Consider the following 72,089-nt stretch of genomic DNA (forward strand, 5'->3'; position numbering starts at 1 on the left):
GTGGAGAATTGGTTATTGTTCGCAGTTTATTTCTTTTCATAAGTTTGAATTTATTTAAACTCTGATTTTATTTATTTACTACTTTTGTGGGGTTTTGAATAAGGGCCTTAACGGTTCCAGCTTGTATCACTTAATTTGGTTTTATTTGTTGGTTTTGAAACTTATTTATAACTGATTTAGTTTTTCCGCTGCTAATATTTGATATAGCCTTAACGTTTTAACATGTGGCGGTAACATGCCAATGGTTCTCCTGTATTTTTATTTAAAGTAAGTGGTTTGGAAAAGGGAGAATTATTGGGGTGTTATAGTGATATCCTTGATGAGCAAGGTTTTTCTATTTTCTCTTTGTTAAATGCTGAGAGTATTTATTCAAAGGAGACCTTCATGGTTAATGGTGGTGTAATGGAGGAATATAACAATAGAGCTGCTACCCTTGATTCCTAAGCTATTTTACTCTAAAAAAATTATTACTGGTATAAGAAAACACAAACTATTGGGTCAGTCAAGCATGACCCGTAATTTCTTCAGTCCACCCATAGTTTCGTGCGACATGCATCTCCATTATACGCTATTTTCATTTTCTCCTCCTTGAAAATAAAAAAAATTGCAGAACTTTTCTCCCTCCTCTTTCTTCTTTCTTCTACCTTAAAAACTCCATATTCATTGTAATTTTGTAATTGAATCAAAGGTTGCTATAGGTTGAGTTCATATGATACAATTGCCAACATGGAAGCTTAGCTGGAAGGTAGTAGCATAAAAGAAGATGAAGTGGCAAGTCCAAAGCTGAAGAATGCAGAAGAAAAGGCAGCAGAGAATGAAAGAATGACAGCTGGAAGAGGAAGCTTCACAGAAAGAGAGGGGAAGAATAATGTAGAGAATATTAGCTAGGATGGAAAGCTATAATTTGTCATCTAGCTAGTTGTTATTTTGTAATCGTTATGCTATTTTGTCTCTAGTAAGCTGAGTTAGTCGGCAGCTATTTTCATGGCTATTTTAGCTAGCCATTGTAATGAATTATGTTAAGCTTTTATTAATGAAATTCCCCTATTCTCTGCATTCTATCTCAATTATTTTCTCTATTGTTACTCACACAGTTAATTCCAACGAGCTGCCCTGCTTTCTCTTTGGCTAGCTTCCTGGATTAATTGATTCAGACCTCCATTTTTCTTAGCAGAATCAGGTTTGACCTTTGGTTCTTATCATTGGTATCAGAGCAGAACGTTCCTTGGCCCCCCTTCACTATGCCTATTCTCAGATCTTCATCATATTCCTCTTATCTTAGGAACACTGAGATGAGAAAGTTGGAGCACACCATGAAAACCTTACTACAGGAACATGGCAAAAAGCTTGATAATGCCTGCAAGAACAACAGTTTAAACATTGATAAAAATTGTAAGTCAATTTCTGAGCTTAATGATCTTCTGTTAGGGTTATCTGTGCAAATAACTAAGCTAGTATCTGATTCTGCTAATAAACTTGGACTTGAGACAGTAGTTATCAGGGATCAAGAATGTGAACCCCCCTAAACACACTCACTACTCAACTAGATTAACTAAGGTGGAGTTTCCTAAGTTAAATGACATTGATTTAAAGTCTTGGATCTTTAAATGTAATCAATATTTTTATCTTGATGATGTGAAAGACCCTGATAGACTTAAGCTAGCTGCTATTCACCTGGAGGATAAGGCTTTGCTATGGCATCAGACTTATATGCAGAGAAGAAATCAGGTTATGCCCAAATGGGATGATTACATTAAAAAAATCACTGCTGATTTGGGGATTTATATGATGATCCTATGGCAGACCTTAAGGCCCTTAAACAGACTGGGAGTGTACAAGAGTACCATGACTCTTTAGATGCTTTATCTAGTAGATTAGAACTCTCTGAGGCACATTTATTGAGCTACTATTTAGCAGGTCTGGAAGATGACATCCAGTTGAATGTGAGGATGTTTAACCCTACAACCTTGCAGCAGGACCTATGTCTTGCTAAGTTGCAGGAGGCAGAAACTAAGGCAAGAAAACTTAAACCACCACCCAAATAGCCACCCTTACTACCCACCCCAACCAGCTTCAAACCTCTACCCAACATTCCACCTTACAAATCAAACAAACCACCCCAAAACACTCACCAAATTACCCACACACCAAGCAACAATAGAAGAACCCTTACCCCTGCTGAGTTTAATGAAAAATGATAAAAAAAACCAATGTTTTTGGTGTGATGAGAAATATGAGCCTGAACACAAATGCAAGGGCAAGAAACCTCAACTGTACCACATAGAGGTGGAAGAAATTGAGGATGAAGACGATGAAAAGGAGGTGGAGCGGGAAGACTCTGAGTGTGCCCATATTTTTATGCATGCTATAGATGGTATGGTTTCATTTCAAACATGAGAGTGGAAGGACATCATGGAAAGAAGAAATTACAGTTGCTTCTTGATAGTGGAAGCACTCATAACTTCATTGATGCTGGAAGGGCTCTGAAATTGGATTGCAAGGTGGAAACCATCACACCCTTGTGGGTCAAGATGGCTGATGGCAATCAGGTTAAGTGTGAGCATGTCATCAAGGGATTCAAATGGAAGATGCAGGGCACATTGTTCATTGTAGATGTATTCTTGCTACCCTTACATGGCAGTAATCTAGTCTTGGGAATCCAATGGTTCAGTCAACTGGGTCCTATTTTTTGGGATGTTAGTTCCTTGACTATGGAATTCAAGCAGGGAGGCAAAAGGGTCAAACTTAGAGTATCTCATCCCAGGAAATGGAAACAGATTCAAGCTGATAAATTGCAGAAGCTTATGACCCAGGAGGGAACATTCTCAATGATGCAGCTCTTACATGCAGACCATGATTACTCACCAGTAAGTAATGACAACTTTAATCATCATCCTTCCTTATTGTCCATGTTGGAGCAATTTCATATGGTCTTTGAACCCATTCAAGGCTTACCCCCAGCTAGGGAGGGCTTTGACCATGTCATACCTCTGAAGGAAGGCACAGGTGCTGTTAATCTGAGAGCTTACAGGTACCCTGTTCTCCAGAAAAAATATCATTAAAGAAATGGTGCAAGAGCTCTTAGATCAGGGTGTAATTAGACACAGTAACAACCCTTTTGTTGCCCCAATTGTACTGGTCAAGAAAAAGGATGGGGGATGGAGAATGTGTGTGGACTATAGGTGCTTAAATCAAGCAACTGTCAAGGACATGTTTCCAATTCCTCTCATTGAAGAGTTACTTGATGAATTACAAGGCACCAAATTATTCTCCAGAATTGATCTCAATTCTAGATACCATCAGATTAGGATGTATATAGATGATATACACAAAATAACCTTTAAAACTCACTCAGGCCATTTTGAATATCTAGTCATGCCCTTTCGCTTGACTAATGCACCTTCCACATTCCAAGATCTCATGAATTCTCTCTTTAAACCCTTCCTAAGAAAGTGTGTCCTAGTTTTCTTTAATGATATCCTAGTCTACAGTCCTACTTGGGAGGAACACCTCAAGGATTTGAGTGCTTTTTTAGAAGTGATGAAAGACAATCAATTACATGCCAACCTCAAAAAATGCTCCTTTGGATTGACGAAAATTCATTATCTAGGGCATATAATTTCCCAGAATGGGGTAGCTACAGATCCTGAGAATTAGGGGTGAGCAAACCGGGTACCCGGTCAAAATTATAGGACCCGGACTTGGAATTGGTTTGAACCGGGTCCTAAAATTTGGATCCGGAATCGGAATTGGTTCAACCGGGTCCTAAAATTTAGGAATTGGTATTGGAACCACCGGATACCGGTTCCGGTTTCGGGTACCCACTTATGTATGTAATTGTTAAAATATAATACAAATTATAATTCTTATTTTAGTTAGGTTCATTTTATCGTTTAATACTTATATTTATATATGCATTAAGCTATTTTTATTTATGTTAGGTATTAATAATACTTTTTTAATTTACAAATTAGATACATTCAATATATTTTTATTATTTAAAATATATTTAGTTTAGCATATATTAGGTAACCGGGTACCCAATCGGTTCCAGTTCCAAAAAGTTGAGAATTGGAATTGAAATTGGTTATAACCGGGTCCTTAATTTATTACCCGGAATTGGAACCACCACATCCAATTCTGGTTCCGGACCCGCCGGTTCCTAACCGGTTCCTGTTCCAATTTTGGGTACCCGAAATTTTGCTCACCCCTATTGAGAAGGTTCAAGCAATGCTCACTTGGCCAAGACCTAAGACTCTAAAGCAACTGAGAGGATTCCTTGGTCTTACTGGTTACTACAGAAGGTTCATTAAGGACTATGGAAAAATCTGCAAACCTCTCACTGAGCTCTTAAAAAAGGATAATTTTGAGTGGAATGAAGAAGCAGAAGAGTCATTTGTGCAGCTAAAAAGGGTTATCACCTCTCCACCAGTTTTAGCTATGTCTGGCTTCTCTAAACCTTTCATTATTGAGACTGATGCATCAAGGAAGGGCATAGGTGCAGTTCTATTACAAGAAGGGCACCCAATAAGCTTTCTAAGTAAGGTTTTGAGTGATAGGAATATGCAGCTCTCTGCATATGAGAGAGAGCTATTAGCTGTTGTAATGGCAGTAAGGAAATGGCAGCACTACTTAGTGTCACAATCATTCATTTTAAGGACTGACCAGCAAAGTCTCAAGTACCTGCTTGAGCATAAGCTAGCCACACCATTTCAGCAAAAATGGTTTCTAAGATAGCGGGTTTCACTTAGACTATGGAATACAAATCTAGGGTGGAGAATAAAGCGGCTTATGCTTTATCTAGGTTACCAGGATACCAGCTGAATACTATAATTTCTTTTAGCATCCATTCTGATCTGTTGGAGCAAATTAAGCAAGCTTGGGAAGGATATGATAATCTACAGAAGATAATAACAGATCTGCATCAGATTGCAAGTTCACATGCTCATTTCACTTGGGATAACCAGTATCTCAAAAGAAAAGGGAAGTTAGTGATTGTGAATTCATCAACCCTAAGGGAAAATTTGTTTAAGTGGTTACATGACTCTCCCCAGGGAGGGCACTCAGGAATAAAATCCTCATATTAGAGAATGAAAAGCTTATTTTACAGGAAGGGGATGAAAAAGATATCAAATCCTATGTGAAGCAATGTGAAGTGTGTCAGAAATGCAAATATGATCCCCAAGCATATCCAGGGTTGTTGCAACCTCTCCCTGTTCCATAGTCTAGTTGGGAAGAAGTCACTATGGACTTTATTGAAGGCTTACCCAAATCATTTGGGAAGGAAGTCATAATGGTGGTCATAGATAGGCTCAGCAAATATGCACATTTCATTGCTTTGTCACATCCCTTTTCTGCCATGACAGTAGCACAAGCCTATTTGGACAACATCTTCAAGCTCCATGGCTTTCCCAAGTCTATTGTCTCTGATAGAGACAAGGTCTTCATCAGCCAGTTCTGGACTGAGTTTATGAAGTTGCAAGGTGTTCAGCACAAGTTGTCAACTGCCTATCACCCCCAGACAGATGGGCAATATGAGGTCTTAAACAGGTGTTTAGAGACCTATTTAAGGCGTATGAGTTTTGAGAGGCCTTAAGAATGGTCAAAATGGCTATCTCTGGCAAAATTCTGGTACAATACTAACTATCACACAACAAGTAAACATATTCTTTTGAAATCTTATACAACACCCCACCTCCACTCCATAGGTCTTACTTAGATGGTTCTTGTGTAATTGATACTGTTGATCGAAGTTTACAGCAGAGAGATGCTACAATCAAGATGCTGAAAGATAACTTGCATAGAGCTCAGAACAGGATGAAACAATTGGCAGACAGGCACAGGACATAAAGATCATTTGATGTTGGAGATTGGGTGTATCTGAAACTGCAACCCTACAAACAAGTTTCAGTCTAGGCCAGGGGAAATGAGAAGCTCTCTCCAAGATATTATGGTCCTTACATGATACTCAAGAAAATAGGACAGGTTGCTTACAGTGGCGGAGCCAGGATTTATAATTCGGGGGGACAAATTTTGGAGGTTAAAGTTTCGGCAAAAATCTCAAGAAAAAAATTGATAACCTAAATTGTTTAATATTTATTTGAAATCACATATGCCAATTATTTCTATATGGAAAAAGAGGGGTAAAAAAGTTTTATTGTATATTAAGAAAATTATCCAACAAAAATGAATAAATTTATATTTGTAAATCCTGTTATGTAATCACATAATTGATAAATAAAAAGTCAAATAATTATCGTTAAAACAAATTGATGGTAGATATGAAGGGCCAGGGTTTGAGTTACATTCGAAAAAATAAACTCAACTTTTTCAAATCAATCATATTATTAATATGTATTTCGTCAAAACACAGTTACAAACAATTAATTAATAGTAATCTATTTATTAGAAATGTAAAAAAAAAATTGAGTTTAAGCACATTTAGTTAAAGCGATAATTAAAAACAAGAAGTAGGAAATAAGAAATAACATTAAAAATCCTAAAACAAGAAATAGGAAATAAAAAATCAAATTAAAAAGGTTGTTGAAAATTAGAGTATGTAATAAAAAAAACAAGAAGTAGGGGAAAAAAAAAACAAAAAAGCTGAAAAACAGTAGAGTAGGGAATCGAACCTAGGACCAAAACACAGCCTTACTAAGGACTCAACCACCAAACCATATTCAATATTGTGATATCTACTGTAAGTATATGTTATTTATAGCCTTTTACTGTATTTTCTTGATTTTTTTTTTTTTTTAAAAAAAACTTTTTTTCCGAAAATGGGGGGACAACTGTCCCCCCTTGTTCTAATGTGGCTCCGCCACTGGTTGCTTACACTCTGGAGTTACCAGCAGGTTCAAGAATACACCCTACTTTTCATGTGTCATTACTCAAGAAACACCATGGTCCTGTTCTAAATGTCTCTTATTCGAATCAAATCCCACCCTACCCACCAGAGCAACCTGAAACCAGAATTCCCATAGGTGTGCTTGACAAAAGGAGTGTGAAAAAGAGGAATCATGTTGTAGTGCAGTGGCTTGTTCAATGGAATCAACTGCCTGCAGAAGAAGCAACATGGGAAGATGCTGCAAAGATTGAAGAGCTTTATCCTAATTTTGATCCTTGGGGTCAAGGATCCTCTAATGGGGGAGGTATTGATACAATTGCCAGAATGGAAGCTGAGCTAGAAGGTAGCAGCACAAAAGAAGATGAAGTGGCAAGTCCAGAGCCGAAGAATGCAGAAGAAAAGGCAGCATAGAATGAAAGAATGGCAGCTGGAAGAGGAAGCTTCACAGAAAGAGAGGGGAAGAATAATGCAAAGAATATTAGCTAGGATGGAAAGCTGTAATTTGTCATCTAGCTAGTTGTTATTTTGTAACTGTTATGCTATTTTGTCTCTAGTAAGCCAGCCATTGTAATGAATTATGTTAAACTTTGATTAATGAAATTCCCCTATTCTCTGCATTCTATCTCTATCATCTTCTCTATTGTTACTCATACAATTAATTCCAACGAGCTTCCCTGCTTTCTCTTTGGCTAGCTTCCTGGATTAATTGATTCAGACCTCCATTTTGCTTAGCAGAATCAGGTTTGACCTTTGGTTCTTATCATCATACTTTTATTTTCGATTGGTGGTGTGATTTGGTGCGCTGGTGGTGCGATTTTGTGGGGGCAAATTGGTGGTGACGATTTGGGTGCGAGTTGGGTTTGATTTGGGTGCGAGTTGGTGGCTAATTGTCGCGATTTGGTGTGTCGATTTGGTGGTAGCGATTTAGGCTGGTGGTGCAATTATGTGGGGGTGAATTGGGGGCGAATCGGTGGCGAAGATTTGGGTGCAATTTGGGTTTGATTTGGTTGTGATTAGTGGTGGCGATGTTGTGACGAATTGTTGCAAATCTGATGTTTGGGGTATGACTTGGAGCAGGGGAGCAGTGAAGAAGATAGGGACATGTGCCTAGCTAGTTGATATCATATATGGGTAATGGATTAGATTATATCATTTATTGGGTTTATGATATTATATCCTCTTTCTCTTAAGATGAATGATATTATATACAAGTATTTTTTTTACGGCTTTTTCACCAAATGTCACTGAGTACTTAAAAAATTCACAAAATGCCATCAAGGTTTTTAAAATTCACCAAATGCCATCGAGCTTTTAAAAATTTCACCAAATGCCATTAATGACTAACGACCGTTAACTCCGTTAGTCATTAAGATTATAGGCCGTTAACTCCGTTAGTCATTAAGATTATAGGCCGTTAACTCCGTTAGTCATTAAGATTACATCTTAACACATGTCATAATATGATTGGTTCAGTTTAATTATTTATTTTAATTCATAAAAATAATTTTTTTTTTCTTCATTTCCGTGGAAAAAATTGCTCGGGTATAGTTTTGGGGGTCATTTTGACCCTTTATGGATACAAATTAAGCTCGGAATTGACAAACAAATAACGTAAATGCTCCGTTTTGTGTGTTGAAAAATATTTCGATTAGCTTGTCGTTATTTTTTAACCATCAAAATTGATCGGGTAAGGTTTTTGGGGTTATTTTGACCCTTTATGGGCACAAATTAAGCTGAGAATTGACAAAAAATAACGTAAATGCTCCGTTTTTTGTGTTGAAAAATATTTCGATTAGCATGTCGTTATTTTTTAACCATCAAAATTGACCGAGTAAGGTTTTGGGGGGTCATTTTGATCCTTTATGGTAATAAATTAAGCTCGAAATTGAGTAAAAAATAACATATATGCCCTGTTTTGTATGTCGATATTGTATTTTTTTTGGGAAAAAATGCAAAATGGGGTATTGACGTTTTTTTTTTTCCAATTTCAAGTTTAATTTGTAGGCATAAAGGGTCAAAATGACCCCAAAACCTTACCCAAATAATGTTCGTCACGAAAATCGAAAAAAATATTATTTTTATTCAATAAAATAAATAATTATTGTGTATTAATTTTAAAAAGTAATGGCATTTGGTGAAATAATTTTCCAAAGTAATGGCATTTGGTGAAATAAGAATTGCATTAACTTAAAACTAACGTTCATATGCTATTAGTGGCACGAGGTGTCATTGTATTATTTGTCAGTGGCTAAGATGAATTTTGAAAACTTTGATGGCATTTGGTGAATTTTGTAAGTACTCATTGGCATTTGGTGAAATAGCCATTTTTTATGATATCCTCTATTATTTTTGTAATATCCTTTATTGGCTGGTTGATATCCTATATTGGCTAAATGATATCATTTATGATTGTGTCTATGATATCCTTTATTGTCTAGATGATATCCTCTATTGGCTATATGATATCATCTAGCCAGTAGAAGATATCATCCAGCTAATGGATGATATCATCAAACCAATAGAGGATATCATCCAGCTAATATAGGATATCATTCAGTCAGTAGAGGATATCATCCAGCCAATAAAGGATATCATATAGCCAGTAGAGGATATCATTCAGCCTATAGAGGATATCATCCCTGAGGATATCAAAAATCCCCTTTTTATCAGTTCCGACTGACGAAATGTTTCGTCAATCACAATACCTTCTCATAAGAAAAAGTCGAATGAACATTAATTTGGATTTAAAGTCAATTTCATAAGGTAGACTATTGAAATGAAACTATTTATAATACTTTCTAAAGTGAGCAAGTTAGTCATAATTTTTTTTTTTTGTTTTTTTTAATAGCATGTTAGATTCATAAACTTATGCACTTCTCAAATTCGTACTAAAAACATTTATTAATGCTAAATTAAATAATGAATAAATAATTTATTATTAATCTCTATTTTTTTATATATTAATATTTTTTGCAAAAAGATGAACATGTGAACATATTATACTCATTAGAGAATTTTGTTATGATATTCATGTTCATTTTTAATATACAAATGTTTAATTTTTTCTTTGAAGTGTTCATTTTTTTATTACTGAATATATATTTTTTTACGTGTTCATTAGAGCATTCTATTATGGTAATCATATTCATATTTAATATATGGAAAAAGCTAACGAACGCCCCCGGGGCGTTGGATAAGCTACGTAAAAGTAGAAAGATTAAATTAAAATAAACATTAATTACATCGATCGACGTGTGATTTTGTCATGCTTTTCCAAATTAATACCATTTTAGGCAATATTTTAAATGCTTATCCAACGCTCCGGGGGTGTTCGTTAGCAAGATCCTTAATATAGTTAGTGTTCATTTTTATTTATTTGAAGTGTTCTATTTTTATTACGTTTTTTCACTTAATTCACCATATACTATAGGACTTTTTAAATACATCATATACCCCTTAGTTTACACAAAAATGCATTAAATACCCTTAATGAATACAAGATGCATGAAGTTTAGTTGATTAATCCCCAGAATCACCATAGATCCCTTCCCCCAATCTTGAAACACCCTCATTCCTTCCCCCACGTACTCCTAAAACCACCCTTAGATCTCCTTCTCCCACCCACTTGCTTAATAATATTCTTTGTTTCAAATGTGGTGGGAGGAAATTTGGGGTGGTTTTAGGGGTGGGTGTAGGGAGGTAGGATGATTTTAGGGGTGAAAGAAGGGATATGGGATGGTTTTGGGACATAATTAGCCCAAATGACTAACAAAGATAAAATTGGTAATTATTAAGAGTATTTAATGTATTTTTTAATGTTTTTTTTTTTGAAAATTCAGGGGGTATATGGTTTATTTACAAAATTCAATGGGTATATAATGGATTAAGTGAAACTCGGGGGTATTTTGTGAAATAACGTGAAATAGTTTAATGAAAAATTCTCCACCTTTTGATGAGCCGATCATTGAATTTTCCCTTTAAATTTCTAAATGATAAGCCTCGCCTTGAATTTCTCCAATTCTTGTTACTTCTCTTTCTAAGTTCTCCCTAAAACAAGTTCAATATACGTCAATAGAGTTTGTTGTGTTCAACCTTTAAATTTCATAAATGCAGGGGCAATTACAAGGGGAGCCCCGAGCCGTCACTAAAGTCGCTCTCCCTTATAGCTAACCTTGATCAAGCCTATTAATTTTTAGTTGAGTGCATTCAAAGTATAATAAAAGAATAAGGTAAACCTATAATAATTAAATATGATGCTAATAATTATTTTCTTTTAAAGACTTGATCAATCATGAAAAATAATTCCATTAACGTTGTTTTTTTTTTCGGGACAAGTTTTGCAAGCGTTGACTTTCTGTTGACTTTCTCTCTAGGCGATTTCCATGGTGATTTGAGTTTTCTAGGTCGGGATATTCATCTAGCTTCTTCTTCATCATGGCTCGAAAGAAGAAATCTTCAACTCCACTCCCGCAAAACACTAATCATGCTCATCTTGATAGGACTCTGGATATGAGAAAATCTAGAATCTCTTCAACTGAACCGATTGCTGAAGAAGGTGAACTGGTCACTCCTCCTCCACATCTGGTACATCCATCTGGTGGAATGATATCCAGAGGTGAGGTAAGAATGCTTGAAATGTCTTATAGAAGTCCGATTGCTCAATCTCAAGCTAGAACCAATGGAACAATAACTAGGGTTTCTGCGGTTACTGTTCCATTGATTTCTACGCAAAATCAGACCCCGATAGTTCCCTCTACTGCTATTCTTGAAGCTTCTGGGGTTCCTGGTGGCTCGAATCAAGTTCCTGAAGCTCCTGCTGAAGAATGGAAGGATCTATTCAAAGGGAAGCTTAATGCAAAAGGGACCTCTCTGTCTTTCATTGCCCCTGAGATCAGAGATGGAAAATCGATTGCTAAGCTTAGCTCTGCTGATATTTGTGAGGGCAACAAAAAATGGGGTAATGCTCTTATCTTTTATGTTGTTGGTTACTCTCCCACTATTTCTGCAGTTCATAAGTTAATTGCTGATAATTGGAGTAACATTGCTAAACTAGACATATTTTGGCATGATGAGGGTTATTTTATAATCAATCTGAAATCTAATGATGATAAGAATGCTATTCTATGTTCTGGTCCTCACATGTTCTTTGGTAAGCCAGCCATTGTTAATGCATGGTCTGACAAATTTGATTTCCATGCTGAAATATTGAGAACTGTCCCTCTATGGATTAAGCTTCCTAATTTGCCACTGAACTGCTGGGGAGCTGAAACCCTAAGCAGAATTGGTAGCCTACTTGGTGTTCCAGTCTGTGCTGATGAGTGTACCTCTAGGCAGCTAAGGGTTTCTTTTGCTAGGCTTCTTGTTGAAATTGATGTTACTAAGGCTCTACCTAGCTCTTTGTGGGTTGAGAGTCCTGCTGGGGAATTGATTGAGATCACAGTGCATTATGAGTGGACCCCTCCTTTTTGTAAGAAATGTGATAAGGTTGGGAATGACTGTTCCAAGTCTCAACCTATTAAAAAGAAGAAAACAGGTGATCCAAAGACCACTCAAACTCAGGCTAAGAAAGTCTAGGTTCCTAAGAAGATTACAAAGGTGACTGCTGAGGTTACTAAGGTTCATGCTCCTGTTAAGGAAGTTACACCCCCCCTCAGACTCAGAACAATGATGATTGGCAAATTCCTGGCAAGAAATCCAAGAAAAAAGCCAACAGACAGATCAATTTCCATGTCTCTAGTTCAAATGTTTATCAACCTTTAACTTTGGATACTTGACGAGGGGAAAACTAGGTCGTTATCTAATCTTCCCTCGGTCAAACTAAATTTATAAACACTTAACAAACCTAAATACAAGTAAGGCAAGTCAAGGTCGAACCCAAAGGAACGATAATGTTCAAGCACTTTCAATTATGCGCCTAAGCTAGGTTGAAATAAAAGGGTAAAGGGAGAATACTAACACCTAACAAAACAAGTAACCAAAGAAAAAAAACACTAGGAACGGGGATCAACAAGTAATCATGTCAATTGCAACAACTTGGAAAGATCAAGTCAATCAAAGGTTGTGAAGACTAATGATATGAGCAATCCATTGGAATCAAAGAGCTATCTCCTAATTGTTAAGCTAGGGTTCACTATGAATAACAAACTAAGAGAATCACAATCAAAACCAATCGATAATTGCAATTACTAAATCAATTGTTCGTGTCATTAGCAATTACAATGCAATCTAGCATAATTCTCGAGGCCTAATCGCATTACACACATGCAAACCTTCATTAATCACTTTAATCTCAACAATGAATCAACACAATTCCCAAATTAATCACAATTAATCAATCATACAAGTTTCACCCAATTCCTAGCCAAGAAACTATTCAAGAATCATCATCTATCAACTAACAACTATGGAAATCAATAATCAAATATATATCAAGAATAACTACACTAATCAAGCATCAAACATCAAAATCAATCCAAACAAACATGAAATTAAACAAAGCTTTAAGGTGAGATAGAGTTAAGAATGCTCATTGATAATAGAGAAGATCTTGAACACAATTGTCACCCTTGTATCTTCAATCTCTCAATCACCATTAAAATCCTTCACTTTCTCTCTCTAAAACTACTCCTAATCTAGCTTAATCTAGAGAGACAAGCTCTCAACCTAAGAGAAAAAACTATTCTAAGACTAAGAATTATGTGAATGAATGATAATAAAAACACCCCAAAACAATCTATAAACAAAAGGAGAAAAGAAGCTTAAAATCGTAAAAGACCCAGAAGTCCGCGCCCTCGGAGAAATCGGCCGCGCCCGCGGACTACCCGAAAGCCCGCGCCCGCGGCCAGCCCGCAGAGAGTTACTGCCCAAAATCGGCAGAAATAGGTTACGGAAGATTTGCAGGGCCAACTTTGGAAGGTTGTTACTCATGATCTAGGAAAGTATGAAGGCGTTCGACCTATCATTGGAAAGCTCTTCAATTCTAGTTTCCAACCCAACTTGAATCACTTCAATCCGATTAGTAGAACTAGAGATATGGCCGAAACAATGCACAAAGGTCCTTTTTGATACTTTGTAAGCCTTCATTTTCCTTTGTTTCTTGGATTGGCTTGACTTGCGTGCTTGGCTTCCCTAACTTGGCTCCGTTAAATTCCTTGAATGCACTTGAGCTCCCTCCTTGATGATTTAATCCCGGGAAGCTCGACACACCTACAAAACAAGTCAAACAAACGGAGAAGCGAGGGAAAAAGCCGAGAAATGAATAAAATAATAAGAAAACCACTAAAGGCACGCATTTCTCTAAACTAACACACAAACACGCAAATCAAGCATTATTCCCTAAAAACACGACATAAACAACTAAAAACGAGCATAGAAATATAAAGAAAACATAGCCTAAAGGTGCCATAAATGGCACGGATCAAATTCCCCCAAGCTAAACTTTTGCTCGTCCTCGAGCAAAATAAAATCCAACCCAAGGGAAAAATGATGAATTTATTCAAGAAAATAAAGAAACAAGAAAGAAATAGGATGAGAATATACACCAACTCACTTTTGTAGGAATCACGATCAATTTTAGCAACTAAAGACAAGCCATTTAAACCCCTAGATCGCCCTAGAGAACGAGTGATGCTCTCGTAAAGGTTTCCTAAGATATTAACCCATAACTCTCATAATAATACAAACAAGGCAAAGCATAAAGAAGGAAATCATAAGAAAAGAAGAGCAAACACATGTTCATGAAAGGACTTTTTAAAATGTACAAGCACAAATGAATGCAAATCTTTCTAAATAAGTAAGGGAGTGCACGCTCCAAGATACCTAAGGTTGATTGAAACATAAATATGATAAGCATAGGAACTAGTTATCACACTCCACTTTCATCCCAAACGGTCTTACCGCGTTCCCCCTACTAATCTCATATCTCCCCTTAGTGAGTGTCTCATAGATTCCACGAAGGAACCAGAAAAAGATCAAATTTTTGGCTTACTCGACATCTTGACTTCGCATCCCCTTTCCTTAGGCTATAACCCATGATTCCCTCCACCGATGAATGACTCAACCCCTAGGTCAAAAGGTCTTCCCAAAGGTTTTAACGTAAGGAAAAAAGGGTTAAGGTAGGCTAAATTTAAAATTTGGTGGTTAACCTAAATTGTGAAGCAAAGATTGCACATTTCTTTACACCATAACCAAGTAATCACCAAACAAAAATACCAACACCCCCAATCTTATTCAAAGCTAAGATCACAAACATATACACAAAAAGCGTGAGAACGCTTCAATGGAGCATTGTCCTCAATGCTCAAAAAGGAAGAATACTCACATAAAAATATTTTTGCATTTTTCACTTTTTTCATTTTTTTTTCATAATTCTTTATTAGTGCTTTGTCCTCGCCTCTTTTAACTTTGGTCGGCTTTTACAACTTTGCACTTGCTTTGTCCTTGCCTTTTTTTTTTTTTTTTTTACTTTGGACGAATTTTTTCATTTATTCACTTGCCACTATTCACAAAATATACACAAAAACACGATCTTGCTTTCATTTTTAACCAATAACCAAACTTATATACCACAATCTCCAAAATATGATCATTTGCTTCACAAAAATCCAAAGATGAAAAAGAAAATGAAACAAAAGGCTCAAGATCTAAAGATGTGGCTTGAAAAGAAGGGAAAAAGGCTCAAGGGCTGGCAAGAAGGAAAATGTATCCGAAAAACCAAAAGTAAAAAGAAGGACACTATCCTAGTAAAAGGAAAATACCTCCCCGAAAAGATGCCTTTGTCCTCCCTAGGTGGTTCGGTCTCGGTCTTAGGAATCATACGTCAAGATTCTAGATTAGGTCCGCAATAGTCAAGGATCCATGCCGCTCATGCAAGAATATGTTGAAAGCTTGAAAAAGTATGAATCTCACATGGTTGTAGAAAAAACTCACTAAGGTTGTCAAATCGAAGATAGGGAGCAACTACCAAACGTGCCACAAACAAGTAGAATCCGGCTTCATGATCCCCCTAGTTCTAGACAACTACCTTAGCATGCTTTATCCTAGAATCAACCAAACGTAATCTCAAACAGTGCACACCACTACCACTTAGGAAGAAAAGCATTCAAGTATACAAGTCCAATTGTTATTATGTCCAAAGCAAGAACAAAACAAAACACATTTAAAATTTGCCTTGATAAAAACAAAAATCTTTTTGTAGTTTTTCAAAATATGAGAACATGGAAAAGCATATACAAAGGTGCATGACATATATGAATCAACATTCCACCAAACATGATAGAATACCCTCCCCCAAGCTTTAATGAGACAACATGCTCAAACATAAATAAAATATTCCACGGGAGGGGAAAAACAAGGAGATTAATCCAATCAAACCAACATATGTCCAACAAGTCATCATCCACTAGAGAAAGAGGAAGGAAGGATATTACCGGATACTAGGTGGGTGTAAATACCCGCAAATGACCCAATTTTAACCTTTCAAAGCTAACAACCTCTAATATTGAATCTTGCCTTCTATATGCTAGCAAATGTGGTGCCAATCTTCCTTGATTCTTGATCCAAATAGAAGCACCAAAGTATATCAAGTCATGTACCTAGCAAAAGGAACACAAACATTTCCATGAGAGAAAATCTATTCTAAAAAGGAAAGAAAATGAAAGCAATAAAACACGGGTTACTTCCCGAGAAAGGCTTGCTTAAGGTCCAAGCTTGACCGCTCTAGAAAATAATAATTCAACGCGCGCAAGAGCTTGTCAAATGCACTACTACACATTTCATATGAAAGCAAGTGTGCACATGACAAAAATAAGGCATGAAACAAGCTTAGTGCACACCTATGAGGAGAGAGATGCCAAGAGAAGGAAGAACAATCAAAAGAAAACTCAACAAAATAAGAAAAGGAAAAAGAAAAAGAAGAAGAAGGTAAACTCTCCTCACAATATTTTTGGGTGGCAACATCACCCTTTTCCTCAATTTGGGACAAATGAGCCACATACAAATCATCATAGACAAGAGGGTCCCCAATAGGCTCATTAACAAAGGAAGGGAGGGATATAGGAGTGTAGGGGATATGGTTGAATCTTCTTGAAAAATGGGTATGAGAAAAGAGAAAAGGGGCTATGGTCTCACAAATGAACTTTTTCTCACCACCATGCCTCAAATCACCAATAAGAGCATGGAAATCAATCATAGAATCCTCAAATGAAGAACACTCATGATCACCATCTCCCTCAAACATCCAACTCTCAAGAGGAACCACATAATATCCTCCACTACATTCATGGACAACAACTCCCTTAACTTCCTTAAAGCCCAAAGTCTCGAAACCATGCATGAATGGATGTAAATTTGTTTCAAAATCATCTCTCTCCCATGAAGAATTCTCAAGGAACTCACTTAGAAGGCTATGGGTTTTCCTTTGACTCTCAATAAACATATTAGACATAACCTCAAACAAGTCCAAACACTCATGGATAGAAGAGTCACATTCATACACTTGAGACTCATCACAATCAACTAAGGAAGGGGAATTTAGATTCACAAAATCATCATAATCATCATCACTCTCAACTCCCTTTCCTTCACTCCTAAACTCAACAATGAGATCCTCACACACTCTTGGTTGTTCAAAATGATCATCATCTTCTTCCTCAACACACACATCAAATTGAGATTTTTCACAAACAAGCATCAAGGATGACAATTGGCTTTCTAACTCATCTTTTCTTCTCTTTCCCTCCTCAAGACGCTCCTCATTCTTTTTCATTATCTTTAATTTACCTCTCATAGAATTAAGAATCATCTCCTTACTAGGCCCAAACTCATTATCAAGCTCAATGCGCCTAATTTGAGACTCAAATGTATCAACAAGAGATTTATAAGATGTAGAAGGTTGAGGATCAACAAGAGAAGAAGAAGTACAACAAAGATTGGAAGAATCAACATTAAGATCAAGAGCATATACATCACATTGGGGAGTGGGGGCACAATTAATAACATAAGATTCATCATTAAGGGAATGAAGCACATCACAAGAAGGCATGGTAAATAATGAAGAATATTGAAAAACACCATTAGCATCAACTTGAGCTTGCACTTCATCATCATGAACAAAAGGAGAAATAAAGTTGAAATCATGTGTTCTAGGTTCACTTAAGGGCTCATGTGACAAATCTTGGGAATTCATGCTAATATTAGAATAATCAACACATTGCAAGTCAATATTAGAATCATGATTACCCCTATCATAAACATCCCTAGCAAACCAAACATAAAATCCCAAGCATCATCAATTGACAATGCTCTAAATTCACCATTATGTATGCATTCAACTTCATTTCTAGTTTGCTCATTCAAACCAAAATAACAAATCTCACAAGCCTCCAAAATACTACAACAATTATAATCCAAAAATCCCTCAAGTCTATTGAAATATTCACAAAAAGGCTCATTGTCAAATTGAGGAAATGATAGACATGACATTTTTATACAAAACAAACAAAAATCAAATAAAAGAAAAGTATATACAAAGACCTAGACTCAAGCAATCAAAAACACTCAAACATAGACACCGTTCCCCGGCAACGGCGCCATTTTGACGAGGGGAAAACTAGGTCGTTATCTAATCTTCCCTCGGTCAAACTAAATTTATAAACACTTAACAAACCTAAATGCGAGTATAGAGGCAAGTCAAGGGTCGAACCCAAAGGAATGATGATGTTCAAGCACTTTCAATTATGCGCCTAACCTAGGTCGAAATCAAAGGGTAAAGGGAGAATACTAACAACTAACAAAACAAGTAACCAAAGAAAAAAAAAACACTAGGAACGGGGATCAACAAGTAATCATGTCATTTACAACAACTTGGAAAGATCAAGTCAATCAAAGGTTGTGAAGACTAATGATATGAGCAATCAATTAGAATCAAAGAGCTATCTCCTAATTGTTAAGCTAGGGTTCACTATGAATTCCAAACTAAGAGAATCACAATCAAAACCAATCGATAATTGCAATTACTAAATCAATTGTTCGTGTCATTAGCAATTACAATGCAATCTAGCATAATTCTCGAGGCCTAATCGCATTACACACATGCAAACCTTCATTAATCACTTTAATCTTAACAATGAATCAACACAATTCCCAAATTAATCACAATTAATCAATCATACAAGTTTCACCCAATTCCTAGCCAAGAAACTATTCAAGAATCATCATCTATCAACTAACAACTATGGAAATCAAGAATCAAATATATATCAAGAATAACTACACTAATCAAGCATCAAACATCAAAATCAATCCAAACAAACATGAAATTAAACAAATCATTAAGGTGAGATAGAGTTAAGAATGCTCATTGATAATAGAGAAGATCTTGAACACAATTGTCACCCTTGTATCTTCAATCTCTCAATCACCATTGAAATCCTTCACTTTCTCTCTCTAAAACTACTCCTAATCTAGCCTAATCTAGAGAGAGAAAACTATTCTAAGACTAAGAATTATGTGAATGAATGATAATAAAACCCCCCAAAACAATCTATAAACAAAAGGAGAAAAGAAGCTTAAAATCGTAAAAGACCCAGAAGTCCGCGCCCTCATAGAAATCGGCCGCGCCCGCGGACACCCCGAAAGCCCGCGCCCGCGAGGAGCCCGCGGCCAGCCCGCGGAGAGTTGCTGCCCAAAATCGGCAGAAATAGGTTACGACAGATTTGCAGGGCCAACTTTGGAAGGTTGTAACTCACGATCTAGGAAATTATGAAGGCGTTCGACCTATCATTGGAAAGCTCTTCAAGTCTAGTTTCCAACCCAACTTGAATCACTTCAATCCGATTTTTAGAACTAGAGATATGGACGAAACAATGCACAAAGGTCCTTTTTGATACTTTGTAAGCCTTCATTTTCCTTTGTTTCTTGGATTGGCTTGACTTGCGTGCTTGGCTTCCCTAACTTGGCTCTGTTAAATTCCTTGAATGCGCTTGAGCTCCCTCCTTGATGATTAAATCCCGGAAGCTCGACACACCTACAAAACAAGTCAAACAAACGGAGAAGCGAGGGAAAAAGCCGAGAAATGAATAAAATAATAAGAAAACCACTAAAGGAACGCATTTCTCTAAACTAACACACAAACACGCAAATCAAGCATTATTCCCTGAAAACACGACATAAACGAATAATAACGAGCATAGAAATATGAAGAAAACATAGCCTAAAGGTGCCATAAATGGCACAGATCAATACTGATGGTATTGAAATTGCAGATAATGCTAATGAACCTAACGGGGGTGATGGGAGTCCCCCTATAGGGTCATGTTAGTTCTCTCATGGAACATTAGGGGTCTTAATGACCCTGGGAAGGTGGTTGCTGTTAGAAAGCTACTTTGTGATCAGAAGTGTGATGTTCTTTGCCTTATTAAAACTAAAGTAAAACAGCATAATTTTTTCAAGATTAAGAGGAAATTTGGGATTGCTTGGACTTGGTTTGCTAACTATGCTAATTATCCAAGGGGTAGGATTTGGATAGGTTGGAAAGCTGATCTTTTCAATCTAACTGTGCTTTCTTCTCAAGAGCAGTTAGTTCATTGTTTGATCACCACAAAAGATCTGCAAACTCAGATTTTCATTACTTTTGTGTATGGGTTACATACTGTTCAGGATAGGCTTCCTCTGTGGGCTGGTCTTAGGCAGTTGACTGGTATCTCTGGAGCCTGGTTGTGTGCTAGTGATTTTAACTCTATTCTATCTTGTGTTGATAGAATTAATGGGGCTCTGGTTACTTATTATGAAACCAGGGATTTTCAGAGCTTTGTTGATAATTTGGCTTTAACTGAAATTAAGAGCAAGGGTTCCTTCTTCTCTTGGTGTAACAAAGCTCATAATGGTCCTAGGACTTATTCTAGAATTGATAGAGGTATTGTTAACCAAGATTGGATGGATATTTATGGGCATGTTGAAGCTATTTACTTGCCCCCATCTCTTTTTGATCACAATCCTATTCTCTTTGATATCTTTCATTCTCAGCCTGGCAAAGGGAGACCTTTTAGGTTCCTTAATTGTCTTGCTGATCATGCAAATTTTCTAGATATTGTGGATTCTGCTTGGCAATTTTCTGTTCCTGGTAATGCAATGCATAAGGTTTGGTTTAAACTTAAGCAAGTAAGAATGCCCTTAAGTAATTGAACATTGAGAAATTTGGTAATGTTTCTGAGAAGGTTGAAGCTGCTCAAAATGCTTTAACTGATATTCAGCAGCAGATTATAAATGATGTTAACAATGTTGATTTGCACTCCAAGGAGTTAGAAGCTATTCAAACTGTTAAATACTGGATTAATGTTCAAGAAAGTATTTACAGACAAAAATCCAGAGTGGATTGACTTCAGCTTGGTGATAGTAACAACAAATATTTTTTTTGCTGTTATGAAACAAAGACAAGGCAAAAATAGGATTGATACTCTTTTTACTAGTGATGGCACTTTACTAAAAACCCCTGCTACTATTGAAGAATCACAGGTTTTTATAAAGCTCTTCTTGGCTCTAATGCTGATTCCCTTCCCGGGGTTGATTTTAGCACTGTGAGAAGAGGTGCTCAGCTTTCTAGAGATTCTCAGCAGTCTCTTATTGAATTGCTCCTATTTCCATTGAGGAAATTGACTTAGGCTTGAAAGATATTGATAGCTCCAAAGCTCCTGGAATTGATGGGTTTAACTCTCACTTCTTCAAGAAAACTTGGGATGTTGTGAAAATGAAGTTTATGCTGGTGTTATGGAGTTTTTCAATACTGGTGTTATGTTGAGACAATGGAACTGCACAACTGTAACCTTAGTTCCTAAGGTTCAGAATCCTTCCCTTGTTAAAGATTTTAGGCCAATTGCTTGCTGTTCTGTTCTTTATAAGCTTATTTCTAAAATCATTACTTCAAGGCATGCAAATGTGATTTCTGGGGTGATTGATGGCTCTCAAGTTGGGTTTATCCCAGGGAAGCATATTGGTGACAATATCTTATTAGCCACTGAGCTTATTAAAGGATATGGGTATAAGTTTCTTTCTCACAGGTGCATGTTGAAGATTGATCTGAAAAAAGCTTATGACTCTGTTGAATGGGGCTTTCTGAAGACTGTTATGTCTGAGATTGGTTTTCCTAACCAATTTATTTCCTGGATTATGGCTTGTTTGTCTTCTGTCTCCTTCTCTATTTTGATCAATGGTGTCCCTTCCAATCCATTCCCTGCAAAGAAGGGTCTTAGGCAAGGTGATCCCATGTCTCCCTTTCTCTTTGCCATTGGAATGGAGTATCTCTCCAGATGTCTTTCTGAGCTTCAGCTGAATCCTGATTTTAACTATCACCCTAGATGTGAGAAGATAGGGTTGACCAATCTTATGTTTGCTGATGATTTGTTGCTTTTCTCTAGAGCAGATGCTCAGTCTGTTTCTTTGCTTTTTCAAGCTTTCTCTAAGTTTTCTGAAGCTTGTGGTTTATCAGTTAACTTAGATAAAAGTGAGGTGTATTTTGGTGGGCTTCTTGATTCTGAGCAGGATGAGCTGAGAGATTTGATTGGGGTTGCTCCTGGTACTATCCCATTTAAGTACTTAGGGGTCCCTTTTTCTTCTAAAAAGTTGACCATTGCTCAATGCAAGCCCCTTGATGATAAAGTGACTGTTAGAATTAATGGTTGGTCTGCTAGGCACCTCTCCTATACTGGTAGGCTCCAATTAGTCAAGAGTGTTTTGTTTGGCATACAAACTTATTGGGCTCAAATCTTCATTCTCCCTAAAAAGATCCTAAGAGAAATTGAAGCTAGATTTAGAGCTTTCATTTGGACTGGGAAAGCTAATTCCTCAAAGAAATCCCTTGTCTCTTGGTCTCAACTTTGTCTCCCAAAAGTTAGTGGTGGCTGGAAACTTCTTTCTCTTCCTGAGTGGAATGTTGCTGCTATCTCCAGACTTCTCTGGGATCTTGCTCATAAAGCTGATAACTTATGGGTGAAATGGGTTCATACTTACTATTTCAAAGATAAACCTTGGTGGAATAAACCTGCTCCCAGGAGATGTTCTTGGGTGCTTAGTAGAATTTTGAAATGTAGAACTATTATTGATAATATTGGTGGTTGGGATGCTGTTAAATAAGGTGGTAAAATCAAGATTAAGGAGATCTATTTGAAGGTTATGACTTAAGCTCCCAAAGTCCCATGGAGAAGACTCTTTTGCAATAATTCTGCCACCCCTAAGAGCTTATTCATTCTCTGGCTTGATGTTAGGAACAGATTACTCACAAAAGATAGATTGAGTTCATGGAATATGCAATGTGATCCTATTTGTTTCCTGTGTAATTTGCATCCTGAGTCAATTGAGCATCTATTATTTGAATGCAGTTTTATTAAGGTCATTTGGGAAAGAATTTTGGCTATTTTTGGGTGCAACAGGTCTATTTTAAGCTTTGATGCTGAAGTTATGTGGGTGTCTAAAATCTGCAGGAAGGATAGAGCTAAAAACAGACTGTTGGGAATGTGTTTTGCTGAATCTGTGTATCATATTTGGTTACAGAGAAACTCCTTGATTTTCACAGGAAATTTCAAATCTGGTGAACCTATGATCAGAGATATATTATTTGCTGTTGCCAGTAGATGCTCTGGTTCTGACAGGAATTTGTTGATCCTGTAATTCTGTTTCTTGGGCAGTTTTGTCTTTTCTGGTGCTTAGCTTGGTGTTTCCAGTCTTGAGTCCAGTTTGCTGTTCTGGTTTGTATTCTCTGAGTTGCTGTATTACCTCTTTTTGTCTAGTCCTGTTGCTTTTTGCAGCTGAGTCTAGGTGGGGGTCTTTATCTATTATACAGTTTGTAGGGTTGGTGTGTTTTGTTTGCAGGTTTGTCCTGCTCTGTGTTTGTTTTTGTGTTCCTGGGCCTGGTTTCTAGAACCCTTCCTAGAAGGTGGCTGGAAGCTTGAGCTCAGGTTGTTCTTGTCTCTTTCTCTTGAACCCTTCCTAGAAGGTGGCAGGAGATTGAGCTTGAACTGTTTGGTGGTTGGTTGGCCTGTTTTTCAGGTCTAGTGGGGTTTGGTGCTTGTTATAACTTAGCTCTTGTAAGTTGTAACTTTTCCTTTTGGTAATAAATTTTTTCCTATTTACCGAAAAAAAATAAATAAATTCCATTAACGTTATTGCTAAAAATTTATTTGATGAAAAATAAAATTACATGATCGAATCACCTAAATCTTTTAGTCACTTACATGATTTCTTTTTATCTAACATTTGTGGTGGAAGGTGTTATATAACTCTAGCCCCTTAGTCAAGGATTTTTCACAAAAACTAATTCATTGGTCAATTTATGACACACGTCATGCGGTCATGTCTTTAAAATAAAAAAATACTTATTCACACATTACATACATACATTAAGTGTCCTGAGTAGTATCAATAATCAATAACTATATACTAAAGACAAATAAGAAATGACACGTAGCAAAATCTGATTATATAATTTTCTGCCAATTTTTTATTTACTTTTTTTGTCAAATTATCTTAGAAAATTTTTAATTCACTACTTGTACAATATTTTCCTACTTTACCAATATATATTTATACATATAAAAAAATCTTTCATATATTTTATATAAATTAATCTTTCCCTCCCAAATTCAACAAAACATTTTTGTAATAACTTATAGAAAATTTAAGCAAAATATTATTATTAAAAAAGAGATGGATGCATAATGTTTAATGCAGCATAAATTTGTACATCATACGGGTATGTACAACCTAAAGTTTACTATGTAATATGAAGCATTTTTGTAAAATTTGATAACTCCATGCATTACACGGGATCATAAGCTAGTTTTAAAGATAAATTTATTGTTTGCGTTTGAAACTTAAAAATGTGTAGTGATACATGAGTATGTTTAAAATTATTTTACTAAATTTTATTTCTATATATGGGCACACATATTGTATACACATAGGCGTATAATATTATTAAAATAAAGTAGTATTTTATTATAATAAAACATGTTTTTTTTCGACCAATCAAAATATTATATTCCACTTCAAAAGATATTAACAAACATATTCATAATCGTACTTAATTACATGCATGTTTGGTAAACTTGAAATTGAGATATGTAATGAGTTTTCTTCTTTGATTATATGATTGAATCAATTTGAATCTCATTTACAAAATAAAAATATGGCCTAGTACAACATAAAAACTAAAGAAAATTAAATTTAAAAGCCTTTTTTTCTTTTTAACAAACCATTATTCACATTTTAAGGAAGTTGAAACTATATAATCTTTTTGCTGGAATAGTATTTAAAAATTTTAACTATTGGAAATTTTAATGTATTAGATATTGCTTCATGCCTATTAAAAAAAGAGGTGCATATTTTTCCTATATAACTTCCTTTAATATAGGCAATCATTACTCCCTACCAGATACATAATGAATTCATTAGTTAGAAAGTTATCTTCAACCAAAAACTAAAAAAGTAATAAAATAAAATAAAATTGTATGCCATTTTCATCCCTTTTTACACACTAATTCATCTTGATTTTTATCACAAAATAAGAATCTTCAAAACCACATTCTTGCTTTTCCCATGATTGATTCTTACCAAAATAAATTAAGCTTTATCAAAAAAGTTATACGTGCCTCAAACTCCATTAATACATTGCATTTGTATATACTGAATATGTTTTCTTTATTCTTACCAATAACAAGACATCCATAGAATGTCATCTTTATTATTACTTTTTAGATCAATTTTCAATTTAATTTCAATCTAAATATTTGTATATTTGTTCAATCATATATAATATGACAAAAGTAAAATTTTGTCAATATTCCCTTTTGCAATTACTTATGTTGGTAATTTTTTTTGTAATCATTTTATCTACAAGTGTTGTTTATTCTCAAAATGATTTAGATGAAGATAATAGTCAAGCTAAAAATCCAGCAGCTCTTCAAGTTGTTGCGCAGATGTTATATAATCAACTAGCCAATATCACTCATGTCTTTGAACCAGATATCAAAAGACATTTGGGCTTCTGTATAAAGGACGTGTATGTGAATAAAAAATCTTTTATTTTTATTTTATTTTTTTTAATTAAGTTACTTGAAGGCTTTGAGATGAATTATTTTTTTCCATTTCAGGCAAGCTGATTGGAAATCAGCTTTTAATTTTTCAAATGATCTTGAATTTTTAACATCTTGCATGCAGAAAATTAAAGGTGAAACATCCAACATCATTATTTTTCTTTACATGCTTTTTATATTATTATAACGAGTAGGAGTTATATCTATACAAAAAATGATTTGACACATACATAAAATAAAAACCAAACTAAATAATGATGATGCAATATGATGGTCACATTCTTGAATCATTATTTCATTAGCAATATGGTATGACACATTAAACTAATCTATAAGGGGGTTCTTGATAATCAAATCGTTTTAGTCAAGTGAAATATATGTTCTATACTTCCCCAACATCTTATAATTAGTTCCTATTTTTACTTTCATGGTCAAACTTAAATAATATGTGCAAAAATTGTGTAAAAAAATCATAATCAGGTGAGTTATTGTTAGATTGGTCTCACTATAAGGTTTTATGATATAGTTTATTTATAACTTTTGTTAATATGTATTTTAAGACATTGATGGTTAAAGGCAAGTCTTACAAAAATGTGCTAAATGAATTAGATACTATATTTTAGGAATGTTGAAGCATTGGTTAATCTCTATTAATTCTTCTTATGATATGGGATTAAAAATAAACCAAGACAAATGCATTCCCACTATAATTCACTTTGTTTTGTGGCTCTTTTGCATGTAATTATCCTCTTTAATCTTGTTAAATGGTTTAACTTATTTATGAAATCCCTTATTATGTTTATTAAAAATTTCTCTTAATATATGTATATAGATGTTCCAAAACGAGTATGTACTGCGGCAGAAGTTAAGATTTACATGATCAGTTTAATTGGTGGAGCCCAAATGAGTTCAAGTTATGTAAAGCCAAATAATAATTGCAACTTAAGCTCATGGATTGATGGATGTGAGCCGGGGTGGGCATGTAGTGTTGGTAAAGATCGTAAAGTTGATATTAAAAACACACAAATCATTCCAGATAGGACCGAAGATTGTCAACCTTGTTGTGCTGGCTTTTTTTGCCCCAAGGGTGTCACTTGTATGATACGTAAGTAAATTCATATAGTAAAGACATATATATACATATCCATTTGTGTGTGTATATATATATAAATACACACACACATACATATATATAGTTGTGTTGATCCATTATTATCATTTTTTCTTCTACATAAATTATAATATGGTGTTGAACCATTAATTAACAATTTTACAAATTTATATCAAATGTATCGCCTAAAATTTGTTAAGCTTCTCATAATATATTAGAAGTGCTATCCAAGAAAAAGAGGAAAGTATAAAAGCAGTTCATTAGATTGTGAGATAGTATTGAATAAAGTGGATCAAGCAAATAGGGCAAGAGATGATAGAAATAATCATCTTTTTACTAAATATGAAATAAAGTGATATATGGAAAACCTTCTAGGAAAGAAGAGATTAGTAATATTAAAGCAATATAGAATTCCAATGATTACACCATTGAATACTATCTTTGAATATTCCAATTTCAGTTTTGGGTCATACTTTTTATCTATAAAATAGCCTTATTATAACAATATAATTTTATAATATTTGATGACTAACTTTCTTATTCAATATATTTGTCACCCTAATAATATTACTTTTGTGTTCACTTTTTATGTAGCTTGTCCACTAGGTGCTTATTGTCCATTTGCTACACTCAATAAAACTACAGGCAGATGTGATCCGTAAGTCATAGATTAATATCAAGTTTTGTGTTACATCTCTAAACTATTGATTTTGTATTAGATTTTATCTTAGACATTGTTTTACAGATATACATACCAAATACCACCAGGAAAACCTAATCATACATGTGGTGGAGCTGATGTATGGTCTGATGTCATTAGTAGTGATGAAATATTTTGCGCCCCAGGATCATATTGTCCATCTACAGTTGAAGAACTTCCATGTAGTGTCGGGTATGGTATATAATTCAAAAACTTTATCATAATTTCAATTTCAACTCGTTTCATTAATGCAATGTATATTAGGATATTAACTTATTTATAATTGTAATAAGCTCTTACTAGTGTAAAATAAGTTTTTCATTCCTATTATTGATATCTTTATGAATTAACTATATGAATTTCTGAATTTTCAGGCATTATTGTAGAAAGGGTTCAACTCAAGAAAAACGTAAGTTTTAAACTGTTTAAATATCAAACAATTTACAGGTGCATCTGTACTATGCTTTAGTTATGGAACATTTCATAAACACTCTGATTTCGCAGGTTCTTATGACTCTTATTGCTTTAATCACTTTTCTTTAAAATTTTAAATCTATCCATCTTCTATTTAGTTTTTCAATAACCAATGGACTTCAATTGATGCAAAAATTGTTTTGGCATTTTATATTCATAATTTTTCCATGTAGCTTAAGTTAAGGGTTTGAATTTTAATTATTACGATTAAGAGAACATGAACTTGTTGTAAAGTCTCATTATTCATAACTTTTCATCACAGCATGCTTCAAATTGGCTAGTTGTAACGATAAAGTTGCTAATCAAAATATACATGCTTACGGCATATTACTCATTGTAAGTGTTCGATATCCATGTTATCATTTTCTAATAGAAATATTACTATTATACTCCATGTGAAAATATTCTTATGTAAACATTGAATTGATATTATTTTAATATGAAGATTGACAGATAAATATTTAGTATGCTTTATAAATAACATTGCATGGAAAATATGATATAAAACAAAATTATGTTAATTTGTGCAAAAACCTTAGTTATTATATAGAAATTTAGTTACTCTACTTTGACTTATATCAAAACAAAAATTTAATTACTAATATATATAATTTAATTTCCTTAGTAATGTCGATAAACAATTGATAATATAAAGTTATATATTGAGATAAATCCAACACTTTAATTAAAAAAAGGTCAAGAGTATCACCTAATTAATAAAAGGTCAAGAGTATCACGTGCTCGCTCTATCTCTATATTACTTCACTTTTTATAACTACGCTTAAGAAGAAAATGAGAGAGAAATTTGAGCTCTTTTTGTAATATAAAAGAGATTGTGCTAAAGAAAGAGTGTGAAGAGTTGAGTCTAACAAATGGTGCAAGAAAGGGAAACCCACATTTATCTAATAAGTAAACTAAGCAAAATTGAAAGAATTTTGAAGAAATCTCTATATAAAAGTGGGAAGAATTTGAAAGAGCATAAGAAGTACATGATAGTACAAGGGTGAAAAAGTGAAGCTGGATGGAAGACTTAATTAATCATTACTGCATATATACATCATGATTGTATCTTTATTAATTATTATGTTTTTTTAACATAGTATATGCATATTCGCTAACATACCAACTTTTATTTTTTAGGCTATATTAAGTACCAGTCTACTTCTTGTATATAATTGTTCGGACCAAGTACTTACTACTCGAGAAAGAAGGTTAGCTAGATCTAGAGAGCGTGCAATAAGAAGTGCAAAAGAAACTGCACAAGCTCGTGAAAGGTGGAAAGTAGCAAAGGAAAATGCTAGAAATCGTGCTATTGGGTTACAGCAACAATTATCGCGCACTTTTTCTAAGAAAAAATCTACAAGACAAGACCCATCAAAAGGGTTTCAACCAAAATCTACAAGTAATGATGTTACAAGTTCTTCAGATTCAAAATCAAAAAATAAAGGAAATAGCAGCAAACTCACAAAAATGATGCAACAAATTGAGGATGATCCGGATAGTAGTGAGGGTTTTAATATGGAGATTGGGGATAAAAATATTAAAAAACAATTCAAAGCTAAGGAATTACACACACGAAGCCAAATTTTTAAATATGCATATGGGCAACTTGAAAAAGAGAAGGCCATGCAACAAGAAAACAAGAACCTTACATTTTCTGGAATTATTTCTATGGCTACTGATACCGAAATCCGAAAAAGGCCTTTATTAGAGGTTGCTTTTAAAGATTTAACCTTAACCTTAAAAGGAAAACACAAACATTTATTACGGTGCATTACTGGAAAACTAATGCATGGCCGAGTTTCCGCAGTCATGGGTCCTTCTGGTGCTGGGAAGACTACTTTTCTTTCAGCTGTCACAGGAAAAGCTACAGGATGTAATGTAAGGGGACAAATTCTCATCAATGGGAAAAATGAATCAGTTCACTCTTACAAAAGGATAATTGGGTTTGTCCCACAGGATGACATTGTGCACGGGAACCTAACTGTAGAAGAAAATCTAAGATTCAGTGCTCGTTGTAGGTAAGCTAAGTGATGGTAAAAAAAAACCTCTTTCTTTGGCAATTCAAGCTAAAAATAGTATGCTATGGTGAATTGCACATAAATAACATACTAAAAAAGTTAGAAGTGTAATAAGCACGCCATATTATTAAGGATCGATATATTACTAAAATATATTCTTTGTTAGCTAATTTGCTTTATTAAGTTTCGAATCATTATGTGGCTTTAAATAAAACTATTAAAAATCTATTAAAAAAAAGTTATATATGCACATTCATGGAAATTAATTTTTAAAATAAATATCACTTAAATTTGGTTTTTCTTTTAAAAAAGTGAAACATTTATTGCTTCAACCTTATTATCTATTAACAATATGTTTGAGAATTTATAGAAGAGTGAAACTTTGAGTTAATTACATTACTAAATTGCTACAAAATTGTTATTATTATTATTATTATTATTATTATTATTATTATTATTATTATTATTATTATTATTATTATTATTATTATTATTATAGGAAATTTTGTATCTAAAATAAAATATATATGTTTTTATTTACTTTTCAATACAAAGCTATCACTTATTTTCTACATGTTTTGAGATAGGATTGTCAGAAATGTTAATTTAGTAATAAAAATATTTAATCTAAAAACATGAACTTGTATAAAATAAAGCATATATAAAACTTACTATAATGCTTAATCGCTTTAGCTTAATTAGTTTATTAGTCTTTGTAATATACAATGACTATTTAACATATTAAGAGTACATGTATATCTTCATATGCAGGTTACCTGGTGATCTTCCAAAGGCCGATAAGGTTCTGGTTGTAGAAAGAGTAATAGAAGCATTAGGGTTACAAGCAATACGCGATTCTTTAGTGGGAACAGTTGAGAAAAGAGGGATATCTGGAGGACAAAGAAAACGAGTAAACGTAGGATTAGAAATGGTCATGGAACCTTCATTATTAATTTTAGATGAGCCTACTTCTGGTTTAGATAGTTCTTCATCTCTTTTGCTTCTAAGAGCTCTTAGACGTGAAGCTCTTGAAGGAGTAAACATATGCACGGTCATCCACCAACCAAGGTAATTTAAAATTATTACCATTTCATTTATAAGGATTTATCATCATTATCTTCATCATGGTGGTGTGTCTAAGAGCTTTTTTTTTTTTCATTTGATCTTAGTTATTAATATTAGTGAAAACTTACACAAAAGCAAATTAAAAGTTGTTAGACTACAAGTCAACATTAGCAAGGTCAGGAATATGTTCTTAATTTTTTTTAAAAATGAGTAATTTCATAATATCTACTTTTTGTTATTTTGTTTTTTTTTTTATAACTAATACAACTATTTAATTACATATATTAAGGTCAAATTTATGCATTGATATGTGTATTTAGTTTAACAGTGCCAATTAGATTTTTTTTTTTTGTCAATTACCACCTACAATTGTTGTTGTTTTAGCAATTACCACCTAATTTTTTTTTTGAACTTTACCACCAATTATTTTTTAAAACATCAAAATTTCCCACTTATTTGGCTCTGAATTGAAGTGTGATGTCATACAGGGCTCACATCTCACCTTATTTCCCTCCTTTTCTTTCTTTCTCTCTTAATTTCTCATTCCCCCATATTGTAATCCTCTCAAAATTGGGGATATATTTCAAATTAAATTACATATTCATGCTAATTATTTCACAAATTGAAGTTTTTTCCCAATTTTGGAAGGAGTACAATACATGGGAATGAGAAATCGAGTGACAATGAAAGAAAGGGAGGGAAAAGGTAGTTAGTGGGCAACACATGATGTCACATTTGAGTTGAGAGACAAGTAGGTAGGAAGTTTTACTGTTTTAAAAAAATAGTTGGTGGTAGAATTAAAAAAAAAAAACTATAGGTGGTAATTGCTAAAACAACAATAATTGTAGGTGGTAATTGTCAAATTTTCCTGCCAATTATTCAAAGATAGAGGGAGTAGTGTTTTTTTTTTTTTTAATTATTTTTTTTATAACAGGGAGTAGGTTTTAATGATTTCTCAAATGAGATAAACTAAAGTTTATTATTATTTTTTTTGTTTTAATATCATAAATTTCTACTTATTAAAAGACATAAATTTTCTCATACTAGGGCGGCTAATGCAAGCATCATTGTTAGCTATGTCCAGGAAGCTCTTTTGGTTGGCCTTCCAACTTTAGTTGTTGGTAGTATTAATGATGAAATGCGTACACAAATATTTTAAGGGTTTTAAATGTCCACACACTATTCTTAAGAGTTAAAAAAAGGCAATAAACATTAATAAGAGCAAATAAATAAATAAAAAATTTAGAGGCTATAATTATCCAAACGCTATTATAAGAGTTATCTCAAACACTATAAAAGGCGGGGATTCACATGAAAAAGAATATAATTATAAAAACAATGATGGAAAGTAGGATTAGATTGAATTGATAAGGTATTTTTCCTAGTGAAGTATTATAGACTTGTAAATTTCTTTATCACCAAGTAATTATTATAATCAAAATTTAATTTAAAGTTTTTTCTATATGGTAATATATATTTCATGTGTTATCCAGCTATGCATTGTTTAAAATGTTCGACGACTTCATCTTACTTGCAAAAGGAGGTCTAACAGTGTACCATGGCCCAACAAAGAAAGTTGAAGAATATTTTGCAGGTTTAGGGATCATTGTACCGGAACGTGTTACTCCTCCAGATCATTATATTGATATTTTAGAGGGAATAATTAAGTCAGGATCTAATGTTACACGTGAACAACTTCCTGTGAGATGGATGCTTCATAATGGTTATCCAGTACCTCAAGATATGTTGCATCTTTGTGATGAAATTTCTAGCACTTCTTCCCCTGATAACTCTCTAAAACCTCATGTTGATAAACGACATGATAAATCTTTTATTGGAGATCTTATACAAGAAATTAAGTGTGCACTTGTATTAAGACGAGAGCACCTTAAGCACAACTTCTTAAAAAAACAAGATTTGTCAAATCGCATAACCCCTGGGATAATGCGACAATATAGATATTTTCTAGGAAGGTATGTTATGTTTCTAATCCTTATTAAAAATATAAATCAAAATTATGAAGCTATAATTCCAATCATCATAAAATAAAGGTACCAAATAATAATACCATTTTGTTAAAAGTGATAATAAGTATGAATTATTTAATTTTATTATACTATTAATTTATTAGAACTTAAATTGAGGAACAATACTAATGGATTGATCATTTTTGTAAAAAAAATAAATACATAAATAAAAGTATTTTAGCTAAAAAATTCTTAAGGTTGATTAAGGAAACTGCATTATTCCATCTTATATCATTGTAGTCTACCTAATCAAATTGATTCACTAGATGATTAATTTTATGATTTATTTTTAGGGTTGGAAAGCAAAGACTACGTGAAGCTAAATTACAGGCCGTGGATTATTTAATTCTTTTACTTGCTGGAGCTTGTTTAGGAACTCTTGCTAAAGTGAGCGATGAAACATTTGGTGCAATTGGTTATAACTACACTGTGATTGCCGTATGTAAGTATTTTTTATGCCCTAAAACCCATATAAATTTACACCATTAACCTAGATAATATGGCTTTATGTATTTTAAATATATTATATTCTATAAGGATTTCTCATATATTAAATCTTTTACATGACTAAGCAATAACATACATGATTAGACTACTAATCAAATACATATCTTTGGATCAAGGAATTATTAATTCATTTCACTAAATTTGCTATCCTACATATAGTCATCTCTTAAGGTTTAAATATTACAACATGATGAACTAGAAAATGTGTAACTATTAATTTCTAAGGTGACATTTGTCACATTTTGAAGCTAATGTTGGGGTTTTTGACGAAGTTTTATTTTAGAAGTTAAAAAAAGAAACATTATTAATTGAGTATTGTTGAAAATTGAGGAATGAAATAAAAGGAAAGAATATGAATTGAGTATTATTGGTAATTGAGAAACGAGAAGAAAAAAAAAGATGGGTTATTGAACATTAAATGAATGGTGGCATAATTTTTTTCACAAAATGAGGGCAATATATATAGCAAAATGAGGGCAATATATATAGTTTTGTTAAATTGTTGAGGTTCTTTAGGTACAAATAGTAAGATGACGAAAGAAATATTCTAATCATAGATATCATTTTGATTCACTTAAAAAGGAACATAAGAACAACTAAATGACACGGGGAATGTAGTTGTTACCAATTGACTCCACGTATACACTTTTTAATTAATCACAAAAATGTTTCTCATATTTGTGTATCTTGTTGGTTGGCAGCTCTATTATGCAAGATTTCAGCTTTGAGATCATTCACACTTGATAGATTACAGTATTGGAGAGAAAGTTCGTCAGGAATGAGTAGTTTGGCATATTTTCTCTCTAAAGATACAATTGATCAATTTAACACTCTTTTTAAGCCTTTGGTTTACCTCTCAGTGTTTTACTTTTCCAACAATCCAAGATCAAGCTTCTTAGCCAATTACATAGTCCTAGTTTGTCTTGTGTATTGTGTGACTGGGGTAGCTTACGGCTTAGCGATACTTCTCCAGCCAGGTCCTGCACAACTGGTATATTATACAAATTAGCTACTTAAAAAACACATCATTTCTTAGTACTCCCTATAATTTTTTTTATTTGCTACATTCAATTTTAACACAATTATTAATGAGAAAAAAAAACCAAATAGAACAAACTTGCATAAAAATGTAGCAAATTAAAAAGATGGAGGGAATAGTTTTTACTTGTTATTTTTACTAATTTAAATATTTATTTTTGATGTGCATTACAGTGGTGTGTGCTTCTTCCAGTAGTATTATCACTCATTGCAAGCCAAGACAAAGAAAGCAAAATTATGTTTGAAGTAGGAAAATTTACCTACTCAAAATGGGCTTTAGAGGCATTTGTCATTGCAAATGCTGAAAAGTACGTTTTTCACGCTTAAGTATAACCAAAAAAAAAAAAAGTTTGGTAGCTCATAATTTTGTAGAGATTTAAATACATTTAATTAGGTGACAAAATTTGATTATGACATATGTTATATCAATGACCATGTTTCATTCGATATATGTAGGTATGATGGAGTGTGGCTAATAACTCGTTGTGGATCTTTGATGCAAAGTGGATATAGCCTTAATCATTGGAATCGTTGTCTAATATTTCTTATTGTAAGCGGGGTTATTAGTCGGATAATAGCTTTTATCTTTATGATTGTAGTTCAAAAGAAATGAAATCATTAACAATTTTAATGTTAATTAGTGTACAAGCATTAATATACGAGTACCTTTAGTTATTCTTTTTTTTTTTTACAACGTTGAATTGTGAAGTAGTATCTAGTATATAAATGCTTTCTTGATTGTAAGAAATAATTTCTAGCATGTAATTGCTATTAATAAACTAAGTAACCTTTCAGAAACTCCAAAGCACTCTTTAAAGCTTAAGATATGTTCATGCAATTCAAACTGTTCTTTTAAAACTTCAATATCACTTTTCTAAGACGTAAATTGGTTAGGGCCCAACACTAACTTTTAAAGCCCAAAATCACCTTTTGAAACCATAACGTTTTTGAAAATGCAAAATGCTCACTGACCCTCTTCAAGCCTAGGAGGACAATTAATTGATGCTTTGAGGGCTAAGGAAACTAAACCATGCGATCTTCCAAAAAGAAACCAAATTCTATTGATGAGCGTAGAACATGCGCCAAAAGCAAGGCATTGTGCTAGTCACTGAACTAAAGCTGTTGCCAATCATGTACCTCATCCTTTCTCGTTCCCTTTTTAAGCTCAGCTGAATAACTATTTGATGCCTTGTGGGTTAAGGAAATAAAATCATGTGGTGTCCCGATAGGAAATTAAGGTATCATGATGAGCGCAAAAAATAGCCCATTGTACCACTCGCCAAATTAAAAGATTTTGACTACCACGTTCCTCATCTCGTTTGCTTAGAAATTCTAGAGATTAACAAAATTTTTGCTTAAGCACATGACTCTTGCACCGGGTGCTAGAACTTAAAGTCTATATTCCTATGTGTGCCTATAGATACTCCTTTAGCATTTGAAAAATGTTTAAATTTATTTTAGGTTTGAAAGGCTATCAAAATCTTTTCTAGCCTTATTAGTAAGGTTTAGACAACTAATTTTACCCAAACGCTCTAATCCATGTCTCAAATACCATTGCTCACTCAAGTTAGCATAGTCCCGTTAAGATCCAAGGCTAAGCATTGCTCGCTCTAGTTAGCAAATCTTATGAAGTTTTAATCACAAACGTTCATAACAACCACTTTTTAAATTGGGGATGTCATATTTAGATTATTATCAATCTCAAGGGAATTCATTTTCTATTATCCTCTTGCTGATTATTACGTAAAAGTCCCATCATTTCCAAATAAATGTTAATTCCTTTGATGCATGCATTAGTTACAGCAAAAACTTAGTACTTTGCTTAAAAAAAAGTACAAATGCCAAACTTAAATGGTTGGGAACAACTCAAAATTTTTTTTTTTCAAAAAAAAAAACTAGCAAAATTCTACAATCATATATCATTGGCAATAATAATGTTTTTCATTTGAAAAAAAATTCTACAATTAGCAAAATTGAGTTTTAAACCACCCATTACACTACCCTCCGTTTCACACAATTTTAATACAAACCTAGGCTTGTGTTCATAATCCCCTTTCATTTTCTACAAAAATTATTTAACCCAACAAAATACATACAATTCAAACATTTTTCATGAATATCAACAACAATTTCATCAAAAAAATTTAGTTGATCATAACCATTATCAGCAGAACCCTAAACCTTAACTTAACATGTAATTGCAGGTACATTAATAAGTAATATTTCAAATTTAAAGCTCAAGATATGTTTTTCCAACTTTTAGAAATCCTAAAATCGTTTTCCATAGCCCAAAATTGATTAACATTGCCCAAAACAGACTTTCAAATCCAAAAGCCACTTTTGAATCTTAAACCTTTTCGAAAACGTTAAACAACTATCTTTAAAGCCTAACGAATATTTTAAGCTATAGGAAATCAAGTTATGTCGATGAGAGTTGAGCATATGTTAGACATACACCATAGAGCCATTCGCTAGAACTGAAGATTATGTCAACCATGTTTTTCAACCTTTCATTTTCCCTTATTAAGCTCAATGGGACAACTATTGATTGCTTGAGGGTAAATGAAACAAAACTATGTAGAGCATAAAACATAGCTAAGCACAAGCCATTGTGCTACTCACTAGATAAAAATTAAAGATTTTATATGCCACATTCCTCATCCTTTCTCGTTTTTCTTGGAAATACTAGCTACTAGCACAAGTTTTGAATAAGCAATTGGCCCTTGTGTCGTGGTCCAATATGTACGACAGATGATAGAGCTAGAATTATATATTCATATTCGTACCTATATATATTCCTTTATCTTTCAGCATTTGGAGGAAAATGAAGTTTATCTCTAGGTTCAAAAGTCGATCGAAATCTCTCTCTAGTCTTTTTAGTGAGGTTTAAACAACTACTCTTACCCACGCACTCTAATACATGTCCCAAATACCATTTCTCTATCTAGTTATATAGCATAGTCTCGTTCAGGCTACTCGGTAAGCCCCGAGTAGATATGAGGGTCCCTCTCCATCCTTCTTTTCTTCTTATTATTCTTGTTTGAGATTTTTCAGGCAAATCCCATGAAGTTTTGATCATAGACAACCCTTTTTAAAAGTGAAGATGTAATATTTAGATCAACAATCTCAAAGGAACTGACTCGTTATTATCCCTTTTTTTTTTTTTTTTTTTTGAATAGCAAAAATATTTCATTAAAAGTCATACGACATCTACAATAGAGATTCGACGTTAACAAATACATAAGATATTGAATCAAATAGAATTTTCCTTCATAAAAACTACGACGATCGTCGACTAGATCTTGCACTGCAGAGCATCTCCCGCCTATATCGCTGAAAATTACAGCCTTGTTGGAGAGACAATCAAATGATCCTTTGTAGTCGTGAGGATGTTTTCCTTCTGATTCATCTGTTCGTATTCGAAAACTTGATAAATTTTTCACCAACGAAATAATTTCACGACAATCCATTATATCTGCTACCATGGATTCAAAACTAAGAAATTTCTCCCTCGAAAAGAGGAGATAAACCTTGTCTTTCAAAGGAGGTCGAAAATCCCTTGTCTTTCGAAGGAGATCGGAAACCCTTTCTTTCGAGGGAGAAAAGTTCCTCCTAAAAGGAGGAAGCATTATTATAAACCTAAAAAAACAATAAAGAAACAAGAATGGGGGCTTTCCACCGATTAAAATCGATGGAAGCCCCTTCAAAATTCAACAATGGAGGCTAGGGTTTTGGAGAGAGAAAGGAGGAAAAAAGAGGAGAAAAAATTTAAGATTAATAACTTTTTGACTCGTTATTATCCTCTTAATGATAGTTACATCAAAAGTTCCATTTTGATAAAGCAATTCAATTTTATTTATTTACTTATTTATTTTTTTAATTTGATCACATCTCCACTTAAATTGAGAAAAATCAAAATTATTGGAGTAATATTTGTGTAAGCATTACCTTTGAATAACATATACAAAACTGAGATCCAACAAACACTCCACTTGATATGTTTTATTCATTCAATTTAAATTTTTTATTTTACCTCAAAAAGAGAATTTAATGTTGAACACTCTATTTGAAAGTTATATCAAGCTACTCTGTTACATAAATTGAAAAGTCTTATGCAATGATTAGTGTACGAGATAGCTGGACAGGGAGAAGCGAGCATGAATACAGGTGATCCCAGATGATTCTCCATTTTGCAGGGAGATTCTGGAAGAGCAAATGGAGAAAATCAAGATGCCCAGCTGCAAGTACAATGGTACATACTACAACACTTTAGAATCATGTCTCAACATTTGAGAATATGGTATTATACACTATGACATATTTAGTCTGGTGTAAAGCATTTCCACCGACCTTAGAAGGGCTGGCTGTCGAATGGTATGCGACCATCTCGAAGGGATCTATTTATTCCTATAATCAGCTGAAGAGAATGTTCATGGAACACTTTTCACGCTGTTGGATCATACAAAAATGACCATCGAGCTGATGTCATTGGTTCAAGGAAAGGATGAGCCCCTGTGGGAGTTCATTACCAGGTTCAACAAAGAAGCAACCACCATCCCAAATATGAGTCAGAAAGTAGCACTGCTAGCAATGCAGAGCGGCCTACTACTAGGCTCAAAATTCAGAGCGTACACGGGGTAAAAGAGCCTCAAAACACTGGCTGAAGAGCTGGGTAAAGCGCATGAGTTCATAAAAGCAGACGAGATTGCAGAGCCATGCTGAACAGAAAAGCACCAAGTGACCCAGGTAAGCGAGCTGAAGTCACACGGGCAGAGAATATAGCAGGTTGGATCAGCCCAGCAGGGCAGAACAAGGTCACAAGAATGCGGACAGGGCAGTAGGAGTAAGAAGATTAGACTAGAAGCGCGAAGATAGGCTGGAAGGTTTGATCAATATACTCCGCTCACTCATCTGAGGTCCCATAATTTCAACGTGAACAAAGCTAATGACAAATGGCAAAGGCCACCTAGGATGATGAACAGAAACTGTGATTATAGCAAGTGGTGTGACTTTCACAAGGACCATGGACATACCTTAGATGAGTGTACACACTTGAAAGACAACATAGAGGACTTAGTCCGAAGAGGGTACTTGAACCAGTTCAGGCATCATCTTGTCTCATCCTGGCAGAGGGAAGAAGACAGGTCTGGTCACGACCGTAGAGGAAGTTATAAAGGCCCAACTGAGGGCAAAGATCGAGATAGTAAGCCAGAGAACAGGGTGTATGTAATTAATGGTGGACTGGTACATGGATGAAACGTGAACAAAGTAAGGGCTGACTTGCGAGCAATGATCCATCAGATAGGCTATAATGAAAGGTTCAGATGGCCACCACTTCCCCTGTAGCCACGAGCCACATTTGAAGGGTACGACCAGAAAGGCATAATTTACCCGCATAACAACCCTCTGGTAGTTACAGTGAGTATTACGAATTGGGAAGTGGATAGAGTATTAATCGATAGTGGCAGCTCATCCAACATCATATACATCAGCGCGTTTAAAGAGATGCAGCTAGATAAGAGAGACTTGAAAAGGGTGAGCTATGAAGTCACCGGGTTCAATGGATCAGGATTGGTCCCTGAGGGCATAATAGAGCTGTCAGTTCGTGTCGGAGAGAGATCAAGGCAGTGTGATGTCCAAGCTGAATTTCTAGTAATAGACTCCCCATCACTCTACAATGTAATTGTGGGAAGGCCACTCATCCATAAAATAGGTGGGGTGGTCTCCATTTACCAATTTGCCATGATGTACACAACCAATGATGAAAGATCCGCAAAGCTTAGTTGAAACCAAAAGACAACATAACAATGCTATGTTACAGCCTTAAACCAACCATCCAGGGCCACAGTCTGGTTCGAGCTAGGGTCCAAGGATTAGGGTGAGAAGAAGTCAAGGAAAAGTAAGCGAGAAGAGTACCATAGGGAAAAGGACAAGAAGAAGCTAGCAATGGAGAGTTTTGAGCCCACAAAAGAAGAGGTAGCCAGATCGTTACCCAGTAGAGAGCATGTTACAGTCAAGCTCACAAAGGGAGATAGTTCAAGGACGGTAAAAATTGGAAAAGACATTGACCTTAGAGTGGAAATGCACCTCATTGAACTCCTGAGAGCAAATAAGGACATCTTCGCATTTTCAGCAGATGAAATGCTAAGAATTGACCTAGAGGTTATGGTCCACAGGCTGAATGTGAAAGAAGACGTCAGACCGATCAAGCTGAAAAACAAAGCTTCTCCGTGAAGAAAAATCAGGCCATTTAGGAAGAGGGGGACAAGCTGCTGGAAGCTAAGTTCATTGAGCCTTGCGATTATCCAGAATGGTTAGCCAACGTGATCATGGTCAAGAAAGAATATGGCCAGTAAAGGATGTGCGTTGATTTCACATATCTCAATAAAGCATGTCCAAAAGACTGCTACCCGTTGCCGCGGATTGATCAGTTGGTAGACTCTACCAGCGGTCATGCCTTGTTGAGCTTCATGGATGCCTTCTTAAGGTATCACCAAATCAGCCTACAGAAGACTATGTTCATCATTGAAGGGGAAGTGTACAATTATATAGTTATGCCCTTCGGGCTAAAGAATACAGGGGCTACGTTCCAAAAAAATTATAAATAGAGTGTTCATGCACCAGAAAGGACGAAATGTCAAGGTGTATGTTGACGACTCAATTGTCAAAAGCGTCATGCAGGCAGGGCACATTCTAGACTTGGCAGAGACATTTGCTACACTGAATAAATATCGTATCAAGCTCAACCCAAAGAAATGCGTTTTATGGGTGAGTTTTGGGAAATTTTTAGGCTTCCTGGTTAGTGAGAGGGGAATCAATGCTAATATAGTGAAAGTGGAATCAGTCCTCAGCCTCCCAGAGCCCAAGTGCACCTAAGATATTATGTGGTTAATAGGGAGAATGACATCGCTGACCCGGTTCATCAGCAAGTCAGCTAATAAAACTTTACTATTCTATATGTTGTTAAAAGGAAATAGAGAATTTTACTGGGGTAAAGCAAAAAAAGAAACTTTCAAGGGGATCAAGGAGCACTTAACTAAGCTCCCAACCATGATCAGCCTAGAGTAAAGCGAAAAAATCCAGTTGTACATTTCCGCCTTAATGCAGACAATTGGTTCAGTCCTCCTAGTTTAAAGGCAGAAACAACAAAAACCAGTGTACTTTGTAAGTCTCATGATAATAGATTTTGAACAGAGATACCCATTAACACTTTATCACCCTCTTTGAATTCTCTTGGAAGGATCATCTTGTCGTGCCACCTCTTTGTCTTCTCCTTGTAGACTCGAGCACTATCATAGGCCGTCAACTTAAACTCATCGAGTTGGTTAAGTTGAAGTAACCTCTTTTCTCCCGCTAGTTTGTGTAGACACCCATTTGTGTCTCCCCAAAACCAAACCCAGTGATGAGTGCCTTTCACGTCGAATCATAATCGAATGAAACGAAAGTGTGGAAAGGTCTAGTGTTGCGGAAAGTTTTATTTCTTTTCTCTTCTCCCTGATTTTGAAAACTTTATTTTAAGAAAATAGTTAATCTAGTTTGGTTGGTCCATGATATGGGTCCAAAAGTAGTGTATTTAGATGGGGCTTGCAAACACCTTTCCAACGATATATTATAAGCCCAATTCCGATGAATATTGAGGAAGTTATGGCCAATTTACTAAACTGGGCCCGGTTTGAGCTTTAAGTACGGCCCTATGATCATTCCTAATGCAATTAGGAATGGTTTTAGTCTTCTAGAACATTCTAGAAGGTTCTTTTCATTCCTAATTCAGTTAGGATTCTTCAGAGTTTTAATCAAGATCAAATAGCATTTTCGACTGAAATTATATTATTTTATCTTCCAGTACAGGAAATTTATCAGATTTTCGAAAACGCGTGGAAAACCACTTTGGCGTCCAACCCCAGGCCTTGGCGCCTGGAATCGGGATTGGCGCCAGACGCCAGCATTGGCGCCTGGCGCTAGCCACTGGTCCTGGCGCCAAGGTTGTTTTGCGGTCTTCAGACTCTGTTTTGGTAAATTATCTTTTTTGGATGATTTTCTCTATAAATATCGTATCAAAAACTCCGTTTTCAATCATCATCTACATCTATCATTCACCAATTCTCTTTATTCTTAAGTTTTAATCAACTCTCTTCATTCACCAACTATCTTCATCATTCATCAACAATCATAAATCATTCATCAAATTCTTTTAATTCATTCTTCATTCATTCTTCATCTTTCTTTCATCAATTTTCAATAATATTAATTCTCTAGTATTCTTTTCTAAACTTTGATTTTTAATACAAAATTCCGCATTCGCAAGATCTAGATACACCTAGCCATATTCGAAGTTGCCTTCGCCCTAGACGTGAAAGGTTTTAATTTCTGAGGGTTTGGTCCCAAATCTCTCTTTCAATTATTTAATTTAATTGTTTGTTTATTTTCCTTGAAATTACTAATGTGTGTATTTTGTTATTAGAAAGAGGTACGAGGCATCAAAGTAAGTGCTTTAATGGTTTTAATTGATATTATGATGTAGATATCGTGTTTACATTGTTATTATGATTCCTAGTATCATGTCTAGGGTATTTTTAATATTAAATATGATTGTTGTGATGCTTCCTATTTTCTTCCTAATATTTATGATTGTTAGTATCATGTTAGGATTAAAATTTGATTTTTATTGCTTAGTGACATGCTAGGATTTGTTATTAATCTTGTTAGTATCATGCCTAGGATATTGCTATGCTTTAACATGATTATGAGTATTATTATTATTATTTTTATTATGATATGATTATTAATTATTATTCATGATATTGATTATTTATTATGTTGCTTGATATTTATTTGTTCTTTATTGCTTGATCACCTTTTATTGCATGTTAAAGGGAATTGGTACTTGCAATCACGCTTAATAAGATAATTAATAATCTTGTTTAGGGTTAATTGTGATTATAATTCAAGTGATCGCCAATAATAGTTTATTTGTGAATTAAAATTCAACCAACATAGATTAAACAGGTTTAGGGTTAATCCTATTGATTGTATGTTAGTTAGAAAGCGCACATGAATACGAGCAGAATAAAGTAGAGGCCTATTATTAGGGCAGGTTCAATCTCTTTTAGGTTGGATTTGTACCATCATCCCCGAACCCTTATTTGGTTCATGACCTTATGGAGTTGACGATCTCTTGGATCGTTAAGGGGTGTAACCTTCACCTCGTGAACGGTTTACAAGTTCCTTAAAAACTTGTTGGCGACTCTTTTGCTCTATCTTCTTCCCTTTTGGACGCCACCGTACTTTAATGTATGATCACAGTGGGGTTCAAGCTAGTGGGATTTTAAAGGCTTGAAATTATTCCCTACAGTTTGGCATCCAAATTGAGCTCCTTAATAGCCCAATATGCCTTATATTCCAATTCGACCGGGAGATGACATGCTTTACCGTACACGAGTCTATACGGAGTAGTACCTATAGGGGTCTTGAATGCAGTTCTGTACACCCAAAGGGTGTCATCCAACTTGTCGCTCCAATCTTTCCTTGACTTTGCCACCACCTTCTCTAGAATGGCCTTAATCTCACGATTAGAAACTTCAACTTGGCCACTAGTTTGGGGGTGGTAGGCTAAACCTGTCCTATGGTAGACTCCATACTTTTTGAGGAGGGTGTCTAACTTCCGTTCATGAAAGTGAGATCCTCCGTCAGTTATTATCGCTCTAGGCATGCCAAATCTTGGAAAGATGGTCTTATTGAAAAATTTGTGGACCACCTTGGCATCATAGGTAGGAGTGGCGATGGCCTCAACCCACTTGGATACGTAGTCGACGGCGACAAGAATATAGAGGTTCCCTTTTGAAGAAGGGAACGATCCCATGTAATCAACACCCCAAACGTCAAAAATTTCAACTTCTAAAATTCCGGTTTGAGGCATCTCATGCCGCCGCGAGATGTTGCCAGTCCTCTGGCAAGAGTCACAAGCCTGCACAAAAATGTTAGCATCCTTAAACATTGTAGGCCAATAAAAACCCGACTCATTAATCTTGGCCACCGTTTTAGTGGGGCCATGATCTCCTCCATATGGTGAGGTGTGGAAACTAGTAAGCACACCGTGGACTTCCCATTCGGGAACACACCTGCGAAATAATCCATCTGCACACTCACGAAACAAAAAAGGATCATCCCAAAAATAATGTTTAACATCAGAAAGAAATTTCTTTTTTTGTTGGTAGGACAAGTCAGGAGGTAGAGTACCACCCACTAAATAATTAGCAAAATCTGCATACCATGGGTGTTGCTCTACAACTACATATAGTTTATCATCAGGGAAAGAATCATCTATAGGAAGAGAATCCTTACCCTCATCATACCTGATACGTGACAAGTGGTCTGCCACTACGTTCTCTGCTCCCTTTTTATCTTTTATTTCGGTGTGGAAATCTTGGAGCAAAAGAACCCATCGGAGTAGCCTTGGCTTTGATCCCGCCTTAGCTATCAAGTACTTCAACGCTGCATGGTCAGTAAAAACAATGACTTTAGAATCAACAAGATATGATCTAAAATTTTCTAAAGCATATATAACAGCAAGAAACTACTTCTCCGTAGTGGCATAGTTGACTTGGGCTTCATCCAAAGTTTTGCTTGCATAATAAATAGCATGCAAACCCTTGTTCTTTCTTTGTCCGAGCACGGCTCCTAGTGCAAAGTCACTTGCATCACACATGATCTCGAAAGGAAGATTCCAATCGGGAGCACATATGATGGGTGCCGATATCAAAGCCTGCTTAATCCTGTTGAAAGCCTCAAGAGACTCATCAGTAAAAATAAAAGGAGCATCCTTGAGCAAAAGTTGAGTCAGTGGTTTAGCAATTTTAGAAAAATCTTTGATAAAGAGGCGATAAAACCCCGCATGACCCAAGAAACTTCTAACTCCCTTAACATTAACTGGGGGAGGTAATTGCTCAATCACTGAAATCTTAGCCTTTTCTACTTGTATTCCCTGATCAGATACAATGTGTGTCACCATAAAGTGAGATTTCTCCCAATTTAGAACTAAATTGCATTCTTCACATCGTTTTAGAATGTTAGCGAGATTAATTAGACGTGAATCAAATGAAGAGCCATACACGCTAAAATCGTCCATAAAGACTTCCATAATAGACTCTATGAAATCAGAAAAGATGCTCATCATACAACGTTGAAAGGTAGCGGGTGCATTACATAAACCAAAAGGCATTCTACGATAAGCAAAAGTACCATAAGGGCATGTAAAAGTTGTCTTTTCCTGATCTTCAGGGTGAATCGAAATTTGGAAAAATCCCGAATACTCATCCAAATAGCAAAAGAATTTATGGTTAGCTAACCTCTCAAGCATTTGATCTATAAAGGGAAGAAGGAAGTGGTCCTTTTTAGTGGCGATATTTAGTCTACGATAATCCATACACATACGCCACCCTGTTACAGTTCTAGTGGGAATTAATTCATTTTTTTCATTAGTGATCACAGTCATCCCACCTTTTTTAGGCACTACCTACATAGGACTTACCCATTTGGAGTCAGAAATAGGATAGATAATACCTGCATCAAGTAGTTCCATAACCTCTTTCTTGACTACTTCCTGCATGTTGGGATTTAATCTTCTTTGGGGTTGAATGCAGGGCTTATAGTTGTCCTCTAGATGTATCCTGTGCATACAAAAATCAGGGCTAATGCCCTTGAGATCATCAATACTGTACCCAATAGCTTTCTTATGGGTTTGAAGGACCCCTAGAAGTTGGGAAGTTTGTAGGTCATTAAGTGCAGTACTGATGATCACGGGGTATAGTCCTGTTCATCTAGAAAAATATATTTTAAATGAGAAGGGAGAGGTTTTAGTTTAGGTTTCTTGACCTCTGCAGGTTTCGATTCCTGAACTAAATTTACTACCTTCATTGTTTCCTTGGGGCTTAACTCTTTCAAGGAAAGAGCTCTTTCAATATCCTGTACCTCATTACCCCAAACGCTTGCATTGTCTATAGATAAATTCCCGCAAAGAACTTCCTCTAGGGGATCCCTTGCAAGAACCTATGGTAAGCTATCATCACAAATATCATCCATTATATCAATTACATCAATATAACTACAATTTTCCTCTAGCATAGGCCCTTTCAAAACTTTCCCTAGATTAAAAGTAACATTATCGTCACCTACAGAAAGGGTCAGTTTACCATTTTTCACATCAATAATGGCTCCTGCAGTATGTAGAAAAGTCCTACCTAATATAATGGGTATTTGCGTATCCTCTTCCATGTCTAAAACAACAAAATCAACAGGAATAAAAAATTTACCAACTCTGACAGGGACGTCCTCTAAAATACCTAAGGGGTATTTTACGGAATGATATGCCATTTGCAAAGTTATATTAGTAACTTTTAATTCTCCCATATTAAGTTTAGCACAGACAGGCGATGTCATAACACTGACACTAGCACCCAAATCACACAAAGCTTTATCAATAAAAACATTCCCTATATGACAAAGGATAGAAAAACTACCGGGATCCTTTAATTTAGGAGGTGATTTGTTTTGCAATAAGGCGCTACACTCCTCTGTGAAAGCTACAGTTTCTAGTTAATTAAAGGCCCTTTTCCTAGTCAAAATGTCTTTCATAAATTTAGCATAAGCAGGAACTTGAGTGATTAAATCAGTGAAAGGAACTGTTACCTGCAGGTTTTTCACAACCTCTAAGAACTTACCAAATTATTTATCAAACTTACTCTTCAATTGTCTATTAGGGAATGGTAGTTTGATAACCGGGCTCTGCACATCTCCTCCCTTATCATGAGATTTACCCTGCACAGAAACATTAGTAGAGTTAATATTTATTTGTAGCCCTCCAGGGTTAGCAGGATTAGCATTTGGTATAGAGGAATCTAGATCAGGAACTGGTCCATCTTCCTTTGGCATAGGAGGTCCATCATAATGTGAACCACTCCTTAGAGTGATTGCATTGGCGTGATCTGTAGGATGGATAGGTTGTGATGGTAGAGCTCCCTGCTGACGGGATTGTATGGGTAGATGAAAGTTGTGCAATTTGATTATCCATGATTTTATTGTGGGCTAAAATAGAATCAATTTGCGTATCCTTACTCTCCATATTCTTTTTCATATTGGGTAAGCATTGCTCTAATTTATGTCATGGCAGGGTCGGAAGATGATGAGGGTGATGCTTGGCTTTTCTGGCCGGAATTTGGGTGGTAATATTTTTGTTGTGGTGGGGGTTGCTGTTGTGGTTGTTGTGGAGGTGGAGGGTTTTGTACATTGGTACTCTGGTATGAAAGATACGGGTGGTTCTGATAACCGCATAGTAAGAGTTGGAATATGGGTTATTCTGCCTATAGGTTTGAAAGGCATTAACTTGTTCCATGGAGCTCCTACAATCTTGCTCCCAATGCCCTACAATTCCACAATTTTCACAAAAAGCTTAATTGTTAGCAACAGCAGAAACATTAGCTACAGAGTTAGGAGTAGCAGTAAGATTATCTAATTTTTGACAAATAGACGTTAATTGAGCTTGCAAAAAGGATACAGAATCGACATTATGTTTTCCTTTATTTGCAAACCCTCTCGGATTCCCGTATTGGGAATTGTGTATTTCCATGTCTCCGATAACCTGTCCTGCATCGTCCACATTTAAATTCATGAACCTCCCACTAGCTGCAGAATCTAGAACTGATCTAGAAGAATTTCCAAGTCCATTGTAGAAAGCTTGGATCAATTGCCATTGTGCTAGATTGTGGTGGGGGCATTCTCTCTGTAGATCCTTGAACCTCTCCCAAGCCCCATATAGTGTTTCGTCGGCCTCTTGAGCGAAGTTCTGAATATCATTCCTTAGTACCGCTGTTCTCTCTGCAGGATAATATTTATTATAGAAATTCAAAGCAAGAGTTTCCTAGTCAGTAATACCAAGTGCAGTTCTATTCAAACCATTAAACCATAATTTAGCTTTGCCACATAATGAAAGGGAAAAAGAATCTCCCTGATTTGGTCCTGCGTGACCCCGACTTGTCCACTAGTAGAAAAATACAAAAATGTAACCCCTAAAAGGCACCGGTTCAGGCCAAACCGGTGGCAAAAACCTGCCTAAAAATGGGCGGAATTTCAGACCAAGAGCAATGGCACCAGTTCAGCTCAAACCGGTGCCAAAAATACAAAGGGCACCGGTTTGAACCGGTGCCACTAAACCGGTGCTGCATTAAAAAACCGGTTCATCTATATAATTAAAAAAAAACCCGCCCCATATAAATCCAAATAAAACCCTAACTCTCTTTCACTTCCTCAGCCGCTCCTCCTCTCTTTCTCTCTCCTCCTTCTCTTTCTCTCTCCTCCTTCTATTTCTCTTCTCTGTTCTCCTTGTTTCTCCTTCTTGGCCATCAGTTTACTTCGATCTCCTCTCCTTCTCTCTCTCTTTCTCTTTCTCTTTCGTTCTTCCCAGATTCTCCTCCCCTTCTCACTCGTTTCAACCACCAAAGGCCACCACCGAAGAGGCAAAGACCACCACCAAGACCAACACCCAAGACCACCAAGAACACCGACTCTAGGTACATGCATGTGTTTTTTGGGTTTATTTTTTTTATTTATCTTTATTTTGAGATTTCTTGGTAATCGAGTTTTGGGTTTAATTGGATTTTTCTGGGTGTAATTAATCGATTTAAATCGATTTTTGGATTTTAATTCTATTGATCTGGGTTTCATTAATCGATTTAAATCTATTTCGGATTTTATTTCGATTTTTCTTGGGTTAATTTTCGATTAAAATAATCGTTTTTTGGGCTAATTAATCGAGTTTTGGGTATTTTCGACTCCAGTACATGATTTTTCTTGGTTAATTAATCGATTTTTGGGTTATGGCTAGCATTTCAATTTTTCTTGATTAATTTTCGATTAAAATAATCATTTTTTTGGGTTCATGCATGCGTTTTTGGGGTTGTTTTCTGGGTTTTGTTTTTAGATTTTGAATTTTTTTTTCGATTTCAAGTTTTTTTTTCCGTGTTTTTTCGATTTCAATTTTTTCTGGGTTTGAATTTTTTTTCAATGTTTGGGATTAAATTCTGGGTTTTTTCTTTCGAAGTTTAATTATATTAATCGATTTTGTTTTTGTTTTAATTGGTGCAAGTATGTTATTTATATATGAAATCGAAGAAGCAAGATACAAGCAAGAATGAATGAGTTTTTTTTTTTTTTTTTTTTTTTTTTTTTTTATTTATTTATATTGTAATTTTTTTTTGATTGGTGCAAGTATGTTATTTATATATGAAATCAAAGTTTTTATATGTTGTAATTTTTTTTTAATCATATATTGTAAATTGTCGATGATGATTGATATTCACTTTATATATGTTTTGATGTTGTTATTTATTTGTAGTCTATTTAATTTTTAGGTGGAAAAAACAAAACAAAAAAAAATTAAAAAAATAAAAATTTGGGCATTTTTGGCACCGGTTAACCGGTGCCAAAAACAACAAAATAATTTTTGTTGGCCATTTTTGGCACCGGTTAACCGGTGCCATTTCCGAGTTTTGGCACCGGTTTGAACCGGTGCCTTATTAAACCACTTTTGGCACCCCCCACATTGGCACCGATTCAAACCGGTTCCTTAGGCCGGGTTTGAACCGGTGCCAATTTCATATTTTCACGTAGTGGTCTAATGGTGTTATAATACTGGCAGAAATCTGCGATGTGAAGATTAGGATCTTCACCCTTAGCTCCACTGAATTGCTTCTTCTCTATCATAGTGATAAATTGGGGCTTGATCTCAAATTGAACTCCATCTAGCGCCGGAGTGGGAGTAAGGTGCGGGAAATCTGTGAGCTTCGGCTGCGAGTAGTCACTGAGTTTCTTCTGAGCCGTCATCTCTGATTCTGAATCTGAAGGAATTTATGTGTCACTAGAATCAGAGGGAGGATCTCTTCGACTGTTGTCTTCCTCAAAACCCACCAGAATTTGTCTATAGATTTTCCTTTGCTTATGAAACGAGCGCTCGATCTCAGGATCGAATGGGATGTAACCTGATCTGGAACACCTGGGCATAAACAAGGAACTAAAAGACAAATAAGAGAGTTGCCTCAAAGAACTAACGTTCTCTGAGACAAAAGGGAATAATCTAGACTACAAAAAATAATCAGAAAATAAAAATAAAACCGTTTCCCCGGCAACGACGCCAAACTTTGATAGAGTAAAGTCGTATCCCCTAATCAAAAGTAATAACCTAAGTCCTCTAACTAAAGTAGATAGGGAAGTAGGGTCGAATTCCACAGGGAAACAGTCTTTCTACTCCTAATTAATTATTATAATCTAAATTATCAAGGTAATCAATATTGTTGTAAATAAAGACTATACTACGAAGAATATGATCGGAGGAAATAAAGTAGGGAGAAATTAAATATTAAAAGACCTAGGGCTTATGTTCACTAATAAACAATATTCCAGGGCAATTCATAATAAGCAATCATCAAGAATTGATTAATCTGAATATAAAGGGCTTTCGCTACGTATTATAATAAGAGAGTTAATTTACCGGTATTAAATCTCATATGTCGAATCTCGACTTAACCATTTATAAATTAGTCCGCCTATTGAAACTAAGCCACATCAATTCTCATCTGTCGAATCTCGAATTAATATTTCTAAACTCATACAATTAAATATGGCCAAACCTAATTGCATAGCATTAAATCAATCAATAGGAAATTAACCAAGCATTGATAATCAACAATCACAAATTTACCCCTTCAAATTATTTATTAGATCCCCATAAACCCTAGAAATAAAACTACTCAAGCATCATCATAACTAAACTAATCAAATAAATAAAGCAAAACATAATCAAAGAAGTAAATAAAATAACTGAAATTAAAAGAGAAGAAATTGTTACCAAAACAAATCTGGATTAATAAAAGTAATTAAGAACAAAGTTAAGAAAGAATTTAAGAGAGAGAAAATATCCTAAGTAGAGAGAGAAAATCTAAAAGAGAAGGTGATCCAAAATTACGTACATAATTCGTACTTAAACACTCCTAAAACAAAAACTAAAACAAAACTAATCAGCTACTTAGAAAAACACGCGCCCGATCGGGTGAAGGGCCGCCCGATCGGGTCCGCCTTTTTACAACGCCCATTGCTGGTATGCTGCGCCCGATCGAGCCTACGCTCACCCGATCGGGCGCGCTTCTTCTTTGAGGTTACTTTTGCGCGCACCCGCTCGATCGGGCGTATGCTTGCCCGATCGGGCCCGGCTTCTTCTTCGAGGCTTGGATTTCAATTAGGCTCGATTCCTCGGCCCAATCCGGATTTCCTCATCGGGTCTTGATTAATTGATCCAATATCCCCGGTATCACATACCGAGCCCTTAATCACCGGCTCTCACCGATCCTGCGCTTCAAGAATGGTCATGTCCTTCTAGTTTCCTTAGTTGATCCATGAAAACCCGGGAAAATGCTCAAAAAGTGCAATTTCCTGTAAAAATCAACTAAAACTACGAAAACACAAATTAGTAATAAAAGTGGCCCTAAAGAGCCAAAAACACTACTAATTATGACCATGGGACGGGGGTAAAACACTATATAAATTGGACATATCAAGATGCGACTGAATGCATCCCTTAGGATGGCAGCCCAGAAGAACTGAATCTTAAAAGCCTTCAACAAAAGAGTCGAGCACCCAGAAATACTATCTGGAGACTTAGTTCTCAGAAGGACTGCAGCAGTAGGAAGAGTAAACCAACATGGAAAGCTAACAACAAATTGGGAAGGCCCTTTCCTTATCAAGAAGGTCATATCTTAAGGATTAGTTTCAACGCTGATGTATTAAAGAAACATTTTGTTTAAAGGGAATAAGGCTAAGTAGAAACTGAAAAACTATGTTTAAGTGATGAAAAAACATTGTTTAAAATATGTTGTGTTAATCAAGGTAATTTAAGCCATTTAAATTCAATGAAATACGAGCCTCTACGTGAGGAGTATACTATATAAGTTTGCCTAAACATGTTTATTTATTAAGTTATGCTTTTGCATCGTGCACTAACATGCATATTACACTATAACATGCGTAAAAGTCAAAGCAAAAAGCATCAAAATAGGATGCAACAAGACATCATTAAACTTGTGAAGATCACATTTCCCTAAGTTTGACCTACCTGCTCAAAGTTAAATAGGGCACCACCTCGGGGACGCCTTAGGAGGAGGCCTAGAACATTCAATTTAAGCAGTGAGGAGTGAATGAAAGGCAAAAGAGCGGGTTGAGCGGGTATCACCAAGGCTCTCTTGGTCACACCCAACCTTTTTTAAGGAAAGAGAAGAGATGGAACAACAACAAGCTCTTACAAGAGATAAGTAAGGAGCATGGGCGATAAGTCACATCCTAACAAGCTAAATGACATACGTATAAGTCATAGCCAAACAAGCTGAATGACATATGCATAAGTCGTAACCGAACAACCTGAATGACATACGCATAAGTTGTAGCCAAGTAAGCTGTATGACATATGAATAGCTCTCTACAAGGTTAAGTTGGTGAAATAGTGTAGACACCCATTTGTGTCTCCCAAAAACCAAACCCCATGATGAGTACCTTTCACGTCAAATCATAATCGGATGAAGTGAAAGTGTGGAAAGTCTAATGTTGCGGATAGTTTTAATTGTTTTTCTTTTCTCTATGTTTTTGAAAACCTAATTTTAGAAAACATCCAATCCAGTTTGGTTGGTCCATTATATGGGTTTAATAATGGTGTAGTTGGATGCGGTTTGAAAAGAGCTTTCCAACGATATATTATAAGCCCAATTCCGATGAATAATGAGGAAGTTATGGCCAAATTACTAAACTGGGCCCGGTTCGAGCCTTATATGCGGCCCAATGATCTAGAGGAGGGCCTAATATGGATTTATCATTCCTAATGCAATTAGGATTGAGAAATTCACTTTTGTTGACTTTTTGGAGTTTTAATTAGAATAAAAGAGTGTTTTTAAGGAAAATACGATTTTGTCCTTTTGTACGGTTAAATTTTATCTGAATTTATAAAACGCGTGAAAAAGTTAATTAGCGTCTAACGCCAGACATTAGCGCCTGGCGCCTGGCGCTAGCGTTAGTGCCTGGCGCTAGTTTTCAGCGCTTGGCGCTAACTTGTTTTTTCCTCGTCGAAACTCTGATTTGTTTTTCTATCTTTTTGGCCGATTTTCTCTATAAATAGCCTCCTAAAATCTCCATTTTTAATCATCTACAATCATCAAATATTCTCAAATATCAACAAATCTCTAATTCTCTTCTCTCTAAAGCTAAATATTATTCTCTCTCTTTTCTAAACCAACCTTTTTACAAACAAAATTCCGCATTCACAAGATTTAGAAGCACCTAGCCAAATTCGAAGTTGCCTTCTCCCTAGACGTGAAAGGTTTGATATTTCTGAGGGTTTGGTCTCAAATCTAGTCTATGCTTTCTTTCAATTATTTAATTTAATTTTTTGATTTATTATTTTCCTTAAAGTTACTAACGTGTGTATTTTGTTATTAGAAAGAGGTACGAGGCATCCAAGTAAGTGCTTTAATGGTTTTATTGATATTATGATGTAGAAATCATGCTTAGGTTTTTATTATGATTCCTAGCGTCATGTTAGGGTGTTTTGATCTTCCTAGTATCATGTTTAGGGTAACTTTAATATCAAGTATGATTAAAAGTATGATGCTTCCTATGTTCTTTCCTAATATTCATGTTAGTATGATGTTAGGGTTAAAGCTTTGATCTTTAATGCTTAGTGACATGCTAGGGTTTGTTATTAATCTTGGTAGTATCATTCCTAGGATCTTACTATTATTATGCTTTAACATGATTATAATGATTATTATGATTCTTTGTTAATATCATGTTGCTTGATGCTTATTCATTGTTATTGCTTGATCACACCTTTTATGCATGTTTAAAGGGAATTGGTACTTGTGATCATGCTTAATAAGATAAATAATAATCTTGTTTAGGGTTTATATGATTATAATTCAAGTGATCGCCAATAATAGATTTATTTGTGCATTAATAATCAACCAACATAGATTATATAGGTTTAGGGTTAATCCTATTGATTGCATGTTAGTCAGAAAGCGCACATGAATACTATAAGAATAAAGTAGAGGCCTATTATTAGGGAAGGTTCAATCTCTTTTAGGTTGGATTTGTACCTTCATTCCCGAACTACCAGTCATGGTTCCAGACCTATTGGAGTTAACGATCTCTTGGATCGTTAAGGGGTGTAACCTTCACCTAGTGAACGGTTTACAAGTTCCTAAAACTTGTTGGCGACTCTTTTGCTCTATCTTCTTTCCCTTTGGATGCCACCGTACTTTAGTGTATGATCACAGTGGGGTTCAAGCTAGGGATAATGCTTGAAATATTCCTTACAGTTTTTGGTGACTCCACTGGGGAGGATTTCTATTTTAATTCCTGAAATTTATTTCGGCAATGATTTAGAATGAGTGGATGAGACTCGAAAAGTTCTAAGTATTTCATATGCGTAATTTTTATTAACATTATTGTCATATGCATAAAAAAGATCTCATTGGAAAGACCATTCTTATTGAGTTAAAACATAGGATTTTTACATGTAGGAAATTTGAGGAATATCTTTCATAACTAGGATCGAAATAATGCTGTGTGAAACTGGAAAATTTTATCGAGCATAGATTGCTGCTGAGGCATGTAGGAACTAGCGTCAGCGAACAAATACTAGCACCAACATTTTGACGTTAGCGCCAGGCAACAGCTTCTGTCGCCAGGCACTAAAGCCAAAAGCTGGCGCTGGACTCTGTTTGCTGGCGCCAAGTTTTTCCAATACCGAGCCAGAAAAATGTGCTCTAATTTTGACTAGTTTTTAGCACTGTTTGCTCGATCCTACTTCCTGATCGAGTTTTTCTCACTTTTCTGAAACCCATATGTGTTCTACATATGGACATAACCCTCTGGGAATTCATGCTCCATCAACCTGATTGAACGCTCTGTGCAACCAAGGGTACATCCGAGAATGTTGAATTCACCCAAACATGGAAGTGAGTATTTCTAAATTTGCGGTGTCCCATCCACTCGCGCCAACCCTTTACGGTTAGGCTTCCGCGCGGTGCATCAGGAAAATTAACCATGGACCCTCTTTGACTAACCCATATCCCGAACTTTAGAGAACTAGAGCCATGGTTAGGTTGCAAACTCATTGCATCATGTTCGTGCCTACTTGACTAATTGTGCATTATTGCTTGTGCATACTCTATGTGTTTTTCCTAACCGTTTGTTTGACTTGTGCTAAGATTAAATAAATTGATTTATGACTAAAAAAACTTTGCCTAATTAATTAATTAATTAATTAGAGTAATTAAAGTTTAATAATTTAATCAGAGTTGACTTAGTACGACTTTAGGCATACCCTGTAGAGTAATAATACCGAAAGCAGTTCCAGATCGACGTTCCCGCAATGGCGCCAAGATTTAAACTGCAGCGCCACTCTTTGGAGCGTAGCGCCTGGCGACAGTCATGTCGTCTGGCGCTAAACTGCAAAGAGAGGTGCCAGTCCTATCGTTTTGGTGACAGTTCGGTTTATTGCTCGAGTCATCACCTTATGTCTAATTGAACAATTTTCTAGTCGATTCAGTTATTTTTACTGATAATAATATCTTGTCAAGTCATTAATCGAGTCTAAACCCTAAGTCCTATGGTCTTACACAAGAGTCAAAGCATGTCACTTACACTCACTAGTCTTAGCACACACTCTGAGTATATATCACCACGACCATGTCTTAGGTTCATGCATGAGTCGGTTTTTTCCGTCATTTGAGTTGGGGGTACATTCTATTCCTAATTTTTCATGTCACTCCATATAAATGTCTTCTCCATATCACAATCTTCATTCCTCCTAACTTCTTCCATCCATGCATGTTGAATCGAGTTTGAGTCAAATAATTAACAGTGAATATCCCTAATTTCCCTTTCCATAGTACTTGGTCGAGGAGAGAAGGACGATTAATCAGGGACAACACCTTTGTTCAAGTCTTACTTTTTGATAAACCGATCCGTCAAAAGAGGAAAGCTAAGAAGATAATGGCAACTCAAGAAGAAGTCAATGAACTTAGGAATCAATTGATTACCGTGAATGAAGCATTGAAGGCTTTAACCCTCAAAATTGATGACCCTGTGAAGAAACAACAAATGAACCTTATGCAAGAAAGCTTGAGCAAGCTATCTAGTGACTATAACTTTTAGGGCATTAGTTCACAAGGGGTCTCGCTGGACAAGGAACTTCTTCCGCATAAGTTCAATGCCAACGACATCCCAAAATTCAAGGCAACATATAACCCTTACTTTCATCTAAGAGCTTTTGAAACTATAATGAACATTAAGGGGATTGATTAGAAATTCTTTCTTCCCTTGTTTTCTTTATCTCTTGAAACCGTTTGTCAACAATGGTTCTTTTCCCTTGACAAAGAGAAAACCTCTTCTTAGGAATCGATAGCAAATGCTTTCATAGATAGATATAAGTGCAACATTCAAGACGAAACAGACCACATACAACTTGAGATGTTAAAACAAAAAGAAAACAAAGGGTTCACTTCTTTCTTCAACAAATGGATGGAAACTTCCGCTAACATGGTTAAGGTTCCTACCGAAAAAGAATCTGTGAGAATGTTTATAAAAAATCTCCAAGGGAAGTATTTAAAGCACTTAAAATACCAACACAACTTGAATACTTTTAAGGCTGTGTATAATATAGGCATTGACATTGAAGATGACCTTCTGAAAGATAATAGTGCGAGAGGAAAGAAGAATGACCATCCTTCTTCTTCCTCTCCGATTAATGAAGTACATGCTACGAATGCCTCTAAATCATGAATCCAAAGGTCGAAAAGAGTGTTCACTCCACTTGGTATGAGTTATGAAACAACTTTCGAGAGGCTACACCACAAAGGACTAGCCATGCCCATAGGACCTATCAAGGACCCGGTTCCAGAAGCCAGGCCACCTAAGTGGGATCCTAATAAACACTTCAGATATCACCAAGGAAAGGGTCACGATACTCAGGAGTGTTGGAAACTCAAAGAAGCTATTCAGGATCTGATTGATGATAATAAAACTTCCGAGATTCTAGCCACCGCAGAAGATCAAACATCCTTCAATCCTTCACTCCTTATCACACCTGTAGGCGAGCCCATGATCGAGACAGCTTATATAACCTCTCTTGATGAAGTGGCCATGATTGAGGAGGATGAAAGTATTATTAGATAATACCAGGAAGACTCGTCAAGACTAAAAGAGGACGTTCGAAAACTGCAAGATGTCGTTATCATGCTCTTGAATGTGGTAAAAGGACTAGCAAATCGGGTGATGGTTATCGAACAAAATTCTCGCCAAGGATTTAATGAAGAACTCAATGCTCCTAAGCCACGGGCAAAACGGACCATTAAAGAATACACACCAATAGGAATGACTTACAACGAAGCTTTTGACTATCTTCACGATCAAGGTCTTATTCACCCCATTGGTCCCAGTCAACACCCTCCGCCTGAAAAACTGTTTCCCAATTGGGATCCAAAATCTTATTGCCAATACCATAGAGGTTGTGGTCATACCACCGAAGTATGTCTCGCCCTCAAGGATCGTGTTCAAGACCACATTGATTCAAATCTCCTTCATGTTCCTCTGCGCGACAGGAAGGCCAAGATTAGTAACGATAGTAACAGTGGTTGTAAAGGAAAAAAGAACAACTTTCCTTCTTCTTCCAAAAACACCTACTATAGTAACATTGTTGGTACTTTCGATTTTAATGAAATCTTAGCCATGGATAATCGAGGATTTAGAAAGCAACTAAGAAAGGATTTCACCCCTATTGGAATTAGCTATGATGATGCTTTCGATCGACTCCATGCAAAGGGGCTTATTACTCATATTGGACCCATTCAAGATCCCCCACTTGAGAAGAGATTGCCTAGTTGGAACCCAAACGTATGCTGCAAGTACCATCAAGGTAGGGGTCATACTACTGAGAGCTGTTGGAAGCTAAAGAAAGCAATCCAATATTTGATCGACAATAACGGGCTTCCAATACCTCCAGTCGGCAAGAACACCAAGTGATGATGAGCCAAGGGACAAGAGGCAAGCTTCAACGACAAGATTTCATGATCTTTTTTTCTAATTTTTTTTATTTACCTTTTCCCCAATAAGTCTAGCATAGGTACCTTTCTTTTCCCTTAGATTAATTTTGTAGATTCTTTATTTTTCCTTTTAATAAAATGAACATTTATTTCCTTGCATATGATCATTACATTGCATTGCATTAAAAAAAAAAATCCATGTCAAACTAAGCACAAGGTATACCAATGATTTGAGGCACCCCTTGCAGCCGCATCATATCACCTTTCATCCTTCAATTATACAATCCTTTCTTCATAAACCACTTTGAAACTGGTCTAATGATAGACCTGTCATTTATCAACCTATATCTACCTAACCTTGGGATGGGATAGTGTGAAACTTATGTAGTTTTCAATAGCATAAAAAGCTTGAGTGACTTCAAAAGATCAAAATAGCAAAAAATAAGCATAATAAATAAATAAAAGTGTACAAAAGGGTAAGTGTTCCAATGTCTTTGACATGAACATGTCTTTGATATGAACACGTCTCAGATTGTGTCTTTTATCGAGTGCTCGGTACCGTGCCTGAGAAACATGAATGCCAAGTGAGTGATAGACCGCATGATTGGGATTGCCAACACTTATAAAAAAATTCAATAGTAAGAAAAGACAGCTAAAAAAGAGAGCAGAAATCCTCAAGCATAAAAAATATAAAGATTCAAAAGCAAGGTTGCACACCTTGGGGGCTTATCGAGGGTCTTGAGCCTTTTATCCCTTTCTTCTATAACCTTTAGCCTAACCACGTTAAAACCCTTAAAAAGACCTTTTTAAGGTATACACACACTTGTGCGAGGTTCGGCTAGAGCTACGTTCGGCCTGATTCCTAACAGATACGTAGGCAACCTCGCATCGAGGTGCGGCCGTAATAAACATGCATTCTTATTCACATTCACACACCATGATCATATCAAGGGATCTCCAATGCTCATCCCTATCTATTTAGCGTCGATGTATTGGCATAATGGAAGCAAAGTTCAAGCGAGCTTTAAAGATCGACAAGCGTTGGTCTTCAGAAGTTTTCTTCGAAATATTATCGCAACAAACATTCAAGTATCAAAGCTCTTTTGCTCAGAGACGTGTGGGCATATTATTCAAGCTCTTTTCTTCAGAGATGCGTGGAAATATAATCAAATCTCTATTGTTCAGAGATGCGTGGACATATCATTCGAAGCTATTTTGTTCAGAGACGTGTGGACATTCCTTTTGAAGCTCTTTTGTTTAGAGACGCGTGGACATTTCTTTCAAGCTCTTTTGCTTAGATAAGCGTAGGCATCCTTTTATCAAAGATCTTTTTTTCAGAGACGCGTGGACATATCATCAAAGCTCTTTTGCTCCAGAGACGCGTAGGCATATCATTCAAAAACTCTTTGTTCAGAGACGCGTGAACCTATCCAAAAAGCTCTTTGTTTAGAGGCGCGTGAACATATCCAAAAAGCTCTATTGTTCAGAGATGAGTGAACATAAAAAAAGCATGATGGCATTCTCTAGATTGTGGAAGGTTGCCACAACGGTAAATACAACAATGCAAGAGTAACAAATTAGTTACTTTTAGAGACGTGTGCTCGACGGTGAAAGATACGCGTTTCTTAACTATCTTATCTGTTTTAACTAACGCCAGTTTTGCAGGTATCGGCGTTATAAGAGTGGTTTAGGATCGCAGAACGTTCTGAATCATTCTTTGTCCCTATCGCTACTTTGACTTTTGTTTTCAAAATTTGCGTTTCTCCATACTCAGTCAAATTGGGGGCTTTTGTAGACACCCATTTGTGTCTCCCCAAAACCAAACCCGATGATGAGTACCTTTTACGTCAAATCATAATCGGATGAAGTGAAAGTGTGGAAAGTCTAGTGTTGCGGATAGTTTTAATTTCTTTTCTTTTCTCTCTATTTTTGAAAACCTATTTTTAGAAAACAGCCAATCCAGTTTAGTTGGTCCATGATATGGGTCCAATAATGGTGTAGTTGGATGTGGCTTGAAAAGAGCTTTCCAATGATATATTATAAGCCCAATCTCGATGAATAATGTGGAAGTTATGGTCAAATTACTAAAATGGGCCCGGTTTGAGCCTTATATGCGGCCCAATGATCTGGAGGAGGGCCTAATATGGATTTATCATTCCTAATGCAATTAGGATTGATAAATTGACTTATTTTTTTTTTACTTTTTGGAGTTTTAATAAGAATAAAACAATGTTTTTAAGGAAAATACGATTTTTTCCTTCTGCACGGTTAAATTTTATCTAATTTTAGAAAACGCGTGAAAAAATTAATTAGCGCCTGACGCCAGACATTAGCACCTGGCGCAAGCATTAGCTTACATCATTAGCTTACCTAGCCTAAGAGTCACCTAGCCTACATCATTAGCTTACCTAGCCTAAGAGTCACCACCATTTGACTCTTTTAAAAAATAATATCTTTCCACACACTTAGCTCTTGCGACCTAACTTTAGTGTCACTTTCACACACCGCACAGATACATGACCAAATATACTTCCCTTAGGAACCCTTTGTCATGAAATCTTAACATAACGCTGAAGCATGCCTTGTCATGAAAAAATCGCTCATCAATCATCATTGCATCACAAAGTATGAAGTACTTAGCCTCTGTGCCTAAGTTACCTAAATACTTTCATTATCGAGTCAACTAGGATAATTTAAGATGTTACAATCCTTGTACTGTGAGAGACAACGTTAACGAATTAAGCTCATTCAACATGCATCTTCAAAAAAAACTTCACTTCGATTCTTTTTCGGGAGAAAGTCGGTACCCTCCACAAAAATGACGGAAAATTTTTGCTTTTTTGCATTTTTGAGTCGCACGATCACATTACAATGCACACACGAATCATGTACACATTGAGTCATGTCGTGTCATATCACCTTGATTTGAGTCTACCACATGTGTAAAACACTTTGAGTCGAGTCAACCTCAAGTCAATCACAGCAAGTTAAGTTTATACCTTGAGTCATGTCAAGTCAATGAGTCAAGCAATACTAAACCTTAGGTCAACCCTAAAAAAACTAGAAAGATTAGCAAAGTCCTATAGTTAAAAATAAATACAGGTGCATCCCAGTGGCAGCAAGAGAAGAATAGGGAAGACCCTACTCCAGCGCCAGAAGACAACATCTAGCGTCTAGCAACAGATTTCAGCGCCTGGCACTAGATCCCAGCGCCTGGCGACAGAGCCAAATCGCGGCGCCAGAGGCATTGCAGTGGCGACAGAGCTCAACCGCTCTAAGATGTTATTTCAACCTCTTTCATCAATTTCGGGTTCCTTGGTACGCCAATTAGCCCCTATAAGCAATTTGACATGATTAAGTAGTCGGTTTGATTACAATCATAATAAGTGATCGACCTGACGAAAAATTGTCTCATTTAGCTTAAAGCGCCTAAGCATTGGCTCATCGCAGAGACACCAACGTACTGGTTCATAAATAGGAGAGACACCGACATACTGGTTTACAAGCATCATAAGCGCCGACGTACTGGCATAGCGGAAGCAAAGTTCAAGCGAGCTTTAAAGATCGACAAGCGTTGGTGTTCGGAAGTTTTCTTCGGAATATTATCGCAACAAACATTCATTTCTTTCAAGCTCTTTTGTTTAGAGACACGTGGACATTTCTTTCAAGCTCTTTTACTCTGAGACGCGTGGACATTTCTTTCAAGCTCTTTTATTCAGAGACGCGTGGACATATCATCAAAGCTCTTTTGGTCCAGAGACGCATGGGCATATTATTCAAAAACTCTTTATTCAGAGACGCATGAACATATCCAAAAAGCTCTATTGTTCAGAGACGAGTGAACATCAAAAAATCAAGATGGCGTTCTCTAGATTGTGGAAGGTTGTCACAATGACAAATACAACAATGCAACAACAACAAATCAATTACTTCTAGAGACATGTGCTCGACGATAAAAGATACGCGTTTCTTAACTCTCTTATTTGTTTTAATTAACGCTAGTTTTGCAGGTATCGGCGTTACAAGAGTGGTTTAGGATCGCAGAACGTTCTGAATCATTCTTCGTCCCTATCGCTAATTTGACTTTTGTTTTCGAAACTTGCGTTTCTCCAAACTCAGTCAAAGTGGGGGCTTCTGTAGACACCCATTTGTGTCTCCCCAAAACCAAACCGGTGATGAGTACCTTTCACGTCGAATCATAATGGGATGAAGTGAAAGTGTGGAAAGTCTAGTGTTGCGGATAGTTTTAATTTTTTTTTCTTTTCTCTCTGTTTTTGAAAACCTATTTTTAGAAAAAAGACAATCCAGTTTGGTTGTTCCATGATATGGGTCCAATAATAGTGTAGTTAGATGGGGCTGGAAAAGAGTTTTCCAACGATATATTATAAGCCTAATTCTGATGAATAATGAGGAAGTTATGACCAAATTACTAAACTGGGCCCAGTTTGAGCCTTATATGCGGCCCAATGATCTAGAGGAGGGCCTAATATGGATTTATCATTCCTAATGCAATTAGGATTGAGAAATTCACTTTTGTTGACTTTTTGGAGTTTTAATTAGCATAAAAGAGTGTTTTTAAGGAAAATACGATTTTGTCCTTTTGTACGGTTAAATTTTATCTGAATTTATAAAACGCGTGAAAAAGTTAATTAGCGTCTAACGCCAGACATTAGCGCCTGGCGCCTGGCGCTAGCGTTAGCGCCTGGCGCTAGTTTTCAGCGCTTGGCGCTAACTTGTTTTTTTCCTCGTCGAAACTCTGATTTGTTTTTCTATCTTTTTGGCCGATTTTCTCTATAAATAGCCTCTTAAAATCTCCGTTTTTAATCATCTACAATCATCAAATATTCTCAAATATCAGCAAATCTCTAATTATCTTCTCTCTAAAGCTAAATATTATTCTCTCTCTTTTCTAAACCAACCTTTTTACAAACTAAATGCCGCATTCACAAGATTTAGAAGCACCTAGCCAAATTCAAAGTTGCCTTTGCCCTAGACGTGAAAGGTTTGATATTTCTTAGGGTTTGGTCTTAAATCTAGTCTATGCTTTTTTTCAATTATTTATTTTAATTGTTTGATTTATTATTTTCCTTGAAGTTACTAACGTGTGTATTTTGTTATTAGAAAGAGGTACGAGACATCCAAGTAAGTGCATTAATGGTTTTATTGATATTATGATGTAGAAATCATGCTTAGGTTGTTATTATGATTCCTAGCGTCATGTTAGGGTGTTTTGATCTTCCTAGTATTATGTTTAGGGTAACTTTAATATCAAGTATTATTAAAAGTGGGATGCTTCCTATGTTCTTTCCTAATATTCATGTTAGTATGATGTTAGGGTTAAAGCTTTGATATTTAATGCTTAGTGACATGCTAGGGTTTGTTATTAATCTTGTTAGTATCATGCCTAGGATCTTACTATTATTATGCTTTAACATGATTATAATGATTATTATGATTCTTTGTTAATATCATGTTGCTTGATGCTTATTTATTGTTATTGCTTGATCACACCTTTTATGCATGTTTAAAGGGAATTGGTACTTGTGATCATGCTTAATAAGATAAATAATAATCTTGTTTAGGGTTTATATGATTATAATTCAAGTGATCGCCAATAATAGATTTATTTGTGCATTAATAATCAACCAACATAGATTATATAGGTTTAGAGTTAATCCCATTGATTGCATTTTAGTCAGAAAGCGCACATGAATACGATCAGAATAATGTAGAGGCTTATTATTAGGGCAGGTTCAATCTCTTTTAGGATGGATTTGTACCTTCGTCCATGAACTACCAGTCATGGTTCCAGACCTATTGGAGTTAACGATCTCTTGGATCGTTAAGGGGTGTAACCTTCACCCTGTAAACGGTTTACAAGTTCCTAAAACTTGTTGGCGACTCTTTTGCTCTATCTTCTTTCCCTTTGGACGCCACCGTACTTTAGTGTATGATCACAGTGGGGTTCAAGCTAGGGATAATGCTTGAAATATTCCCTACACGTAGAATACAAGCCTTCGCTGCAAAAAGATGAGTGGCATAATGTAGACACCCAAATGTGTCTCCCTAAAACCAAAACAGTGATGAATACTTTTCACATCATTTAATTATCGAACGAAGTGAAAGTGGGGAAAGTCTAATGATGAGGATGTTGTTATTAAAATATTTCTCTTTTTGTTTTAAAAAATATTTCTTTTCTTACCCTATTTATGAAAAATAGCCAGTCCAATTTGGTTTGGTCCATGATAAGTGTCCAAATATAGTGTAGTTGGATTGGGCTCGAATAAAGCTTCCTGGAGATATATTATAAGCCCAATTCCGATGAATTATGAGGAATTTATGGATTAAATTAAATTAGGCCCAATGATTTTTAAGGTGGCCCAATGATCTAGAGGAGGGCCTATTAATTATTGTTCCTAAAGTGATTAAGATTGATTTTAGTCTGCTAGGAATATCTAGAAGGTTCTTTTTAATTCTAATGAGGTTAGGATTGATAATTATGTTTTTAAAAGATGTTTTATTTTGAATAAAATATATTAAATGTGCTTGGACGCATAATTACTAGCAACCGGTTTGAAAGGTAATTACGCGTGTAGAAGCGCGTTAACTTTTAAACAAGCGCAAGACGATAGAGTTGTCGCCAGGCGCTGACCTTTGTCGCCTTGCGACGAGATTGTCGTCTGGCGCTGATTTCTGTCGTTTGCGACATGAGGTATTTTATTCCAAATATGATTTTCTTCGATCCCGTGTTATTTTTCCTAAAAATAGGGGTCGTGTCTCCCTTTGTTTTTTAAATCATCTACATCTACAATCTCTCTCTCTCTAAAAGCTAGAAGCTTTCTCTCCTTCTATTCTTTTTCTAAACCTTCTCTCTCTCAAATTTCCTCACTCATTAGTTTTAGAAACACCTAGACGTGAAAGGTTTGATATTTTCGAGGGTTTGGTCCCAAATCTCTATTTCAATTATTTAATTTAATTATTTTAATATTTTTACTTGAAGTTACTAACGTGCGTATTAAGAGGTACAAGGCATCAAAGTAAGTACTTAAATTGTTTTATTGATCTTTTGATATAGAAATCATGCTTAGATTATTATATTGATTCCTAGTATCATGTTAGGATGTTTTAATTAGTATCATGTTCGGGGTAATAATTATCATTTCTAATGCAATTAGGATTGATGAATTGACTTTTGTTGACATTTTGGTGTTTTAATTAGAATAAAAGAGTGTTTTTAAGGAAAATACGATTTTGTCCTTCTGTACGGTTAAATTTTATCTGAATTTAGAAAACGCGTGAAAAAGTTAATTAGCGCCTAACTCTAGACATTAGCGCCTGGCGCTAATGTTCAGCGCCTGGCGCTAACTTGTTTTTTACTCGTCGAAACTCTGATTTGTTTTTCTATCTTTTTGGCTGATTTTCTCTATAAATAGCCTCCTAAAATCTCCGTTTTTAATCATCTACTATCATCAAATATTCTCAAATATAAACAACTCTCTAATTTTCTTCTCTCTAAAGCTAAAGCTTATTCTCTCTCTTTTCTAAACCAACCTTTTTACAAACAAAATTCCGCATTCACAAGATTTAGAAGCACCTAGCTAAATTCAAAGTTTCCTTCGCCCTAGACGTGAAAGGTTTGATATTTCTTAGGGTTTGGTCTCAAATCTAGTCTATGCTTTCTTTCAATTATTTAATTTAATTGTTTGATTTATTATTTTCCTTGAAATTACTAACGTGTGTATTTTGTTATTAGAAAGTGGTACGAGATATCCAAGCAAGTGTATTATTGGTTTTACTGATATTATGATGTAGAAATCATGCTTAGGTTGTTATTATGATTCCTAGCGTCATGTTAGGGTGTTTTGATCTTCCTAGTATTATGTTTAGGGTAACTTTAATATCAAGTATTATTAAAAGTGTAATGCTTCCTATGTTCTTTCCTAATATTCATGTTAGTATGATGTTAGGGTTAAAGCTTTGATCTTTAATGCTTAGTGACATGCTAGGGTTTGTTATTAATCTTGTTAGTATCATGCCTAGGATCTTACTATTATTATGCTTTAACATGATTATAATGATTATTATGATTATTTGTTAATATCATATTGCTTGATGCTTATTTATTGTTATTTCTTGATCACACCTTTTATGCATGTTTAAAGGGAATTGGTACTTGTGATCATGCTTAATAAGATAATTAATAATCTTGTTTAGGGTTTATATTATTATAATTTAAGTGATCGCCAATAATAGATTTATTTGTGCATTAATAATCAACCAACATAGATTATAAGTGACATGCTAGGGTTTGTTATTAATCTTGTTAGTATCATGCCTAGGATCTTGCTATTATGCTTTAACATGATTATTTTGTGATGATGATTATAATTGTTATAATAATTGTTATGATTATTATTATGTTGCTTGATGATTTTTATTGTTAATGCTTGATCACACCTTTTATGCATGTTTAAAGGGAATTGGTACTTGTAATCATGCTTAATAAGATAATTAATATGCTTATTTAGGGTTAATTTGATTATAATTCAAGTGATCGCCAATAATAGATTTGTTTGTGCATTAATATTCAACCAACATAGATTAAACAGGTTTAGGGTTAATCCTATTGATTGCATGTTAGTCAGAAAGCGCACATGAATACGAGAAGAATAAAGTAGACGCCTATTATTAGGGCAGGTTCAATCTCTTTTAGGTTGGATTTGTACCTTCATCCCCGAACTACCAGTCATGGTTCCAGACCTATTGGAGTTAATGATCTCCTTGATCTTTAAGGGGTGTAACCTTCACCCTGTGAACGGTTTACAAGTTCCTAAAACTTGTTGGTGACTCTTTTGCTCTATCTTCTTTCCGTTTGGACGCCACCGTACTTTAGTGTATGATCAGAGTGGCGTTCAAGCTAGGGGTAATGCTTGAAATATTTCCTACAGTAACCTATTGTACTGGTTTCCTATGACACGTGTCACAATGTCATTTGTCAATTATTTAAATTTTTTTTTAAAAAAAACCTAACAAATTAAAATAGAGTTAAAATTAAAAAAAAAACCACCACTTAGCCTCCCTGCTGACCTCTCCCTGCCCAACCCCCACCCTCGCCGGAGCCCCTCCCCCCACCCTCGTCATTGATCGACCTCCCTAGCCTTTTCCCTCCCCTGAACGACACCCCTCCACCCATTCCCCCACCCTTAAACAACCCACCACCGAAACCCTAGCCTACGAAAATTAGGGAGAGGAAGCCAAAATTGAAAAGGGAAGGAGGGAGGGGGCCAAAATCGTAAAAGGGAAGAGGGGAAAGGGTCGGCCGGAAAGGGGTTGGGAAGGGGAGAGGGTGGTGCAAAGGGGTCGAGACGGGGTGGTGGGTGCCGAAAAGGGTAGGGAAGGGGAGGGGGTGATGGAAAGGGGAGGGGGTGCTGGAAAGGGGGCCGGAAACTAGGACGGGGGCCGGAGATAGGGTTGTTTTAGGTGGATGGTCTTGGTGGGGGTGGTGGATGCCGGTGAAAGTCGTGGGAAGGGTGATTTTTTTTTTAATTTTTTTTTTTGTTTTTTTATGTTTTTTCAAAGTCAAAAATAAAAATAAATAAATTGACCAATCAAACTAGAACACGTGTTCCAGGGTTACCTGTAAAACAGGTTACCTGTTTTATGTTTCATTTTTGGCAAATACATGTGAAAGGTGGTGTTATTCAAGAATAATCAAAAAGTGGTGCTATTATGGGAAGACCGCCCAAAGGTGGTATTATTTTTTGCAAATTTTCCTTTTTATTTTAATTAGCTTAGAATTAGGCTTTAATATAAATACTTTGAGAGGATTTTATTTTCTTCTCTTAAGCTTTATTTTCTAGATAGAAAGTTCTTTTTTAGTTAGGTTCCTCTATTTTTAAACCCTAGTTATTTTTCTCCATTAATTCAATCATTTGAGGTATTTCATTCAATCTTTCGTTCTTTATTTTATTAATTATGAATTCAAGTTTATTTATCTATTTTGTTTTGTTTATTTCAATTATGAGTGAGTAGTCGTTTTCTAGGGTTAAGTGAGGGGAGCCATGTTTATAACATGATTATTTGTGCTTAATTATTTATAAATTTATGAATTAGCTAGGGTTTGAATTATTCCAATTGATTTGTGCTTTATTGTTTTATTCATGTAATTGGCCAAATCATGAGTTGATTATTTAGCAAATAAAAATTAGAATTGAAATATCATATTTTTAGAGGCTTAATTACAATTGGCGAATTTTATTATGTTAGTGACCAAACTACATATGTTTATTCATAAGTGTTAATTCCCGACCATAGGATTAACAAGGGCTTTAATTATTCGACCTAGTTTGTTTATGAATGGATTGTTTTGCATTTCTTGGGTTGGTATAAGCATGGTGGATCGAACATCCCTAGACCTTTATTTATTTGAGAGCAACCTTATTTTCGTTTTAATTTTCATTCTAGTTTAGTTAAATGATTATCTTTTCAGTCTTCGTTTATTGAAATAGTTTGTAATAATTGGGCAAAAACAAATAGAACCTGTCTCCCTGTGGGATTCGACCCGTATTTTTTAAGTCTCTGCTAACAACAGACACCGTGCACTTGCGGTATAACTTTTTATTTATCAAGTTTTTTGCGCCGTTGCTGAGGAGACGGTTAGATTCAATTAGTTTTAGTTTAATTGTTTGAACTGTTTCCATTGTCCCATTGGAACTTCTAGTTTCAATTGGGACATTCTCATTGTTTTCTTTTCTTCCTGTTTATGCCCAGGTCAAAACGAATAGGTGATTTGATCCCTACGGATCCAGACTTGGACAAGACCCTTAGGAAAATAAAAAACAAGGGAAAGGGAAGCAGAAAAGGACCCACTCATAGAAGATCTCTACAACACAATATGACACACGCAAAGAGATGACTGATAATAGGTCTCTTAATTCTTTCGGGGTACCATCCCAAGATGGCATTCCAACGGGTCTTAAAATTCTAGCAATCACTATAGAGAACTTTGAAATTAAACCTGCATTACTCAGTATGGTACAACAAAATCAGTTTAGCGGCCATCCTACTGACGAGCCAATTAATCACTTGCAGCGATTTCAACAATTGTTCTCCACTGTTCATCACAAAGGAGTCACTTAAGATCAATTGAGAGTGATGTTTTTTGGATTTTCCCTTCGCGATAGAGCTCAAAAGTGGTTGAATACTGTCAAGGAGACAGAGTGGAACAAAATTTCTCAAGCATTCCTCAAAGAGTATTTCCCTCCTGAAAAAACTGAAAAGATTCGACTTCAAATATCAACATTATCTCAAGAGTCAGGGGAATCTCTTCGGGAAGCATGGGATAGATTCTTAGATCTTCAATGATCATGCCCACATCACAATTTTGAGAAGTGGAATCTTGTTCATATTTTTTATAACGGAATAGAACACGAGACTAAATTTATTGTTGACTTTGCCGTAAGTGGTGTGATCATTGACAAGACGATCGAGGAAGGGTATATTTTTTTGCAAATCTTACATCCAATCATTTCTCTTCTCCAAGAATGCGAGCGAAGAAAGGGAAGATGGAAGTTGAATCCTATTCAATATTTTCTTCTTAGATGGCTCAATTAACTGCAAAGATTGATGCATTACAAGCCACTCATGACTCCTCTCTTGTATCTGTCAATGCTATGTCTTCTCAACCTTTACAAACTAACCTTTTTGTGAATTGTGTGGTATACAGGGTCACTTTGGATATCAATGTGCTCAGAATTCTCAAGATACCAATCAGATGGAGCAGGTGAATGTCTTTCCGCAAAGGCAACCAAATGACCCATATTCTAACATATTCAATCTAGGTTGGAGGAATCATCCCTACTTTTCATATAAAGAAACAATGTTAAAATTCCTCAACCTCAGCAGTAGTGGTCACAACCTTAGAACCCTTAACCTCAGCAATATGTTGCAAGGCCTCCACTCAATCAACAAGGAGCCTCTCATCATGATCCTCCAGGTTTCAATAGACTACCTCAACAACCTACTCATGGAAATGCTAGCACTCAAGAGCCGACTATGTCTGAACTTATGAGAATGATGACATCCATGAAGCATAACACTAAAGATAGCATCAAGGAATTGAAAAATATGACAAAGCATTTGGAGAACAAACTTTCACAAGTCGCAGGCTCAATATCCAAAGGCAACTTGGCCACTTATCGGGACAACCTGTCTCTAACGAGACTGCTAACGCTATCACCACTCGTAGTGATGTAGACCTAGAAATCCTGACCCGACATGATTGACCTGACCCAAATGACTCGACGCGTAACCCGAAAGTTAACCCGAAATCATTGACCCGAAAATGACCCGAACCTGAACTAACCCGACCAACCTGAACCCGACCCAAAATAGAGTTGACCCGGACATGACCCAAAGTGACCCAACCTAATTGATCTGACCCGAAATTGACCCGAAACCCAAACTTGACCCAACCCAAAATAACCCGAAACCCAAAGTGACCCGACCTGATTTAACCCAAATTGATTGACCCGAATTGACTCGACCCGTAGTGACCCGACCCGACCCGAATTAACCCGAATCCTAAGTGAATAGAGTTAAATAGTGAATTACTTAGTTTAGGGCTTCTTTATTTCCTACGTAATAGGTACTCATGTTTTTTTGTTTTTAACGATTTTACTTTATTTTTCCAACTATATTTTTAGAATTTATTTTGGTGACCCGACACAAACTTGACCCGAATTGACTCGATCCAAATTTGACCCAACCCGAAATTGACCCGAATATTGATATTAAAAATTGACCCGACCCGAACTTGACCCGAAGTGCTGACCCGATTTTGACCCAAAACCCAAATCAACCCTACTCGACGCGAACCCGACCCGAACATTTGTTGACCCGAACTTGACCCGACCTGAACCCGACCTGAATGACCTGTTTGCCAGGTCTATAGTGGTGTTAGCTATGAAGGGCCACAAATGCCTATTGATGATGCAAATCGTGAGAAGGAGAATAACAAGGTTGTACAGATGGCCTTTAATGATGTTCCCGCCTCGAAGGATGGGAAAGCAAAATCAAGTGATG

The 72,089-nt window shown here is 35.6% G+C and overlaps 4 protein-coding genes across 4 annotated transcripts; all 4 read left to right on the forward strand.

Moving 5' to 3' along the window:
* The first annotated feature begins 11,281 nt into the window (after positions 1–11,281).
* LOC110701643 lies at positions 11,282–12,421 on the forward strand. The gene has a single exon (XM_021879256.1). It carries the CDS (start codon positions 11,282–11,284, stop codon positions 12,419–12,421), a length of 1,140 nt encoding a protein of 379 aa, XP_021734948.1.
* Positions 12,422–23,143: 10,722 nt separating this feature from the next.
* Positions 23,144–23,647, forward strand: LOC110701644. The gene is made up of 2 exons (XM_021879258.1): positions 23,144–23,502; positions 23,644–23,647. Exons 1-2 carry the CDS (start codon positions 23,144–23,146, stop codon positions 23,645–23,647), a joined length of 363 nt encoding a protein of 120 aa, XP_021734950.1.
* Positions 23,648–25,650: 2,003 nt separating this feature from the next.
* On the forward strand, positions 25,651–35,753 carry LOC110701672 (ABC transporter G family member 28-like). Its single transcript, XM_021879286.1, has 14 exons — positions 25,651–25,895; positions 25,987–26,063; positions 26,762–27,034; positions 27,635–27,698; positions 27,786–27,932; positions 28,115–28,149; positions 28,477–28,550; positions 29,355–30,235; positions 31,007–31,303; positions 32,794–33,273; positions 33,621–33,769; positions 34,536–34,825; positions 35,047–35,180; positions 35,329–35,753. The coding sequence occupies exons 1-14, from the start codon at positions 25,651–25,653 to the stop codon at positions 35,483–35,485; spliced, it is 3,303 nt and encodes a 1,100-aa protein (XP_021734978.1). The 3' UTR covers positions 35,486–35,753.
* Positions 35,754–39,843: 4,090 nt separating this feature from the next.
* Positions 39,844–40,659, forward strand: LOC110701645. The gene is made up of 2 exons (XM_021879259.1): positions 39,844–40,116; positions 40,219–40,659. The coding sequence occupies exons 1-2, from the start codon at positions 39,844–39,846 to the stop codon at positions 40,657–40,659; spliced, it is 714 nt and encodes a 237-aa protein (XP_021734951.1).
* Positions 40,660–72,089: the final 31,430 nt, after the last annotated feature.

Source organism: Chenopodium quinoa, unplaced genomic scaffold, assembly GCF_001683475.1.
Source record: "Chenopodium quinoa cultivar QQ74 unplaced genomic scaffold, ASM168347v1, whole genome shotgun sequence".
NCBI lineage: Eukaryota > Viridiplantae > Streptophyta > Magnoliopsida > Caryophyllales > Amaranthaceae > Chenopodium > Chenopodium quinoa.

Coding starts and splice junctions, on each gene's coding strand:
- LOC110701672 (XM_021879286.1), top strand. CDS start 25,651: ATGACAAAAGTAAAATTTTGTCAATATTCCCTTTTGCAATTACTTATG. Junction 25,896..25,986: donor GGCTTCTGTATAAAGGACGT/GTATGTGAATAA, acceptor TTTCCATTTCAG/GCAAGCTGATTGGAAATCAG. Junction 31,304..32,793: donor ACGGTCATCCACCAACCAAG/GTAATTTAAAAT, acceptor TGTGTTATCCAG/CTATGCATTGTTTAAAATGT.
- LOC110701644 (XM_021879258.1), top strand. CDS start 23,144: ATGCAATGTGATCCTATTTGTTTCCTGTGTAATTTGCATCCTGAGTCA.
- LOC110701643 (XM_021879256.1), top strand. CDS start 11,282: ATGGCTCGAAAGAAGAAATCTTCAACTCCACTCCCGCAAAACACTAAT.
- LOC110701645 (XM_021879259.1), top strand. CDS start 39,844: ATGATGAACAGAAACTGTGATTATAGCAAGTGGTGTGACTTTCACAAG. Junction 40,117..40,218: donor ATGTAATTAATGGTGGACTG/GTACATGGATGA, acceptor CTTCCCCTGTAG/CCACGAGCCACATTTGAAGG.